Source organism: Eptesicus fuscus, chromosome 14 (genome assembly GCF_027574615.1).
Source record: "Eptesicus fuscus isolate TK198812 chromosome 14, DD_ASM_mEF_20220401, whole genome shotgun sequence".
Lineage (NCBI taxonomy): Eukaryota > Metazoa > Chordata > Mammalia > Chiroptera > Vespertilionidae > Eptesicus > Eptesicus fuscus.
This window is the reverse complement of record NC_072486.1, coordinates 50234650-50306738: the sequence shown is the minus strand read 5'-3', so window position 1 is coordinate 50306738 and position 72089 is coordinate 50234650. Positions and strand designations below refer to the sequence as shown.

Below are 72089 nucleotides of genomic sequence, written 5' to 3'. Positions count from 1 at the left end.
TTATTTTCTTTTATGGCACTGCATTTTTTGAGAGTTGCTATAAAGTGCTCTTCTATATCTGGATGGATGCACTAAATTAATGACATTTTAGGTCAGAGAAAAGCTCTGCTCACAGCATGCCCCAGCTCCTTTGCCTCCTTGGAAGACATTGTGGGCCAAGCCTAGGAGAGGGGGGAATGGTTAGATTTAGTGTGATGGTAAGGGGTAAGTGGCCAACATAGGAAATGAAAGAGGGAACCCAAAATCCGAAGGAGTAAATATGACCAATTATATGAAAAAATACTTAAAAAAATGGCTTGCAGAATGATGATGATGTCTGGATTGTAAGATGAGAATTGGCATCATTAAGACATACAAAAAGACTTGAAGAACAAGAAATGAAATATTTTAGTTTCTTTGTTAATATTATGGAGGCTACAGAGAATATTTTTCTCTCTTATGCTTTACCAGCATGTTAAAGGTACTTTCACTCACAGCTATAGGCATTCAAAATTTTGTTCATATTTTATGATTGCAAGAAAGACATCTTCAGGGGAAGTAGCTTTGTCTTCAATATAAATTTTAGAAAGCAGCATTAGCGGCATTAGAATTATACCCATCATAAAATTTCTCCAAAACAACAAAAAACACACTTACAAAAGAGGGCCAATTACAACTCTTTGTATAGTTACAACAAAGATAAATGTATTGTATATATAATTATATAATTTTCTCCAGGATTGTAAAAGTTTCACAAATGGAATCTCATTACTCTAGCTTTCAGATGTTGGGAATTAGAACAGTGATTAGGAAATTTCTGTCATTCAGAACAGAACAAAATGATCAAACTATGGTCTGTATGTGGGGATCAAGATATGAAAATTCACCTGGCTGGTGTGGCTCAGTGGTTGAGAGTTGTCACATGCAGCAGGAGATGACCAGTTCACTTCTAGGTCAGGGCACATACCCAGGTTTCCGGCTCTATCCCCAATAGGGGGTGTGTAGGAGGCAGCTCATGGATGATGTTTTTCTCTCATGAGTGTTTCTATCTCTCTCTCCTTCTCACTTCCTCTCTCTAAAATAAATAAAAACATATAATTTTAAAAAAGAAATGATATGATAATTCTATAGCCAACTCTGCTAGGATCAGAACTGGAAATACTAAAATTTATCAAGTTAAATTTTACCTTCCTTAAAAAACTGATAGCCTTTAAATGTTTGTTTAACCTTTATTTAGTTGAGTGCATAGACAAAGACATTTTTATTCAAAGTTTTATGCTTGTTCAAATAAGGAATTTATTACTATAAATTTTCTATACAGTTCTTTGAGAGTCATTTTAATTATGCATATTTTTGTACATAATTCACTTCATTTGTCCCAGTAAAACCACCCTACACTTAGCTTTCTTTTTTTTGTCAGAATATCAGCTGCCTGTGAGTGACAATTTCACTGGCTGGTGAGTCCTATAGTTCATACCTTCAAGTGTTACTCAATTTGCACTTTTTCAGTTGTGTAAGGTGTCGTATATGGAAAGCTTAGTTAACTAACATCCCATTTCCAATGTATTTCACTAATGTAGAATTTCCTACTGGGAAACTACCATTCACTTAATCCTTAATTTGATTATGCTCTTTCTGCTCTTGTTTTCCTTTTTCTATATTTATCCTATGAAATTAATTGTCCTTTGGGTAGACAGAAAGAATAATGGCATGAACCTGGCCATTTGTTTTAGAAGGATAGTCACTAACTGTGGATATCCCAGAAGAAAGCCATGGTCAGACCCCAAGAAGTAAACACCTGAGATATAATAGATAAACTTGAGTAGATAGCGAAATAGTTGGCTACATAACTATATCAAACCGTTGTTATTCCTAGAGGTCTGGAAGTTTCCAATTATATTGTGACAGATTGTCAGCATGCATAATTCTCAAGAAATAGTAGGCAGTCTTGCCTAGCCAGTTACTAAGGATGCTATATTTTCAAGGGAGACAAGACCTTGGCTTCTGAGACATTTCATCTTTAGCTTGGAAATAAAACAATCACAAAGTAGAAAACATGTAATAATGACATTGTCTCATTCAACATACATATTCTGAACCATCCCATTTCACTTGGAGACCACCATTCCCAATACTCAGGTAAGATTTGAACAGAGTCCGAGCCTATCAGAAAGCCTGAAGTGGTATAATTAGAAAAGGTTTAAGAAGCACCAGGGGTTGTCACCTGAATTTCACTGTGAGTGATGACAAGACACTAATGCAAGCAGTAAAGAAAAGACTGCCCCAGGGATCATAATTCAGCCGATTGAGAGTTTCAGCTATCTCCTTACTATTTTAAGTATTTAATGGCTACTAAACTTGAGTCACTAGTGGCTACTGTGAGCATTGAATGGCAGTTTAGCAAATGCCTCCCCAAACTCATATAGTGAGGAGGATTCAAAAAAGTGAGAAAAGCTAAGCTAAGGAAAGTTGTTTTAAGACTTTCTGACCAAAAAACCTATGATGGCACTTCAATGTATTATGGGTTGAGGGCATAGTTGGATGAGAACCAAGGAAAAGAAAATGTCCTAAAGACTTCTGGGATGATGAAGGCAATTATATTCCAAGGAAGGCAATTATATCCCAAGGATGGAAATATATATATATATATATATATATATATATATATATATATATGCCTTTTCTCTGTGTTTAAGGAGTATTCAGTCATTTATAGAATTAAAAGCTGCAGGCAGTTTTATGTTTTAACAGTTTATAGCCTATACTTTTTACAGCTTTCAAAACTTTTCCAAAAAAACCTTTAAAAAAAACTGTGAAGGTGCCAGGCAGCTGTTAAGCAATTGCAAACATTTTAGTGATCCCTAAACATACTTTACACGAGGAAAATGTTTTTTCCTTTAGGGGAAAAATTTCAATTAAAATCAATTTTATGTCTGCATTCTCCTTGGACTTATAATATTTTAGTTGTCTTCCCTCTTATTATAAAACCTGGATTTTTATCAGCTGAGAAAATCGGAGCATAGCAATATTTTATGCAATATTTGAATTGCTAATTAAGTGTGGGATTTATTTTAGAGTTGTGGTTTCTGAAACAGTGGAAATAGCAGCTGCCATGGTTTATGTTGTGCATTTGAGACTCCATACTCTTAGGCAAAATGTGTAGAGTATCAAATAGCCTATCTCTATTATGGGACACTTGAATTCATTTTACGGTTCTCTCTACCCTGAGAAAAATGGACTAATGTTTCATTCTGCTGTTATTAGCAAAACACTTCTCTCTCCCTCTCTTCCTCTCACAATTTTTCTTTCTCTCCCTTCCCTTATCATTCCCCCCATCCATCTAGCAGGGTGGGGAACCTTTTCTCTGCCAAGGGCCATTTGGATATTTATAACATAATGTCTTTAATATGATTCACTTAATATAAATTTATGTTGCTATGAAAAAGCTCCTTGATTTATTGAATTTCGAGTCTTGCCTGCAGTTGCCTTGGCAGGGCCAGACCAAATGATGGCCCTTGGGCTGGACGTTCCCACCCCTGATCTAGGGGATGATTTTGTGGAAAGAGCAGTTGTGTATTCCTAAGTATATTCTTCAACTTTATTTTTTTTTCTTTCTTTTTTTTTTTTAATGAATCTTTATTGTTCAGATTACAATTGTTTCTCCTTTTTCCCCACATATCTCCCCACCACCCAGTTCCCACCCCCCTTTGCCCCTACCTCCCCCCCGCTGTCCTTATCCATAGGTGTATGATTTTTGTCCAGTCTCTTCCCATACTCTCCACACAGACACCCCTTTCCCCCTGAGAATTATCAATCCACTCCCATTCTATGCCTTTGATTCTATTAAGTTCACCAGTTTATTCTGTTCATCAGATTTTTAATTCACTTGACTTTTAGATTCACTTGTTGATAGGTATGTATTTGTTGTTCATAATCTTTATCTTTCTTCTTCTTTTTCCTCTTTTTAAAGAATACCTTTCAGCATTTCATATAATACTGGTTTGGTGGTGATGAACTCCTTTAGCTTTTTCTTATCTGTGAAGCTCTTTATCTGCCCTTCAATTCTGAATGATAACTTTGCTGGGTAGAGTAGTCTTGGTTGTAGGTTCCTGCTATTCATCACTTTGAATATTTCTTGCCACTCCCGTCTGGCCTGCATGGTTTCTGTTGAGAAATTAGCTGATAATCGTATGGGAGCTCCCTTGTAGGTAACAAACTGTTTTTCTCTTGCTGCTTGTAAGATTCTCTCTTTGTCTTTTGCTCTTGGCATTTTAATTATGATGTGTCTTGGTGTGGTCCTCTTTGGATTCCTTTTGTTTGGGGTTCTGTGCGCTTCCTGGACTTGTAAGTCTATTTCTTTCATCAGGTGGGGGAAGTTTTCGTTCATTATTTCTTCAAATAGGTTTTCAGCATCTTGCTCTCTCTCTTCTTCTGGTACCCCCATAATTCTGATGTTGGTTCGCTTGAAGTTGTCCCAGAGGCTTCTTACACTATCTTCAACTTTCTGAATTCTCTTCTCTTCATACTTCTCTGGAGGAGTATCCTTGGCCTCTTTGTATTCCAAATCTTTGAGTTGATTCTTGCAATCCTCTAGTCTGCTTTTGGGTCTCTGTATAATATTTTTTATCTCAGTCAGTGTATGTTTAATTTCTAGTTGGTCCTTTTTCATATCCTCGAGGGTCTCATTGAATTTATCGGCCTTTTCCATGAAATTCTTGAAAAACCTTATAACTGTGGTTTTGAACTCTATGTCCAGTCGCTTGTTCTCCTCCATTTCTTTGGTTTGTGATCTGTTTCCTTGCCTTCTCATATTCTCTGCTTCCCTGAGTTGGTAGGGTAGCTTTGTGTACTAGATGTCCTATTGGTTCAACGGGTCAGCCTCCCAGTTACTTGAGATGGACACTCTTGGTGTACCCTTGTGTACTGTGTGTCCCAGCAGGAGCTACAGCAAGAACTAGTTTTCTCCTCCTTTGCTTGGGCGGTTTTGGAGCAGTCTGACTGGAGCTGCAGTTAATTTGGATGAGCTGCCACAGAACAGGCCATTTATATGCAAAAGCCGCTGTGTGGAGCCTGGGCGGGTTTGTAGAATGTGCGGGGCGGGGCCTCAGGGCTGGGCGGGGTCTCAGGGCGTCACTAGGCTGGGGCGTGGCCAACGGTGATGGCTGGTGTCAGTCGCTGTCTCTGCCTTTCCACGTTTCCAAGTCCCTGCGCCCTGCGCTCCAGCGCAGTAAACAATGATTGCTGGGTGCACCACTGCAAAAAAGTCACTTTCACTTTCCGACCCGATGGCCGAGAGTCCAGCCTCTCCCCGTAGGTGTCTGGGTCCCCCGAGTGTCCCCAGAAACTGGATTTCAGAGTGATAGGGAGCTTGTCTCCCTGCGGGTTGAAGAAAAACCGCGCGCCTAGTTGCCCGCTGCCAGCCCGATTCGCGTGCCTCCGTACCTCAGCTCCCCAGCGTTTGTGCTCCTTTCTTTTCCTAGTTGTAAATCTTCCACTCAGCCAGCTTTCCTGTGGTTGTGGGTGGTAGACGCTCTGTCCCTTAGTTGTACCCTCGAAATTGTTGTGTGAGGCAGCAGATTAGCTGCTTAACTATGCCGCCATCTTGGTCTATTCTTCAACTTTAATTCTATAGAAAATGACTGTAAAAAATTGAGAGCTGTTCTGTGGGGTAAGTATAAAACTGTTTGTAATAGTATCCACTTTTTAAAATGGTGACTGTTTTTCAGGAAGCAGATGAATAATCCTATGGCTTTCCTATAGTTACATAAAAACAGGCAATAAGTAGGAAAATAATGGAAATTGCAGATGACATTCATTTGATTTTATGTTAGCCACTATATGTTCACAGGAATTTCTTAAATGCCATGAGTCTCAGTTTTGCCTTATCTACAAAATAGGAATAATAATGATTACAATGCAGAGGATTTTTCTAAAGATTAAATGAGATATTAAACATGGAAATCACTTTTTAAAGCTCGATTGTGTTAAGTTACATATAAATTCCACCCGTTTTATGTTCACAACTCAGTGACTATACTTGTACAGAGTTGTACAAGCATCACCACAATTTTATTTATTTTAAGTTAAATGATGGTTATGGTTGTCAGTTCTACGATGGTTCTCTGGGATTCCTGGGCTTTGATTATTCAATCATTATGCTAATCTAGGTACAACCGAAAGGTTCCCAATCAGTTGACTTTAAGATATAGTCATGATCTGAGGAGGCTGGACCTAATCACACAAATCCTGGAAAAACAGAGGTTTCTCTGACTGGAGACTGAAGAAGTTAGAGAGATTCAGAGCATGTGAAAGATGTGAAAAGGAAGGTTTCTCCATTGTTGAAATGTACTGGGCTCTAAGAGCTGAGAGCAGTCCCGGCCAGCGGCCAGCAAGAAAAAAGGGGCTCAGTCCCTGCTATGAGGAGTTCACATACTTTAGAGGGAGAAATGTAGTGTATACGAGTGGAGAATTTGAATATGAAGTAGGGGAGGGAAGTTAGCCAATAAAGGGTGTTAAGTCAAGCCACCAGAAGAGGGCACTAGGAGCTCAACTCCTTAGGAACACTGTGTGAAGAGTGAAATCAAGCTTCAGGACTAGCCCAACAAGCAAAAGAGAAGGCTGAGGTGTTTGTAGTACATCTACTCCAGTGATCCATTTGTTGAGGGCTGCTTCCTGAAATAGCCTTTCCAGGGTTTTGAAAAAGTGTTATTCAGAGACATACAAATATATATATATTATTTATTTATTTTTATTTATTGACTTTGAGAGAGAGTGCAAGAGAGACATTGGTTTGTTGTTCCACTTATTTATGCATTCATTGGTTGATTCTTGTATGTGCCCTGACTGAGGACCAAACCCATAACCCTAGTGTATGGGGATGATGCTCTGACCAAATGAGCTACCTGGCCAGGGCCAAATATTGCCAGTAAGAAGTCATCAGGAGTACAGTGGGGGCTGAGGAGTGGTAGGTATTGACAATTTCTACTATAAAATTTTCATTTAATACTATATTATATAACTAAACCATGCACTAAGGCTGGGAGGAATTACTGTTTTCCTATCACTTATTACTCTTCCTTCTGGTGAGATTCACAGGTTGTGCCCCTGAATGTCCTGCTTGAATATTTTACTAAAAGGAAATACCAGATTACTTTCCTGAAGAATGTATTCTGTCATCTAAAGTACTTATATTTGCAACATTTACATTTCTTTCAGATTGTTCTTGCTTCATTTCTCTCAAAATTGTAGACTTTCTGGTTACTGATTAGATCTAGATTTCTTCTATCTGCTTGAACCTTTAACATTTCTAATACTAACCCATGGCTTGCTGTGCTCTTCTTTTTCCCTTCTTGCTCTCTCCCTGACCTCTGACTAGCCTTGAGTCAACTTCACTTCCCTCCCAGAGCATTAGAAGAAAGGGACGCAGGGATCTTCACAGTTGTCACTGCGGGTGCTGTGGTTGGAGGTATGGAGCAGAATCTGATCAATGGTTTCCTTCTACACATGTAACTGGTTTAGTCTCAGACATAAAAACAAATAATAGGTATTTTACTTACAGTCAAAATAACCGATTAAAAGAGCTATTCATTTGCATACATATGACAGATGACTATTTAAAATAAATAATAACAGATGACTCTATTGGAAATAAGCAGTATGTATCATAAACAAAATCCAAATTATGCAATATTCTAAAGATGAATAACCTGGTTGCTTAACAAACAGAGAAGGAGAGAGAGTTTGGAAGATGAAGCCCTAGTGATACTGAATTTTTGGACTGGAACCCGGATTCTTTGTCCGCCAGAATCAAAGAATGAATCCACGGACAGAAAGTGGTATAGAATAGGTGGAGATTTATTGAAGAACAAGTACAGACTCCCACATGGGGAGGGGAAAGAGTCCCACAGAACGGACTCTCAAGTAGGAAGGGGGAAAGGGTCCCACAGAACTGACTCCCATGGAGGGAGGGGGAAGAGTCCCACTGGGTTCCCTTTCCCTATGGCTTATATAGGCTGCAGATCCTGGTGCCTCCATATCCCCTCTGATTGGTCCCCTATTCCCTGGGCTCAAAGGTTGAACCTCACATGGGACATGTGAAATTCTCCCCCCTCCTTCCCTATTGTTTTTCTATTCCTCTGGGGTTTCTTCTTCTCCTTCTGGATGAAGGGCTTCCTTCTCTTTATTTTGTAAATGTAGACCTTTTGCTGTTCCCAGCTTCCTCATTCTATAGAAATGTACCTGTTGCAGTTTTCCAGCTCCCCCATTCTATGGAAATATACCTCCTGCTGCTCTGCAGCCCTGTGCTTCCTTCATGGTCCCCTTAATTTCCAAAATTTCTAATATTTCCTAAACCTGTCCTATTTTACCCCCAAAATTCCTGTTTCACTAGCATGAAGGTACATAGCATCTTTTGCAATAGTGAAAATAAGGAAAATTATAAATAATTTAAATTGATGTGTACATGGATAATTAAATTTTAGGCTCCTAACCAATGGAAAAATTTATAAAAATAATTAAACAAGGTTTACTCATTAAAAGATGGTTCAACCTCTGAAAACTGTTGGACTACAAAGAGCATGTTATGCAAGAAACCTTGGCAACCTCCTGCTCTTGGCTCTCCATCCTTCTCACTACATTCTTGCCATCACTTTTGGATTCTTGAACACACCATTTAGGGCCTGCCCTCAGTGTTGTATTTATGCCACCTCTCTCTACAAGACTTTACCTAATTATTCAAATGTCTCTCTCTCTGCTACTTTATTCAGACTTTGCTCCCCAGCCTAAGTATTTTAGCACTTCTCACTTCAACACTCTATTATTTTTATAAACAGCAATTATCACTTCCTGATAATTCTTCAACTAGAATGTAAAGTCCAAAAGAGTTACAAACTTTGTATCGATTTTCATTGTAAATTCAATTTTTAGATTATTGTTTGGCATATGGAAGGTGCTAAAAATATGGGTTTGTGAGTTAAGTGAATGAATACCTAAATTATTATACCATTTGTAAAGAAAAAAAAGATCATTTACACATAATTACACATGTACTAATAGCAGAATTGTGAATGAGACTGAAAATCAAATTCATCATGGCAGAGAATGAGACATGTCATAGGGAAGAGGTCACCTCCTAAATAATATTTTATTAATTTTAAAAATCTGAAGCAGGTTGACCAAATGTCAGGAGAGCTAGCATGGGATGGTGGGTACTCTGATGTTCATTTTGTTAGTCTGTATGTTTAGGGTGTTTAACATATTTCAATATGAAAGTGATTAAACAAATAAAGCAATTGAAAGGAATCAGAGATTGGATATAGTAAAGTGCTGATGTTGTTTTGTGTTTTTATTTTCCTTCTTCTTGCTTTAAATTAATCTTTTTACTGCCTTGGTAATGAAAGAGTACATTTAGCTTTATGTGAAAGTGGGTTATAATGAAGATATGAAAATAAAAAAAAGAGTGCAAAAGAAAATTAAACTGTTGACCTTAAAGTACCAGTAAAGCAAATTTCCTGGCAGTGGCATTTTCTTTTTTAAAGTGGAAGTTAATACTTACATGAAGAAGTAAAATGGAAGAGAAGTTTCATATCTTCTCCTCAAAATTGAAAGGGCTATTTTGAGATGATTAATTAAGTATGGAATATTGATAATGATATTAAATTTTAATCGAGACAGCAAGAAAATGGTACATTATGATTATATGGTTTTGCATTGCTCAAATTTCCTTTAGAAATATGTATGAAAATTGCTTTAGTAGTAGAACAGACAAATATTTCTCCTGATTAAACTTCTGTTTGCCTTTCTTTTTTAAAAAAAGTTTTTATTGATTTTTGAGAGAGACAGAAAGGGAGAGGGGAGAGAGTAACATGGATGTGACATGGAAACATGGATCGGCTGCATGCATGCCCCCGCCAAGGATGAGCCTGCAAACTGGACACACGTCCCAATTGTCAACACTTCGGTGCATGGGATGACACCCAACCAACTGAGCCACACTGGCCAGGGCCCCTTTCTCTGTTTTGAAGCAGTGCTAAAGGCTAATAAGAAGGTTTTTAAAAAAAGTGTAGACAATATCTCTTAGTAATGAGAAACTAAAGCAAAGCAAACATTCTCATATTTTGGAGGTACAATTGCAGCACTACATGAGTAAGGGAAAGAAGAAAAAACAAATATAGGTGCTCCTCAACTTAGGATGGGGTTACATCCCAATAAACCCATCATATATTGAATATATCTTAAGTTAAAAAAGCACTTAATACACTTAACATCCTGAACACATAGCTTAGCCTAGCCTACCTTAAACCTGCTCTGAACACTTACATTATCCTATAATTGGGTAGAAACGTCTAACACAATGCATACACTGTAGAGTATTGGCTGTTAACCCTGTGATCATGTGGCTGTTGCAGGGGAAGCTGCTGCTCCTTGCCAGTGCCCAGCATCAAGAGAAATAAAAAGTATCCATGTCACTAGCCTGGGGAAAGATCAAAATTCAAAATTTGAATTAGGGTTTCTACTGAATATAGATTGTTTTCACACCATCATACAGTCAAAAAATGGTAATTTGAGCCATCCTATGTTGGGTAGGACCAGATGAGTAGAGGTGACTTGGTGTGTTACTGAGACACACAACCTTACAAGAAACAGAGCTAACCGCTCAGTCATGCAGAATATTCCCAGAGAGGAGGAAAGAGTTTATGTCAGACACTTTCCACATTCTGATGTGCATTGGTCAAATCTTTCACAGCTGGTATTTACTGCTTGTACTCCTTGGTTTTGTTACCCACCCAGCTAGGCAGCTGCTGGGGAAGCTAGAGGGTCTGTAGGATCTCACCTGGATCCCGGTGATCCTGGTGGCCCTCCTGCAGCCTGTGTTATGTAGGGTCCCACCTGGATCCCGGTGATCCTGTGGCCCTGCTGCAGCCTGTGTTATGTAGGGTCCCACCTGGATCCCGGTGCTGCTGTGGCCCTGCTGCAGCCTGTGTTATGTAGGGTCCCACCTGGATCCCGGTGATCCTGTGGCCCTGCTGCAGCATGTGTTATGTAGGATCCCACCTGGATCCCGGTGATCCTGGTGGCCCTGCTGCAGCCTGTGTTATGTAGGGTCCCACCTGGATCCCGGTGCTGCTGTGGCCCTGCTGCAGCCTGTGTTATGTAGGGTCCCACCTGGATCCTGGTGATCCTGTGGCCCTGCTGCAGCATGTGTTATGTAGGATCCCACCTGGATCCCGGTGATCCTGTGGCCCTGCTGCAGCATGTGTTATGTAGGATCCCACCTGGATCCCGGTGATCCTGTGGCCCTGCTGCAGCCTGTGTTATGTAGGATCCCACCTGGATCCCGGTGATCCTGTGGCCCTGCAGCAGCCTGTGTTATGTAGGATCCCACCCAGACGCTGGTGGCCGTGCTGCGGCCTGTGAATGGAGTCCTGTGGAAGTGTGCTTTCCAGGACTTGCAAAGCTGAAACCCCTGGGCAAAAGATGATGCGGAGACAGGATATGCTGGGTAGTGTAGTCAGGGAAGCTTTTTGAGCAAGGGGGTCAGCCTGGGGGCAGGTAGACCAAGATAACCTAGCGGGGCACAAAAATTGTGTTAGAGTGTAGGAATTTAAGCAGATTATCAAGAAAAAAAAATGTTAATGGACAGAATTTACCTTAGCTTGAGATTGAATATGTGGTAATGCCCTGAATAAGCGAAAGGTTGTTTTGGATAAATTTAGTTATTGTAAAATGAGAAACAAAATGAGCAGTAATGTTAATGTTATGAAAGCCAGAAACCTTAAGCCAAACATTTTATTTCCTGAGGAGAATTCCTCAGTGAAGAAGATTTGGGTCAGGTGGGGGTTCCATGGAAGCCAGCCTAGCGTGTGACAGTCCATCTCTGCTGGGTTCCTGGAGGGCTGTTTGGAAGAGTCATGAGAAAAACACTTCGTTTCTGTGATGCGAGGTTAGGAAGGTTTTTTCTGAGTGAATGAATTATCTTCACAGAATGAATCTAGAAATGCTTGTGTGAGCAAGCCCGAGGCCCCTTGAGTTCTTCTGGCTCCACTTCCTGGGCTTCTTGCGTGAGCATCCAGGGCCCCCGTAAAGAGACCTCACGAAAACCAAATGAGCCAAAGGCTTAGCATGGGTGCTGGCGCCGTGTTTTTGGCAGTCTGCCTGAGAACATCTATTTTGGGTAATTTGTTCTCCAAAGACTCAACGGTAATATTCTTTAATAGGGTTAGAATCACATAATTCAGAAATAATTAGAAGAGTACACAGAATATAAACCTTGAAGGCAGAGTGGCTGAGTGCAAAGGCTTCGGAGCCCTAGCACCTCCTTCTCGTGTGTCTGTACAAATTTCCTTCTCTGTTAACTGTTGGGAGGGAACAGTATCTTTAACTCATAGGTTTATTGTGGAAAAGAAAAAATAATTTACATAGAGTGGCATATATAAGTACTTGATACGAGCTGATTCTACATATTATGCAGTTCTTGCCACAAACTCTTGGTGCCTTGGATTAACCTTTTACATCACTTTACTTTGTGCAGAAATATAGAATGACAAGGCAGGGAGGGACTTGAGGGTAAATTGGTTCAGCTGTTATTTTTACTTAAAAATTTCCTGTTTTCTGTGTTACAACATTTTTGGTGATTGGTCAACTAGTCTCTTAATACTTCTCATACTTGGCAATGAACTCACTACTTTGTATGGCTGCTTGTTTCACTACTGGGCAGACGTCCTTCTTCTCCTAAGTGAAAGGTCAGACAGAGGCCGAAAACCAGGACTACAGGCTTTATTGGAGGAGAAGGAACTGCCCGCTGTCTCACAAGGGGAGAACAGCAACATGTTCAGAGGTGAACATGCCTTTTGAGGGGAGGAATGGGAAGGAATGGGGGCTTAGTGTACTCGGCACGTGCTGATTGGTGGCTTAATGTATGGTCCATATAAGATACATAGTTGTTGTGTGTTTTTTTCTTAATATATTTTATTGATTTTTTACAGAGAGGAAGGAAGAGGGATAGAGAGTGAGAAACATCGATGAGAGAGAAACATCTATCAGCTGCCTCCTGCACGCCCCCTACTGGGGATGTGCCCGCAACCAAGGTACATGCCCTTGACCAATATCGAGCCTGGGACCCTTCAGTCCGCAGGCTGACGCTCTATCCACTGAGCCAAAAAAAAAAAAAAAATACATAGTTAGTCACTCAGGTACTTAGGGACAAGGGCTTAGGGTATTTGGCAGGTGCTGATTGGTGGTTCAATGTATAATCCATATAAGGTGCCTGGTTAGGTACTCAGTTATGTCCAGGCCACATGTGCAGGTTACATCATACTCTGCCCACCAGTTGGGGGAAGGGAGGATCTATCACTAAGTAGAATTAATGTTGCATTCCCAATGTGAAATATGTTGTAATTTCCTTTGAATAGCAGTTAACACATTATATTTAGCCTGATTTGTTCATGACCACTTCCTACTGCCAAATGAAAAAGAAAATTTTCTTGATGTTGATAACAAAGGAAAAGGACAAAAGTAGTAATAATTTGCCCTAATTGGTTTGGCTCAGTAGATAGAGTGTCGGCCTGCAGACTGAAGGGTCCCAGGTTCGATTCTGGTCAAGGGCATGTACCTTGGTTGCGGGCACATCCCCAGTGGGGGGTGTGCAAGAGGCAGCTGATCGATGTTTCTCTCTCATCGATGTTTCTAACTCTCTGTCCCTCTCCTTTCCTCTCTGTAAAAAATCAATAAAATATATTATTTTAAAAATAGTAGTAATAATTTATATTTTAGTTTCTTATAAAACTTTTAATGCCTAGAATTTAGAAAAGGGCTCTACAATTACATTGTGCATTCTAATTTTCAAAACTCCTACAAAATTTGGAAAATTGTTTTCAGATCATTACCAACACCACACTACCACCACCAACACCACCAAAAATAATAATTAAACCTGCCATACTGAACCATAGCCCCAAAAGCAAACTTTTTATGGGCGTGGACTATGAAAAGTCCATTAATATATTGCCTTGATTTTTCCCATCCAATATCTACAATAGGAAGATGAAATGAATATCACCATCTCCCAGGTGTCACATAGAATTAGGTAAAATAACTTGAATGAATGCCTGTCTTCACTAGCATATTTTTCAGCTGGCATTACCTATTCTCTATGGAAATGGGTGATATATGTTTCTGCTAATAGAGGGAAAGCAATGACAGCCCACTGTACTGAAGGTTATGTTATTAATGATTGCTATGAAGGTTGGAGAGAAAGGCAAGGGAAACTTGTACATATAAATACAATACATGTACTGCCCTTTCAGTCATCAGCAGGTAAAAAATTCTCTATCCAGAGGCCTGAAACATGTTATTGATTTTGATAGGAATTAAAATGTAGCAGTAGCATGACTTCAGCAAATATTTAAACTTTTTTGTGTCTCCCAGTCTTTCATCTAATTAAATATCTTGAGAAATATAGCACTCACAGAGAAAAAGGAAACATGCTGAACACTGAAAGCAACTATTAAATCTTTCTGAGTGTTTAGATGAATACAAAGAGAAATGCTAATGAATACTAATTTTTGGATTGGGTATCATTGATAATAAACAGACCTGCCTATTCACAAACAACAGCTTCTAGCTCCATACTTAAAACCATGTGCATTTTATTTATTACAGTTTGATAAATAATGTAGATGTGGAGGGGAGGGGTGAATATTGTATCCATAATTATTTTTCTTTCACATGAAGAATTATTTTTAAAGGATTAATAAATGTTGTTGAATGGAGTTCCTAAGGCATGAGTTGGGAAAACCTGATGGATAAATGATAACTTTGCTCTCTTCCCAACATCTCCCTTCACTAGTCCTGTGAAAACTATGTGGTCACTCAACTCTGAGCCACTATATTCCCTTTGGTGAAATAGAGATTATAGTCTACTAGAGGCCCAGTGAATGAAATTTGTGCACTGGGGGGGGGGAGAGGGGTGTTCCTCAACCCAGCCCGCACCCTCTCACAATCTGGGACTACTGGCTCCCAACCATTCACCTGCCTGCCTGCCTGATTGCCCCTAACCGCTTCTGCCTGCCAGCCTGATAACCCCCTAACCATTCCCCTGACAGCCTGATCGATACCTAACTACTCCCCTGCCAGCCCAATGGCCCTCAACTGCCTTCCCCTGCAGGCATGGTCACCCCTAACTGCCCTCCCCTACTGCCCTGGTTGCCCCTAACTGCCCTCTTCTGCAGGCATGGTCACCCCTAACTGCCCTCCCCTTCCAGCCTGGTCGCCCCTAACTGCCCTCCATTGCTGGCCTGGTCACCCCTAACTGTCCTCTCCTGCAGGCCTGGTCGTCCCCAACTGCCCCCTGCTGGTCCAGTCACCCCTAACTGCCCTCCCTGCTGGCCTGATCACCCACAACTGCTGTCCGCTGCCGCCACCTTGTGACCACATGGGGGCAGCTATCTTGTGCGAGGGCATGATGGTCAATTTGCATATTACGTCTTTATTATGTTGGATGCCCTGCTTACGTTACTGAGCTTTTGAGATCAGATGACTTTATACATGTTAAAGTGCTTTGGTGTTGATAATAAACCTCAAGAATATGAAGAATTACTTTTCTATTAAATGGAACTTGTTTAATTGAATGTTTAATTTGAAGGAGCTAGACTTTGGAATTTTATCCCTGAAATAATTATTAAATGTTAAATATTTTTAAAAGAGATTTTTCCCCTCTAGGTTAATGTTATATTGCTATAACTAGACAAAGATTATACTTATAAATATTTAAATGTCCATTTAGGAATATGAAAATATAGCATATCTACAGTTTTGGGATTGACCCTTTTGTAATATCCAGTAACTTTTTTTTACCAACCACACTTTCTACATTGCATCTTAAAACAATTTATTTGAATATTTCATTCATTTAAAATTACTATAAAGTCTATAAAAACTACTTATTATATTACAAATTATTCAAGGCAAACATGACTTCCTTAATTTTCATATCAATCAAGATCCAGTCTGGCTTCCCCCAGGCTACCTGCAGGCACCCGGGATCCGGGCTGGCTTCCCCCGGGCCACCCACAGGCACCCAGGACCCAGCTGGCTTCTCTGGCTCTGGCTTCATCAGGAAGGACGTCTAGAATGATGTCCAGAAGAAGTCCGGTCTAATTAGCATATTACCCTTTTATTATTATAGATTTCGAACAAGAAAATGTATAGTATGTACTATGAACACTTACGTAAGATTTATATGGAGAAAAATTAATTTACACTTTAAAAAAGATCATGGTATTGTATGTATTACTTGATTTTACCAGATGACATGCATTAAATAATCACAAAAATTTTTGAAATATAAAGTACAATAGTTATGTTTTTAAAAAGGACTCAGAATACATAAACCTGATTCAACAATGCCAAAGCATGAGGACAATTTTCTGTATAAATATATAATTAATACATTCTAGGAGTATCTTTATAGACAGTAAACTCAGACAAAACAGTTCTGACTAAAGAATTATAAAAAATAAAAAAGGATAAATATGAAATGATAATGCAAAACCCAGTCTTCTTCTGAGAATTTTTAAAAGAAGGAAGTTCAGAATGAAATACAGATGTAGTAATTATAACCAAATATCTGAAGAATGTGATAAATAAAATAAATGATGTCCCTCATTTCTCTCATGATCTACCTCCATTCCCCAGCCATATCCTATCTAATAAAGACAGAATATGCAAATTGACCATCACTTCACAACAAAGATGGTGGCGCCCACAACCAATAAGGAGGGAATATGCAAATTGTCGTGAAAAAGATGGTGTCAGCTGGGCCAGAACGCTTGCGTCATCGCCATGGCAATGACACAGGCATTCCACCCTGCCCTGGTCACTCCAGGCCTCTGGGCAGCACGGGAAGGCAGAAGGCTGCTCTGGGCCAGAGTGAAGGCGGAAGGCGGCGGCCAGAGCAAAGGCCCAGGTCCCAGATGCCGGCAGCCAGGGGAAGGAAGGCCTATTCTTGCACGAATCTTCATGCATCAGGCCTCTAGTATCTATAGTATATAAAAAGCCAGTGACCAGACCACCAAAACAACCAAAACAACCAGTTGCTATAACGCCCAGTGCAGCCAGCCAACCTGCCTGATCAGGGGGTGGGGCCAGCCAGCCAACCTCCTGTGGCCCCTCCCCATGGCCGGCCCCACCCCTGATGGGCCCCCACCACCCTGATTGGCCCACAGCCCCTCCCCATGTCGGCCCTGACCCTGATCGCCCCCCACCCCAATAGGGGTTGGGCTGGTCGGCCAACTGCCTGCAACCCCTCCCCCCACCTGGCCCCACCCCAGATTGGCCCCTACCTCGATCAGGGGCCTGGCCAGCTAGCCAACTGCCTGTGGCCCCTCCCCCCAGCTGGCCCCACCCCCAATAGGCCCCCATCACCCCTATGGGACCACAGCCCCTCCCCTAGCCAGCTTCACCCCCAATCAGCCCCCCCACTCCAATCAAGGACAGGGCCGGCCAGCCAACCATCCTTGGCCCCTTCCCAGACTGCTGGTTCCCCATTGGTCCCCCCACCCCATTTTGGGGCAGGCCCAGCTGGCCCACCACCCACAGCCCCTCCTCATGGCCAGCCTCACCCCCAATCAGCCCCCACCACTCTGATCAACCTGTGGCCCCTACCCCCAACCAGCTCTGCTCCCGATTGGCCTCCCTTACACCAATCGGGGGTGGGGCTGGCCGGCCAACCTCCCCCAGCCCCTCCCCTGGCCACTGACCCCTGATTGGCCCGACCCACCCCATTTTGGGGTGGGGCTGGCTGGCCCACCACCCACAGCCTCTCTTCATGGCTGGCCCCACCCCCAATCATCCCCCACAGCACTGATCAACCTGTGGCCCCTCCCCCAAGCCAGCTCCACTCTGATCAACCTCCCCCAGCACCTCCCCTGGCCACTGACCCCTGATAGGCCCCCCCCACTCCATTTGGGAGTGGGGCCAGCTGACCCACCGCCCATAGCCCCTCCCCACGGCCAACACTGCCCCCAATCAGCCCCCCAACCCCAATTGGGGGCAGGGCCCACCAGCCAATTGCCCGCAGCCCTTCCCCCTAGCTGGCCCAGCCCTGATTGGGCCCCAATCCGGGTGGGCCAGCCAGCCAACCTCCCACCATCTCCTCTTCCCGACAGGCCCAGCCCTGACCTGCCCCGATTGTGGCCGGGCTGCTGGACCCCACCTGTGCATGAATTTGTGCATTGGTCCTCTAGTTTCTATATATTAAACATGGGCATGACTTTAGTTTATAAAAAGGCAAAAACAAGACTAAAAAAGGTAACAAGATTTTAAAAAAAGGACTAACTAGAAAGTTACCAGAGTAGTTTGGTTGGAAGCTAAATAGGCTTTTTTTCTGTAATATTGTTTACATTGAATACTTTTCAGCCTTTCTGAGGCCAGGAATAGACGTTATCATCAAATGTGATCAACAGTTTTTTATATAAAAACATTTTATATGTGTGTTATGTGGATAATGCTGTCTTGTCAGCATCAAATTTGTTCATATTTTTAATTTGGGGAAGATTTTGGTTGTTAACCTTGAGAGACTATCAATATAACTACTAGTATCTATGCATATATATATATATATAGCTAGCAAATACATTTATGCATTGCTTAAGAGCAGGGGTAGGTCCTGAGAAATGTGTTGTTTGGCGATTTTGTCATTGTGTGAACATCATAGAGTAAACTTACACAAAATAGATGGAAAAGCCTATGACACACCTAGGTTATTAGGTATAGATGATGGCTTCTAGGCTACAAGCCTGTAGAGTATGTTACTGCACAAAATAACATGAGTTTAAATCAAGTACAAGAGAAATAATGTAACCAAGAGACCAGGTAACTACGAGATGTAAGAGGCTGCTGCCCCAGTTACTGTTTTACAGCAAACTTTTTTATTATATAAACTTGAGGCCCAGTGCATGAAAATTCATGCACTGGAGCGGGGGTCCCTCAGTCAGGCCTGCCCTCTCTCACAGTCTGGGAGACCTCAGGGGAGGGAGGTGACCCGGTGATCAGGGGAAGACGACGCCCCCATCACACCTCTACTGCTGCCACTGCCAGCAGCACAAGCCTTGGCCAGCCCTGGTTACCTGAGCCTCAGGCGGCCCTGGGCAGCTGGGCAGCCTCCAACCGAGGCTTGCCTATGCCTCAGACCGGCCCTGGGCGGCTGGGCAGACAACAGCCAAGGCTTGCCTGTGCCTCGGGCTGGCTCTGGGCGGCTGGGGGACTGAGGGAACTGGGCGCCACCATCTTGTGGCTGAGGGTGCCGCCATCTTTGGGGGCATGGTAGTCAATTAGCATAGTCCCTCCTTATTGGCTGTGGGTGCCACCATCTTTGTGATGGCATGAGGATCAATTAGCATATTCCCTCTTTATTAGATAGGATAAAAATAGTACACTCTAAATGATAAAAGCATAGTATAGTAAATATATAAATCACTAATATAGTTGTTTATTTTCTTTTTTTTAAATGGAGTATTATGAACTGTAAGTAATTTTATGTGTTGTCCTTTTATAGGACTGGCAGAACAATAGTTTTGTTTATACCAGCGCCACCACAAACATATGAATAAGGCATTGTGCTTTGGTGTTATGGCAATTATGGCATCACTGACTGATAAGAATTTTTCACCTCCATTATCATCTTAAGGGACCATTGCATATGTGGTCTACTGTTGGCCAAAATGTTATTATGTGACACATGACTTTACAGCACAGTTATGAATTTCTTATTTTTGAAACTTTTTTAGGTAAGTTGTTCAAAGTTTTCTGATATCATCCAACTGAAGGTAAACATTTTTACATCATTTCCATAAATTTTTCCTTTATGGAAACTTTCTGAATAGATCATACCCACTTATGGCCCATAAAAAAAAAAAAAAAGAAAAGAAGAAAAAAGACAACCTATTTGTTGAGTGTTTCTGAAGTCTACAAGACCTACAGGAAACTTGCTAAGTTAATATTCAAAGCTTTTTAAAGAGCTGTAGTCATGCAAAGACAGCTTCCCAAAGTATCCTGCAGCCTGAAGCCATGCTAAAGGACTCCTGTTAGTGGTCTAGCATCTGAAATGGAAATCAGGAAGAGAGGTTGGTTTAAGCTGGATGGTCAACTGGAATGGCAGAGGAGAGCAGAACCTCTGGGGGAAGAGCAAGATAGAGAACAGAAGAGACAGAGCAAAGGTCAAGGTCCAGGTAAATGAAAAGAGAGTTTGCTGTGTAATATTCTTACTCTATTTGGTTTACAAAGTGCTCATCTTTGCTGTGTTCAGTACAAGAACTATGGCAAACATAGTTCTTGAATTTAGGCTACAGAATTTAGCAATCTGCTCCTTTGCTGCACTGATTTCATGCTTTATCTCCTAAATTTTACCTGGCCAGTGGAGTGAAACTCGTTTTTGTTGTTATTGTTTCTTCACATAGTTTATTAAAACTATGTGTTATACATAATTGGTTAATGTTATATTCTTAAATCTTAATTTTTCCCTGATTTAGAAATTTAGGTTATTTTTGTTTGCTCCTGAGACCCCTGCTTCATCTTGCTCTTCTTCTTTTGTTAATAGAGAGTGAAAGAAATGTGCAATTTGAGATCCATATACTACCTTCTCTGATCCCAGCTATTCTGCCCTGGGTAGGTTCAGATTTACAGAATTGACCCTACTACTTTAGGCTTGGTAGTTTGTAATAAAATTAGCCCGGTAATTTACCCCAGCATATGTGGTATAACCTGATGGTAAAGAGCTCAATTTTTTAACTTAGCTAGATGTTCATAATTAGATAGGAATGTGTGTGTGTGTGTGTGTGTGTGTGTGTGTGTGTGTGTGTGTGTGTATTAGAGGCCTGATGCATGAAGATTCGTGCAAGAATAAGCCTTCCTTCCCCTGGCTGCCGGCACTGGTTTCCCTCTGGCACCCAGGACCTGGGCCTTCACTCTGGCCACCGCCTCCCGCCTTCGCCCTGGAGCCGGACACCACCTCCCATCGTTGTTCCAGGCTGGACACCGCCATCTTTGTCACATTAATTTGCATATTCCCTCCTTATTGGCTGTGGGCATTGCCATCTTTGTCACGAAGTGATGATCAATTTGCATGATACTCTTTTACTAGACCGGATATATATAGTTTGTTTTTTTAATATATTTTTGTTGATTTCAGAGAGGAAGGGTGAGGGAGAGAGATAGAAACATCAATGATGAGAGAGACTTGTTGATTGGCTGCCTCCTGCACACTCCACACTGGGGATAGAGCCTGAAACCCGGGAATGTGCACTAGATTATAGATTTCTTGAAAGCAGAAACCATTTCCTCTTTCTTGAATACCACCAAAACAACACTTTTTATTTTTGTTAAATAAATTATCATTACTTGTGATTCCAACTTAATCATGTTTGAATTTAAACTTTAATTATTCATGATATGGTTTTTTAATTAAAAAATCCTTAAAATTTTTGTGCATTGAGTGAGGACTTCAATTATCTGTTTCTGCTAAATGTTATATGTAACATGGAAATGATTTAAATACTGAATATTGGTAATGTTGCTGGTGTATTGTGATATAACTTTCAGCAGTTCTGAAGGAGTTCAGAACATTTAGGAGTGTGATTTGTGAGTGACTGTCTCTATTGTATTCCACACTTGCTTTCAAATATATCAAATTGGGGGTTGCATTTTGAACTTTCTCTGATCATTGCCTACTTATCTCAGGCCTAGTGAGTGAGTACCATGCTGGCTACTGCAGCAATGACTCTTTCTTTTCCTTCTTCTAAAATATTGATGATCACGAAACATACTGCTGTGTTTAGCTTCCAACACTATCACTGTCTCCCTCCAGCTGAAGCTCAGCAGGCTGAAGGGCTTACATGGGAAGGAATGTGTCAAAGTTTAGGTCTCTAAGAAATAGTATTATACCACCAAATTGTTAATATCTTTTTGGAAAATTCCCCCAGAGAAATGTCCTAGGTAACTATTTTCCTGTGGGAAAAATGTGGATTTGCCATCATATAAGAAAGCTTTGTTCCAACAAATCAGAAATGATTTAAATGTGAACAAGAAGAGTTTAAGCTGAAGCTGGTAACTGTATTCAAATGCTGTTAAATTTTAGAAGGGAAAGAAGAACTTAAAGCAAACATTAACCAATCTAGCGTAGCATAGCTGCCAATGCTGAAATGCTGCTTGGTCAGGGTCAGGATCAAGCTAGCAGTGATAGATGGAATAGTATATGAAGTTGAGAACATATTGGAAAAAGTGCCTAAAGAAGACAAACTCAGTTTAATCAACTGTTATACACTCCACTTCGAGCTATATTCTTGGACCTTTAATGGATATTTTTGGAGTGAATATAAAAAGTGCACTTCTAAGTTGCTTAGCACCTCAAAGAATTTACTATTTATTCATGTTTACTTGGAAAATGAGTCTATGCGTATGAAGACAGAACATCCACTTATAAAGTGCAATGTTATAAAAACCATAGAACCTTTTTTATATTGTTTAAACCTTATAAAATACTGAATGGACACACACACACTTTATTTTTTGTGTTCCTATTGTCAAATCTGCTTTGTATAACACGACTATAGTTAAGATGAGTGTTCAAAATAGCTAGCCTCTTAATTTTTTATACCGTTCTGTTTGAAAATTATCTCTGATTCATATGTTTACTTGTATGCTGTGAAACTTGAAAAACAATTTAAAACAAATAAAATGTCTTTCCAGGAGCTTTTCTTTACTTTGAAGTAGCTATGTAAGCCTTTTTGACAAGTTCCATTACGAGGAAGAATTTATCAGTTAGGAAATGACTCCAGTAGACAATGTAGAGGCCACCAAAGAACATGACGTAGTTTGGAGTGCTGAATTTTATGAGCAAGGTGCCTAAGTGCCATTATAGAGGCTAATTCTGCACTGTAGATGTCATAAAAATATATTGCCATTAATATCCTAAAGTGAATTCTACCAGAAGACCTTGGGAAGGTGTGTGGGAGCAAGAAACAGGAAAAAAACTGCATCAGTTACCTTGGATTAACATTCTCTGGAGAGAGCAGAGGCTTGCTTCCTCTGGCCACTTTTAACAGTACTTTGGGGGAAAAAACAACCCCCAAATGTAAAGAGATGTTTACTAATATCAATCTTATAGGTCAATTAAATTATCAATTCCTAATGTTGAGGTAAATACTTTATTTTTTTAATTAATACTTTCTTTTTAAAGCAGATATTTCTCACTTTCAGTGAATGCAGAGATTCCTTTTATCATATCTCTAATAAATGGGCAGTTAGCTGCTCTTTTTCCCATGCAAGGTACTCAGAGGACAGTGGTAAAGACACACTTAGCCTGGCTGGTGTGGCTCTGGTTGAGTGTCGACCTATGAACATCGACTAGGAGGAGGTCATGATTCAATTTCCAGTCAGGGCACATGCCTGGCTTGATCCCCAGTGTGGGGCATACTGGAGGCAGCCAATCAATGATTCTCTCTCATAATTGATGTTTCTTTCTCTCCCTCCCTCTCCCTTCCTCTCTGAAATCAATAAGAATATAATTTAAAAAAAAACACTTAATTTTGAGAGAGTCATTCTGGCTCTGTTGCTTAAACCTTTCTGAATGCCTCCATTCTTATCAGCAAATATTCTTTAAAATTTTATAGAGTAGTGAGGATTTAAGAAATCCTATATATAAAGGGACTATAAGTTAGCAATAAACATATTTTAAATGCCAATTTAATTACTTTTGTTTTTAAAAAGCTCATTGAACGACTACATTTCTATAAATTCCAATCATTTGTTCAAGTCCTGTTGTACCTCTAAGAATGATTCTACTCCATTTACTTCATGTTATCTTTTAAATATTGAAAGGTGGTCATCAAACCGTGTTTTATTGTTTCTAGACTAAATGAGTAAACACGCTCCCCCCCCAAAAAAAAAAGAACACCCCTGTTTTTCAAGCACTCCTCAAGATACAGTATTCAGACCCTCCTCCAGATGCATTTAGAATTTTCAGAACCCCTTTAAATAGTGAAATTCCCACCGTCACTGAGAATGAAGAAAGAGTGGAAGAATTATTTTGACACAGAGCGCTCTGGAAGTCTCTCTTTGGGAGAGAGCAAATCTCGTGGAATGTGATTGAGGAAAGATTGAGTGTGGAAAGTATCCTTGAGGGAGTGCTGAAAAGTTATTTGAGAACTAGATTGAAAACAGGTCTCAAAAAACCATGCTAACTGATGTAAATAGCCTTACATTTATTTTAATGAAAGGGGAGAAATATTGATTTCTTTAAAGGAGGAAGTGATATATCTGAATCTGTGTGTTTTTCTTTGTTTGTTTATTTTTGCAAAGGTCTCTCTGACAGGATAGATTGGAGGTATAGGCTGTGGGGCATAGTGACAAAGAGCCCAAAAGATTCTGCAATAGCCTGGTTAAGACAGTTGGGGTCTGAACAAGAGCAATGACAGTGAACATGGAGGAGGCCAATTCAAGAGAATTCTGAGAGGGACAAGAGAAGCAGGGTGAGTTGGCAATTTTATCATTTGAGCAGGCAAATGAATGGAGTCGGACCTGACTTGGCACTCTGGGGAGGAGTGGTTTGGATAAGCCACAGGGTGTAATAACTCCACTGAGGGAGGTTGTGTTTGAAGTTCCTACAGAACACCTTATCAGGGAAGTCTTTATTAGATGCTGTGCTGAAAATAGTAAAACAATATGTCTCTTTAATTTTCACTAATTCATTTAGAAGTGTTTAAATTTCAGCTTTCATTTCTCTTGAGGAACAAATACCTTCTAATGTTTATAATATATTCTGGAGTTCAGAAAAGATCTCAGAGGAGTAGAATATTTATGGAGCAAGAGGGAGTCTCCAAGGGTCTGCTTCCTGTGGTAATCTCTCCTAGCAGCATTTCATTCTTTCAGAAACAGAAAAAATAAATATGGCAGAAGAGTTAAAGCATTTTCAAACACCATGTCGTTAATTATCTCTACACGACTGAATCAATAATATCATTTGCTGTGTCTTTGTGATCAAAATGAATTATCAACATTTGCACAATAATTTTCAAAGCGCATTGGCGTATATATTCCATATATAATCCTTGCAAAGTCTTTTGAACAAGCCAAGACAAAGCCTGAAAATTGCACTGCTTGTTAAAGAAAAGTCAAACGTGGATGCAAAAAAAGGTTAGATACCTTTCTCAGAGTTAGGTATGTTTTCCAGGTTACTGAAAAATATACATCATTGTTAGCAAAACTTGAACTTGAGCCTGAATCTCCAAATTAAATCTAGTGAAGGATCTTCTTAAATCCTTATGAAAAGCAATTCTTAGTAGGTGCATAGAACTCGGCAAGGCAATGCATAAAATTCTGCCACAAGGATCTGCAAGATTCTTCTGTTACCGTGATCACAGCAGATAACAATGTGAGGAGTGAGAAGATTACTGCAAAGTCTAACAGTAGAAAGCAAAGTTCTAATGGAAACAACCACAGGATGAAAAAACATTGCAATGGCATTGGTGAGACTTACCACTTTCTGGTAATTGTTACACTAGTATGATGAGGGTTCCAAGGAGTCATAAAAGGCAAAAAATAGAAGTAGGCTTTAGCAAAAAAAATTGATAATGTGGATTTTAACATTAAGAGGTTGGATGTGCATTTGTCTTAAATGTAAAATGTAAGGACAGACTGCCCAGGAATATGGATAGTGATATTTTAATTGTATGTAGTTAGAATTGACAACTGGTGAGCCATTTACAATGCAGACATAATGATAACACATTCATGATCAAGGTCCTAGTCTATAAAAGAAAAACAGAAAATAAAAATAAGGCATTTTGGATTTAAAAAAAAAAGGACAAATAGATCAATGGAACAAAATCGAGAGCCCAGAAATAAATAGGCCCATATAAACATAGTCAACTGATCTTTGACAAAAAAGCAAAGGTAATGTAATAGAGAAAATACAGTTTGCTTTCTTCTTGTTGTTTTTTAACAAATCGTCCTGGAAAAACTAGACCTCCACAAGCAAAAAACAAACAAAAAATTTAATCTAGACATAGACTTCACAGCTTTGCAAAACTAATTCAAATTGGACCACAGATCTAAATATAAAACACAAAACTGTAAAACTCCTAGAAGCTAGCACATGAAAACAACCTAGATGACCTTGGGTATGGTGATGATTTTTTTAGGTAAGACACCAAAGGCATAATTCATGCCTAGGTGATGGTTTATGTCTCATCTCACTTGAGGATCAGTGACTTGAAAACTAGCTGGCCCCCTGTCCCTTAATTCCTTTACTAGGTAAGCCACTCCAAACCTTGACAAAACTGGAGGCATTAGACAGCAGGGCAAACCTAACCCCACTCCAAGTCTAAGAATAATGTCATCACTAACCCAGTGGGGTAGTGGCTCAAAATTAGGTTGAAGTAATGGAATATAGACGTAAATTTTCTTCACACCTAAGTCTGTTAACTGAGAGGCACATCTGCTATATTTCCAATTGGCTTATGACCTAGAGAAATTTAGAGAGATTATTTTTGGATAATATATTTTTAAACATTGTTAACTGTAAAAAAAACCATGGAGAAACTTAATAAAAAATTAACTCAAAGTTGGGCAGATGTTATCAGTGATTATATTTATAGAACTGAGGTGCTAAAAGCTTGTGCAGGGTAAGTCCAAGGGCACAGCAACTATATTTTAAAAATTACCATGGACATTAACGCATTGATGCCACATAATAATAGAGAGAATTCTGAAGATTTGGTTATCTCAAATGCACAGAAGCGGATATAACTACTGGACTTTCTCCATGTTTACCCTCTGTAATATATACTATAAATTTCTGACACTATCAGAAGTATATTCCATTACAGATTGGTAAAGTTGAGCATCTGAATATCAGTCAAAAAATGTCAGTTGAATGAAAATGAGAAGAGAAAGCATCTCTGCTAACTTCAAATGAGGGGTAGGGGTAATTAGTCAACAAAGAAAATAAAATTAGAGAAATGAATGGATTCTGTACAAATATTTTAAATATTATCTTTCTCTCAACATGTCTCTTACACTTTTAATAACATATTGATGTTGAGATACCCAGGCATTCTTCTTTTTAAAAATAACACTTTTATTCTTTGTTTATTTTCCCACTTAAAAGTAACATTTCAGATGCCTTTCCATTTGGATGACTATTTAAAAGGCAATGGCATAAGAAGAGATGCAAGTAATAGAATGACTTTCACTCCAATAAGATGTGCACCTATTACTAGGTCATTATCGAACATTAGTTATCTCTACTGTGAATAAGAAAAAAATCCAGCTTCATTCAGATCCCCTAGGGAAAAATGTCAGACAAAAATATTAAATTCTGTATTTTTTTTTTATTAAAGAGGCAGTAAAGAAGAGGAGTAGGGTAAAAGTCAGAAGCTGATTTGTTAAACCTCTGAAAATCAAAGTTCTGAGCAAAGGTGTGACTTTTCTCTTGAATGTTCTCAGTTTCTAAATCAAAAGATCATTTTTAGCTGCCAGTGTTGTAAATTGCACCTGCAAACTATTAATCAAGCTATGTTCCTTTTCTCTGACATCATCGGCAGTAATAAAGATTCTGCAAAGGGAACTTAGATGACAGTGTTGGAGTTGATGAATGAGACAAAAAGAACCCAGCCTGCTCCTGCATAACGACATGAGCTTAGCAGGAGGTAATAGTGTTAAAAACTTCCTTTCTGTTTCTGAGGTAAGTAGAACCTGGGCCAAGCCACCTAGGGAGAAAATTAGTGTTGAGTGAAGGTCTGCAAAATTCATTGCCTGGCATCAGCCATCTTCACTGTTTGCTTCAGTTCCTGTGGTTCCCTATTCATTCAATTGTTTTTTGTTTTATTGCAATGTAAGTACAGATGGGAATGCTGATAGGCAAAACAAAATCACCGTATTTTCTTCCAAGGTATAGATTCATATTTCTTCATAATGGTTTGTCTCTTCTCTGTTGTAATGGAATAATCAACCAGCACAAAATCATTATATGGCTCAAGAGAACAGTCCAACCCAAACACCAATGAAATGTCTACCCTTTCAAAGGCAATAATGTATTCTAAATGAAAGACACGTATCCAGTGCCAAAATAGAATCACAGAATATTTTTAGAGAACATCCAATTCAAGCTCTTCTTTATATATATGAAGACTGTTACATGCCTCAAGTTTAAAAGCTAGTGTAGAAGTATATGAATCTGAATTTTCTGACTTTTCTCACAGTGTTTATTTTGTCATATTTCATAGTCAACTAAACCTGAGTTTCAATCCTGACTGTACCATTACTTTATGATATTTGGCTTTTTTCCCCCAGAGAATCAATTTCCTCATGCCTCAAGTGAAAGTAACCACAGGTAATTTGTAAGATAGTGTTGAGGATTACAGCTGACTTCTTATTCAAAGCACCAAGAATAATCCTGATTCATTGTAGGTGCTAAATAATCTCTCTCTCTCTCTCTCTCTCTCTCTCTCTCTCTCTCTCTCTCTCTCTCTCTCTCCGAGCCCTTGCCTGACCCCTCCCACCTCTATTTGCATATTAGGGTTTTATATATATATATATATATATAAAACCCTAATATGCAAATAGACCAAATGACAGAACAACTGAACAACCAGTCACTATTATGTGCGCTGACCACCAGGGGGCGTGCACAGAACATGGCGGGTGTTGGCAACAGGCAGCAGAGCACGGAACATGGCAGGCGTTGGCTGCAGCGGGATTGTGGAGCAGGTGAGTGGGGGTGCCAGATCAAGGTGGTGTGCCAGTCGCTGTCATTGGGGCGAGCCTCAGGTGGTTACTGAAAATTCTTTGCTCCCATGTGCCATGGTCCCACCCGGTGCTTGCACCTGCTGCCAGTGCTGGCCCCACTTGCACCCACTGCCGGCTCCTGGAGCTGGCCCTGATCGCCTCTCAGGGCTTCTCCACCTCCCCCTGCTCCTGAGGGGTGATCAGGGCAGCAGCTGCCACTCGAATCTGCTGCTGGCACTGGCCCCAATCACTCAGCTGGTGCGAGTGGGGCCAGTGCCATCAGCATGTGGGAGCAACGGCAGTGGGAGGGGTGCTGCTGGCAGACAGGGGACCAGGGCCATGGTGGGAGGGGTCAGGCAAGGGCGTGGATGATGGGCCAAGATCCGCCCCTGTGCCCACCGCAGTCTTGTGGCCCACAGTTCCTTACAAGGTGCATGAATTCATGCACTGGGCCCCTAGTAGGTATATATTTACTACACACCATCTCTGGTTAATTCTGTGTGTCAACGTGGCTAGGCTATGGTGCCCACTTCTTTGGTCAGATACTGTTCTAATTTTGCTGTGAAGACATTTTGTACATATGATTTAACACTTACAATCAATTGACTTTAAATAAAGAAGTTTACCCTTGATAATGTAGGTGAGCCTCATCCAGTCAGCTGAAGGCTCTAAGAGATTTCCAGAAAAAGCAGTTCTGCCTCAAGACTGTAACATAGAAACCCTGTCTGAGTTTCTGGTCTACCAGCCACCTGCCTGCCTTCTGGATTTTGTCTTGCCAGTCCCCACAATCATGTGAGCCAGTTCTATTTATAATCTATCTACCTACCTATCTATCTATTTATCTATCTACCTACCTATCTACCTATCTATCTATCATCTTCCTATCTATTTATCTGTCACTTATTGTTCGTTTCTCTAGAGAAACCTGATACAATCACGAAAGGAACTGATAAAAGAATGAAGCAAATGGCCCTCACCACTACAGTACAAAACATTATATTAGTCTGAAAACAAGGTCTAACTCTGCATTCCACAGGGACGTAGTTGGAGGTAAGCTTCACTGACATATTTAAATATAATCATTTTATCCTTTCTTTGAAGTATAAAATATTAGAGTTGTATAAGCATTGGCTCCCTTAATCTAAGCTCTTCATTTATGGATCAAGAAACAGGTTTAACAATGTCATCACACTGCTTAGAGGAAGACGGAGACCATGGAGACTAGGATTCAGGTATGCTAACTGATTATTTAGTCTGCTCATGCTTCTCAAGCACATGTTTTGATACTGGATTATTTTCTCATTGCCCTGATGTGGCAATTTGAGTGTGTCCTATGTGGAATGTATTCTCTTTATATTTTAACAAATAAGATAAAATATTTTCATACCTTTTAAATATTGGCATTGTTTTCATCTCAATTGATAAACAAGGATAATGTTATATAAGAATATATAATTTAATGAAGAAGAGGTAAGTACATTACATGCTACTGTCATAATTGTGTCTCTCTCATGCCCCATTATTGTCTTTTCTGAGAAAAATTGCTGAGTCAGTAATGTTATTTCTGGATACTGACACTTACAACAGTAAAGAGTCATCCTCATGCCATATTCATCTTTTAAAACCTGTGGTCATTTCTTTTACCTATCTTCATGGACTTACTGAAAAAGCAAAAGCAAACAAACACATAACATATTTAGAAGCTGGGAATATTAAAAAATTAGCTAGGGTGCACACATTTGTATAAGTTAAACTTCAGAAAGAAATGGGGCTACCTTAGATTTATAAATGTTTCAAAACCTGTGTTCCACTAGTAGGAGGCAGAGAATTCCCTCATTCATGAAGGGTCTGCTCACCCTTAAGCATCAGAATGAGTCACCCCTTCTCTTGCCCATTGGGTTAGTGTCAGAAGAGGCCAAGTCCAGAGTCAGGACTTTCATTTTCACCCCAGTCTGATGATAAGGGCAGCCCCTCCCCCTTCACGCCCCTGTGGTGTCATCAGAGGCCAGGGGGGAACCTAGACTTCTACCTCCATCTGGCAGTAAGTAGATGGCATGACCCTTCTTCCAACCAGAGCAGTGTCAAAAGAAGCCAGATAAGAATAGATACTTTAAATAAGCTCCAGTCTCATAACATAATTCCCAAAATGTCCTGTTTAAAATCACTCATCATACCAAGAACCAGGAACAGCTCAGCTTGAATGGAAAAAGACAGTCAATAGATGTCAACATTGAGATGACATAGATATTAAACTTATCTGCCAAAAAATTTAAAGCAGCTAGTAAAAGATTTATCAGCGAGATATTAACAAGCATGTTCTAACCAAATGAAGAAACATAAAATCTTGACAAATAAATAGAAAATCACTGCAAAGAAAGCAGAAGATATAAAAACAACTAAATGAAAATTTTGTAAATAAAATATGCAATAACTGAAATAAAAAATTCAATGGATCAGAAGCAGAATAGAAGTCAAAAGAAAAAAAAATCAGTACAAAAGAAACTATCCAATCTTTTTTTTTTTTTTTCAATTCCAGTTTACTTTCAATATTACTATGTATTAGTTTCAGGTGTATATCATAGTGGTTAGACAACCATATACTTTACTAAGTGTTCCCTCAATATTTCCAGTACCCACCTGGAACCATACATAGTTATTGCAATGTTATTAATTATATTTCCTGTGCTTTAATTTATATCCCCTTGACTATTCTGTAACTACTAATTTGTACTTCTTAATCCCTTCACCTCTTCTACCCAGTCCCCCAAATCTCCTCCTCTCTGGCAACCCCCAGTCTGCTTTCTGTGTCTATGAGTCTGTTTTTGCTTTGTTTGCTTATTTTGTTTTTTAGATTCCATATATAAGTAAAATCATGATAAACTGCCCAAACTTAATAGCAGAGAAGATAGATTTTTTTAAGGACCCAAACAGATCCTAAGGGACCTAAGGAAATATACAAAAATTTCTTACATTCATGTCATTAGAGTCTGGAAGGAAAGTTGAAAAGGGGACTGAAAAATACTGAAAGAAATAATGGCTATAAATATCCCCTAATAATCAAGAGACATAAACTTAAATATTCAAGAAGCTTAGTAAATTCCCAATAGGATCAATCAAAGAAATTCATAAAAAGATACCGTATAGTCAAACTTCCATAAACTAAAAATAAAAAAACACACAATATAGAATATATAAAATATTCTCAAAACTCACCAATAAAACAAAATATCCAATTAGAAAATGGACACTTCACCAAACTCTCAAAAGCAATGAGAGAAATAATAGCTTACCTATAAAAAGAAAACAATTAGAATTGCTGGTGATTTTTCATCATAAACCAGAGGAACCAGAAAGTGGTAGAACACCATCTTCTTCACCTGCTGCCTGGGCACTCCCAAGTTCCCAGGGAATATCAGGAAAGAAAGGAGTCCCAACTTGGCAGTGTTACTGATCCTGATTATCAGGAGGTGATTGGGCTATTGTTATATAGTGGGGGTAGAAAAGGTTATGTTTGATGCCCAAGCAGTGCTCTTGAGTGCATCTTGATTTTCTGGTGCTCAGTTTCATGGTAAATGCACAGATCAGCATCCTCAGCCTGGAAAGGGGTCGGTGATTGGGAACTCAGTTACCCTCAGGATCCTGTCTAGGTCACAGCCCCAGGTAAGACACCAAGGCTAATAAAGGTGAAGCTGAGATTAAGAGGCATTGGTCAACATTGATGTAGGTTAGGAAAGATGTGGATATGCTTGTTTTTAGGATGTAAAAGGAATCATAAAATTAGAATGAAGAAGGGATTGGAAGAGCGGGATTATAGATCTCCATGGATTGAAATTATGCTAGATTTTTTTGGTAATGATGGTTGCTCATTGTTTTTGTTTGTTTGTTTGTTTGTTTTGTTTGTTTTGTTTGTTTGTTTTTCTGTGCTATGTTATGACAGTATGGGGTTGACAGGACAGGTCCTCCACCGAATAATGGGCAACAACAGTAGAGCAGGGTGATCAGCAAAGATCACAGCAAAGAGAGCAGGGAGTAGAAATAGAGAGAAGGACATGTTGGTGGGAGGACAGAGGTACATTTTAAAGAAGTCTTTCTCCTGACAGGTGACTCTAAATTCTGCCAAGCTCCCCAAAATTGCTGTTGCTGGTTGGGTTTGTTGCTGAATTGAGGGTGGCGTCTTGGTAAAAAAAAAACACACACATTCATATTTTATTATCCAGAGCTTTTCCATTCAGTCTTAAGAAATGGGAGAGAGTGCTTTGGTGTTAAGATCTGACTACATTATGGTAAAATTACCTGACAAATTCTAATTACTGGAATGAATAAATGAGTGTGAAAATAGAGGAAGGGAAAAGAAAGGAGGAGAGAGAAAGTGAAAAATAGAGAAGAGGAAAAGAGAGACTTTAAAATGGAAAACCAAGAGCTGGTGAAGAGAAAGACAAATAAACAGGAAAAAAAATAAAAAATAAAAGTCTTTTCCACATAGAAACACTGAGATGATGAGTATTTTTTTTAACGTCATTAGACATTTATTTTTATGAACTTTTAACACATGATTTGAATAATCAGAGAAAAGTACAATCCTATTACAGATCACTTCATAAAGGTCTGAAAGCTCTGTTAAAATAAAATGCAAAGGGAGACCAGCCTTGAAAACCTCCTGGGCAGACGAAACTGGCTAAATCATACAAGCAAAGCTTAACTTAGTTTATTTTACAAATGACCTGGGTCATTTCTTGCTTATGCCTCTGGAAAGTATAAGCAAAACTCACTGTTTCCCAAGGTTGATATGAGGAAACCATTGACCGATTCTCTATCATTTAAGAAGATCCTGATGATATAACCAATCACTATAAAGAATATACAGTTACTGCTTTATACGCTTCTTTATAACAATTACCCCGGAGCCTCATTCCATGTTTTGGTTTGAGTGCTCCCAGTTTGCACACTGTCTTTCTGGTGTGTGCACAATGTACTTTTCCTAATTGCTACTTCAGTGACTTCAGCTGTTCCTGAACTTTGACAGGTCCCAGAAGTGAATACGGAAGCTAAGTTCTTATAGAGAAAAGAAATCTTGACATTGGCTTTCATCTGACCTACCATCCGGCTACCAGAGAGACAGAAACGAGGCATCTTTATACAGATGTTGACGTTTACAGAGGTTAAGAAAGTTGGCTTGACTTAACTCCTACCCCCATCAGACTGTCAGGGCTAAGAGCATAGATGATACCTTGATGATGATTTTAAGGCTGCTCCAGAAAGAAAGTGAAGTTAATACAAAATAAACCTGCAAAAGTACTTCTGCAGAATTTTCTATAAAGTTAATGGGCATGTCATATTTTCTAATAATGGAATTCTAGCAAGAACTTTTCAGAGCTATGTAGAGTGGTTGAGGGAGGAGTTTATTGTGGGTAAAATCAATGCTCAATTTGAATCTGCAGGCAAACTGAGCCCAAAATAATATGACATGAAGATGAGGGTCAGGATTCGAACTTCTATGCCAAACATAACTTCACTAACAAAGGGTCATCCCATGGGAGTGAGTAGAAACTGTAGAGTATGTTCATGTGAGAAGTGGGTGAAGCAAGGCCAGAAATGGTGGATAATCTATGGCACTGTCCTCAGAAACCAGGGTGCCCCCACCAGCTGGCATCTCCTCCTGGCTTTCACAAGGAGGCAAGAGGAGGCTGGAGCATTTGCAGGCACAGAGCAGGGGCAAATGCAAATGGGAATTCTTTTTTAAAACATTGATTTAGAGACAGAGAGAGGAAGGGAGATTTGTTGTTACACTTATTTATGCATTCCTGGGTTTCTTGTTGTATGTAACCTGACTAGAGATTGAACCCAAAACCTTGGTATATAGGTATGACATTCTAACCAACTGAGCTACCCGGCCAGGGTGCAAGAGGCAATCCTTAAAGGCGAAAACAGTTACTGTCTGGGAGTAAAGAAAAGGCTGACAACTTCCTTTGGGAGAAGTAAGAGAAAACAGCTAACTAGTCAAGAAAGTGTTAAAGCTGTGCTAAGGATAAGGACTTTAGACCAGATCTACTAAGTACTCAGAGATTGTTGTTGGGAGGAAATGAGATGATACATGTGAGAGCACTCGGTAAATGGAAAGACTCTCTGCTAATGTGAGCCATTAATACTATTATTCTCATCCATTACAAGTTCCTGAGCAGGGGAGTGACTTCAAAAGATTATTGTGGGAGTGATGTGCACAATGGCGTATAAAGGCAGGAAGAGTCCAGGTGAGGAGAGCTGTAGGATTCTGCTGACTCAGCTTAAGTGAGAGTTGGAAATATTCCTTAAAATGTACAAGTCCTGCTTTCTCCCTTTTCTCTCCCCACCAGACCCTGAGGAAAGCCTTCTTTTGGCCTGAAGAGCCAGCTGACAATCAAATCCTGCTTCAGCCTCATGTAAACCAAGAAAAATTGTAACAGATGCTTAATCTTTAAAAATACCAGTGATCGCCCTAACCGGTTTGGCTCAGTGGATAGAGCGTCGGCCTGCGGACTCAAGGGTCCCAGGTTCGATTCCGGTCAAGGGCATCTACCTTGGTTGCGGGCACATCCCCAGTAGGGGGTGTGCAAGAGGCAGCTGATCGATGTTTCTCTCTCATCGATGTTTCTAACTCTCTATCCCTCTCCCTTCCTCTCTGTAAAAAATCAATAAAATATATTAAAAAAAAATACCAGTGATCTATCTATGTTTCTGACCCTGCTTCGTCTGTGTTTGGTTCAAAATATTTATCACTTCTTCCTTTCCTTCTCATTTAAGAGAAGCAGATGTCACAGTGCTAATACAAATCCATATGTGATCTAGGAAGAGGAACACCCATGAAAATGGAGTGTGGGCCTCTGATTTTGGCTCCTTCATAGAATACACACCTATAGGGAAGCATGGGACTTGGTTGGAAAGTCTCTAAGGAGGACTCTCTGGAAGGTCGGAGGCCTCTAGGGGATTCTTGCCAAAGGAGGCAGATCCTGTGTTGACTTTTCCAAACAAGTCTGAGTCCCTGGGTATTTTACTGGAATCTTTATGTTTAGACTTCAAAACGTCCTTGTTTAAAGGAGACTGCATATGCATGTGTCTTCTCAAGGATGCTTACCCTGCTGATCATGTCTAGAGGTTAATTTTAGTTCAAGCTGTTGCTACAATAAGAGCCTAAGGAGGCAGGTGAACGGGGCTGTTTGGTTCATTCAGCCAGGCAGTCCCTTAGCCCTCTCTTTCACAGAAACTTGTGTCAGAGTAATCATTCATCTGTCACTCAAGGTCTGCTGGTCAGCCCCAGCACACACCTTACATCATTAGTGCAGTACTAAGGTTAGGTGAGTAACTTGTTCCCACTTCCTCAAAAATTAAGTTCGTAAATCATGTGCCTTGTATGTGCCTTCTATGTGCCTTGTAATAAAGTTTAATACCTCATTAACAACAACAACAACAACAAAAACATGAAGAAATATGCATTTTTAAAGAAGATAAATCCTTAGGGAGGGAAGTTGGCTTGCCATAGGAAGAAGGGAGGTAACATTGCTTAGAAGAAAGGCTCAAGATGGATAATGTGGAACTGCAATTCACAGAAAGAATGATGTGTCTTGAAAATTGAATGATGAACTGCCAGGAACAAAATTAGAAATCAATATGCTATATAAAAATTAGTCAGTGTAAGACCAATAGCAAAATACGGTAATTATTTTTAGAGATGGGATTGAAAATCAAAGCAGAAGTACTTGGATCAAATTGAAGGCTGCCACACATTTGTCCAGGCCACAACACCAAAGACTGTCAAAGTAGCATAGCCTTTCTTCTTCTTCCTTTTTTTTGGCTTAAAATAAATAAAATACCTCAAACAGGCAACCTTTATAAGTGAGCCAGGAGAAAGCCACACTCAGACGAGCACCGGTTCTTAAACATTTTTTCACACATTGTTTATTATTGACATCATTGAAATAAGCATCTATTTGCAGCATCTAAGAAGCATTTAAACATTTATCTTAGAATGCTAGAATCTGGTTATTGTGGCGTACTCACCACGCTTAACTGGGGAGCATGGAAGAGTGGCTGAGGAGATCTGAGCCTTCAAAGCAGAGGCTCTGACCTCCAGCAAAGTATGTGTAGGTGTGTACACACACACACACACACACACACACACACACACACACACAGATACACAGTCTGTCCTCACTCAGGACAAGTATGAAAAAGGCATTTATTTATAGGCTTCCTTCATAATGTTCCATAGAAAAGTGCTTGCAACTTACTAATATTATATTTATGTAAGAGTTAGCTAATATAAGAAGTTCTAAGTTTCTCTAACCTATAAGAAGTTCAACATAAGAAGTAAGAAGTTCTAAGATTCTCTACTTTAACCATGGGGATGTTATAGGACTGGGGAGTTGTATATCTCTGTTACAGGAAGCAAGAAAATGTGCATAAGTTCAAAGGGAAGAGAGAGATAAAGAAAAAGAATCACTTAAAAGAGAAGTATGTATGTGAGAGTATAAAACATGAATGTGCTTAAGAATACAGGTCTTGTAATTTATAGATCTAAAGAGTGAACGGTTGTTTTGTTGTGATAGTGTTCTTGCTATTTCTTCACTGGATTCACTTGGAATCAGGATTTGGGTAGAATAAGTGATGAGACCAGATCATAAGAATAAAGCCTCCTTACACATGGAGCCGGATCTGTCTCAGCCTGGGGGAACGAATCCTCTAAGAGGAAATGAGTATCTCCAGTGTGAGGTGGCAATTCCTGTTCCTAATTGAATATGTATGCTGTGGCAGTAATTTGAATGTTAAGCTAGGGTTTAATACTAGTGCGATAACTGGTTAGGGATGAAGAAGAGGGATTAATAAATCCACACATAATAGTTGTGGCAGAAACATTGCAGTGAGAAGTTGGCCACCTGCCACCAGGAAGAGGGACTTCACCAGAATGTGATCATGCTGGCACCTTGATCTTGGACTTCCCAGCCTCCAGAACTGTGAGAAATAAATTGTGATGGTTAATCAGCTACCCAATCTACGCTATTTTGTTATAGTAGCCTGAACAACCTGAGACAGATCCTAATACATAGTTTGAGCAATGTGCATGTTTGTTGACTTTTTCTTAGGGTTTATTTTAAGTCCCCCAAATGATTATGCTTTATAATAGTCTTTTTTTCTTCCAACAGAGTCATTAACAATATGGATAAATAAAGTTCACACTGTGGCACAGAAATCAATTGTAACTTAGTATCAGACAGCTGTTTTAGAACTAGGGAGGAATCAGAAAGAGGGGAGCTATCTCTGTATGCCAGCCCTCAAATGCTATAAAGGCAGCTCAAAGTACAGGCCTTTGTGTATTTGTGTGAATCCATAATATCACTTATAATTATTAAAAATAAAATTGAATTTTAAGAATAATGAAAATTAATAGTGGAATGAAAACCTTGCATCCTTAGTTTGTAGTAATACCTCACTTTTTAAGTAACACTTAATTTCAAACTCAAATATTTAGAATAGAGCCAGTAAAACCTTCATGAGTATGAAAAAGCATTATAAGAGATAGATTAAGTAATTAAAATAATTAAAGTATTTAATTTTGGTGTGACTATAAATTTATGTAATGGTTGATAAAAGAATTTGGCTATATATATCTAGTGCCTAATTTTTGAGAAAGTTAGACCTTGAAATCACAACTAGAAATCAAAGTTTCAGTTTTGATTGGACAAAAATGATTTTCATAGAATTATAGCCAAAAAAGAAAGTAATAGAAACATTATGTGGAACAGAGGAAAATAGCTTAATAAACTATGGCATATTTCTACCATAAAGTTTATATGAAAATTAAAATTCTTGTGTTTGAAAATTATTTATTGACATGAGAAAATATTTCAATTTAAATGCTAAGTAAAAAAAAGCAGGATACAAGCTGTTTCATTTTAAAAAATAACACTAAAGATAATCACACTAATAGTAATAATATTAGACACATACAGTAGAAAATACACTAAAATATTGAGCTGTTGTCTGGCTGCTGAGATGAAAGATGGTGTATTTGCTCTTCACATTTAAACCTTCTACATTTTGTTATTGTTTAAATAATGAGCATGAGTTGATTTTCAGTCAGAAAAAATTATAAAGAGCAACCAAATATCTATAAAATGCAAGCTCATATGCATTACTTTTAAATGACCTCTCACAACCAGCAGAGTCTTATTTTAAACGTTTAACGATTGGATTTCAAACCCACAGCAAATTGGTAGCAGGAATTTAAAAGGAGGGATGATAGGATCTGCTATATAAAGACAGAGTGGCAAAATATAAAATAATTGACACCTTACTCCCTAAGGAAGGAACAGCAATATTATGGAAAAACGTGCAAGTCCTCTAAAATCACAGCTTACTGAGACCCTTTAGAGCAGGGACTGATGAGCTACCAGTCTCAACAGCCTTTCAGGGAATCGATAATATGTGGAAGAAAGACTTCTGCAACAAAAATTAAAATTATTTGATTTAAGTCCCTGATCATGAAACGTCCTAGCTTGTAATTTTTAAAAAAAATTATGTAGTTCTTTTTTTTTTTTTTTTTTGCCTCTTTGCTTCTTGCCACTTTGCTGACCACATGCCTGGTAGCCATGCCTCGCAAAATTGAGGAAATCAAGGACTTCCAGTTCACAGTCAGGAGAAATGATGCCAAATCTGTCAAGATCAAGAAAAATGAGGATAATGTGAAGTTCAAAGTCCGGTGCAGCAGATACCTTTATACCTCGGTCATCACAGACAAAGAGAAGGCTGAGAAGCTGAAGCAGTCCCTGCCCCCAGGTTTGGCGGTGAAGGAGCGGAAATGAACCTGACAGACTGATCTGTATTAAAATGTTAAAAATCAAAAACAATTTTTAAAAAATTATGTAATATCTTTAAGACTCAGAATTGTTCACTTCTAAATGGGAATAATCAGACAATAAGGTGGCAAAGGCCTGGAGCAGGGAGTGGGGGCAGGCTAGAAAGGGCCAAGTGGGGGGGAAAGGGGATATATGTAATACTTACAACAATACAGATTATTAAAAAATAATAAAATAAATAAAAAGAGAGGATTTAGGATTAGACAATTCTATATTTAAATCTCTGCTTCAGGACTTTGAGAAACTGTATGCCTCAGTTTTCTCAGCAGCAAATGGGATAATTACTTTAACCTCTTAATACTATTTTGAGAATTAAATGGGATAATATAAACTGCTTAATATGACACCAGAGATATTTAAGTGCTAAATAAATGGAAGTCGTTTTTATTATAATAGTAAATGTGGTAGGCCTCAATCCAAGTCATTTTCTCCAGAGTCCCCCAGGTTATAGAAAGGAGTGAGCAAAGTTGAAAAGTTTGGACTTAATACAGTGAAATGAGTATTCATGCAAATAGTTTACATAATTAGCATGATGATTTTATAGTTCAGGATGATTTGTTTGATAACTACAGCATTATCAACCCATATTTCTAGTCTTGCAACAACCTCCTTCCTTCACAGTGAGTATGTTGGAGGACGGGGAGTGAGGCAGGCTTCTCTAGAGAGTGTCATAGTGATACACCTGACCCTGGGTCTCTGCTCACTGAAACCCAGCAATCCTATTTAAAGATGTTTTCAAACAATTAAAGTTACAACAATCTAACTGCCAGAATTGGACTCTAGGCATCATATCTTTGTTAAGCTTTGTATAATCAGTCTGTTCTTTCCTAATTCAAGGTGAGTCGAGTGGTTGTTTCCTGAGCAGGATGCAAGGGTGATTTCTTTCCTGGGTTCTTGTCCAGTTTGATTTGAAGAATGAAGCCACAGACAAGGTAGTATATGAAAAGGTGGAAATTTATTGGAAACAAGTACAGACTCCCCCGTAGGGAGGGGGTCCCAAAGGGGGTAACCCACTAAGCTCCTTTTTCCTCGGGTTTATAAAGGCTGCAGTTCTTTGTTTCTTTTCTTTTTTTTTAATATATTTTATTGATTTTTTACAGAGAGGAAGGGAGAGGGATAGAGAGTTAGAAACATCGATGAGAGAGAAACATCGATCAGCTGCCTCCTGCACACTCCCTACTGGGGATGTGCCAGCAACCAAGGTACATGCCCTTGACCGGAATCGAACCTGGGACCCTTGAGTCCGCAGGCCCAGGCTCTATCCACTGAGCCAAACCAGTTAGGGCAGTTCTTTGTTTCTTGATGCTGCCTTTCAATTGGTAGAATATCAACTTCAAAGCTTAAAACCCACGTGGTGACCCCTGTTTCTCTCCCCCTTCAGTGGTAAAATTCTCTATCTCCTGTGAAAACCTGTTTTCCTCTTTCTCCCATTTGTCTGCATTTCTCTATCCCCTGTGAAAGTTTGTTTCCTCTTTCTCCCCGTACCCTGTGGCTTTTCCCTATCTTCTGTGAACGGATGTCTTCCTCTCCCCTTATCCTGGCACCTCTTTTTTCCCTCTGTGAATGTATGCCTTTTGGCAGCTCCAAGCCCCCACCTTTGCAGTTCTCCCCCATGGACCCTCTCTTTTCCTAAAATGCCCTAACCTGCCTATTTACCCCTAAAACTCATTTCAAAGGGAACCATAACCTATAGGCAAAGTGTCAAAGTGAAGAGTTTATAGTCTTGTCCTTTTGCTCACTACTTTCTGCTTCCATGGATTTCCAGCCATGGCATAGATACATTTTTCCAAATGAAGCCTACTCTCAGCTTCCACAGTGTTTTATTGCCCAACTACCCTACAGAGGTAATAAAATCCAGAGAAGCCTGTCTGTCTACCCCAGAAGTAGAGTCACCTGCACAATGAGCGGAGAATTGGGCTCAATTGTGGGCTCAGTGAACTCACTTACCTTATTAGTGGCCAGAAACTGGCACAGTTGAAACAAAAATAGATCCGGAGAAAGTTGGATTTTTGTGAGCATTCGATGCTCTCCTTTAGGTCTTAAGAAAAAGTTTTCTAGGAATTTTGTGACCACAAAATTTGGAAATTGATTCTATTTTGTGTCACTGGGTAACTGCTCCAAACATTCAGCTGATATACTGGTTCTGTCCAATTATTTAGAGAGCAAATCTCTTTGGAAAATAGTCTGGTTTTAGATGACATTCAGTCTGGCCCACAGGTAAAAATTGAATTGGTGAAACTAATTTTACAGTTTTCCTGCTGATGATTTTCTAAAATGATCTCTGCATTGGAAATACATCTTTTGAGTGCTCCAGTGTAACCAATGATGAGCTAAGGCATAATAAAATGATGTTTTTGTTAACTGTATGATACCCACTACTTCATACTTTATTTGTTTTGAGCTGTAGGTTGGAATAATAGGTTTTTCTTAAATTGTTTTTCTTGATTTGGTAAGAAAATGTATGGAGAATAGAATGAGTATTTTAAGAATTGTATGAGAAAATAATAAAATCGCATAGATAATGACAGTGGAAGAAAAATTATGTGTTTTTGAGGCAGAGTAGTGTTTCATAATTTTTGTGTGTGATTTTAAAAATCAATGTAGAAAATAATGGAGAGATAAATAGAATAAAAATGTATTTGTGGTAGATTTATGAGTATTTACATTCCTCTCATCCTAAAAGTTATCTTCAGTCAAAAGAACTTTGACCATTTCTCCTGTAGTCAAATAAATTGAAATTCCTGAAAAAAAGATGATCCAACAAAGAAGAGCCAGATGGTTAGCGGAATGAAGTCACTGCTTGATGTACGATGTCACAGAGCAGATGACTGGATAGTTCTCAGGTTTATTCAGATTCATGCTATGTTTAGAATAGACCTGAGTTTTCAGAGAATGTCTCCCCTATATTAACAATTTTCATTTATTTCAACTGTTCTTGTGGGCCATACTAACCAGTAAGTAGAGAATTAAAGTTAAGTCATTACACAGGGAGATCAGTTATAAAGATCTGAAGATAGATGGGAAAATAGCTCTTTATTTAATAACACTATTCAGGCCTTTGCTTTGAGGTAGGTCAACAAACCATTCTTTATTCCACGAGTTTATTAGAAAATGTAATTTAAAAATAACCCTGCCATGGGCTTGCCAAAAGGTAATGGTGGAGGTTGGAAAACAAATCCAATGTTAGAACTGGAGAGTAAATTATCTGAGCATTGTCTCAGGATATTATGGACGAAGTGTAAAGGGACACAGACACACACACACACACACACACACACACACACACACACACACACACACACAAACTATAGCCTACATCTATAAAATTTAGAGGAATTTTCTTGCTTAGCCTATATTAAATATATCACAATTTTAGGTTTCTAATTTGGCAAGTGCCTTGCAGCAGAGAAAGTAATAAAACTAACTTTAACAATATAATTATAAAAATACCAATTTTCAAATATAGTATTTATCACTTGCATAATATGTTATGTGTAAGACTAGGTTTGGCCATGGTGGTTTAAGATGATAATGTTTTCATATTTGAACAAATTATAAAGTTGTCTTTCAGTAAGAAGGCTATTATTAAGGTTAGGAGAGCCCATGAGAAACTGAATGCAGAGGAAAATACTAAATCTCTCTAAAATTCATGCACCCAACACCATAAATTAGAATCTCACCTTGATACCTTCTGTAATATGTTACAACTTTAATTCTTTTTAGTTTCTCTGAAGCAATATTACAAAGGGCTGTCTCATCATAGTATCTATTACTTCATCCTAGAATACAGGTACAAAAAAAAAAAAAGAATTATAACTCCTTGACTGGTTGCTGACTTGATAATAAAATGAATGCATGAAAAGCAGCCCAAGGAAGAATATTTTATTAGATCAATTAATATTGTAGAGGAGTTTTGTTCCTGGGTTAATCATTAGTATGAACTCTTAGCTGGTAGTTAAGGTTTGGGGCTAGTCATAAAAGTAACTTGGAAAGGACACCTCTGTCTTTATTCTCTATCAAGGACTCTCACTCAGATTTATTCAATGTGGTATCTGCAGATTTTTCAAATAACTCATTTTCCAAAGGAATTTGAAGAAGAGTGTTGAGTTACTTTTCAAGGGTGTTTCTCTCATTTTCATTAGAACTTTTTTCCAGATGAAGAAAACATGAGAACAGCTAGGTACTCTAACTTATTGGTCATATTTTTAAAAAATAAAATATAATGTAGATTTAACTTAATGTAAATGCAACTCGATAATTATTACCCCATATGACCCTTCACTTTTTAAAAAAGTGTTAACTTTGCTAAACCGTGGGATTGGTGTTATTATGTAGTTTGTACTGACTCTGCCATGTCAAATCCTGTCTACAGGATGGTGGAACTTGATTGATGACAATAGGACTGGTAGGTCTGTGTTCCAGGCCACCCAATGAACCATGCCCCTTCCCTTTTGGATGCCTACAAAAAATATGCGATATCTGGAAGACAAGATATCCATTCCCTCTTCTCCTAGCCTGGCCAACCTTTCAGGGAGAGGGTCCTTGCAATGTCACAAATGACTTAAAATATTAAAGTGACAAATATTATTGGTCTTACTAAGTATTCCAGACTGTGATGTCACATGTTAATGGTACTTGGATTCAATGTTGTGTATTGTGACAAATTTTTTAAAAATTAAAGAGAATAGAAAATATTAGAATTCATTGTATAAGTTTTTTGTTTGTTTGTTTGTTTGTTTGCATTTGTATAATATACTAGAGGCCTGGTACATGAATCCGTGCACTGGTGGGGTCCAGTCGGCCCTCTCCAATGGGGGCCGATCGGGGGCAGGGCCAGCCAGGATGAGGGGCCATGGTCATTCTGGTAATTCTGCCATTCAGTCGTGGGCTTTTATTATATAGGATTAGTCAACTCAGGAAGCCATAACAAAATATAAATTGGTGTGGCTTAAACAACAGAAATATATTTTTCTCAGTTCTGGAGGCTGGAATTTGGGGTCAGGGTGCCAGCATAGCATTGTCTCATACACCAGGAAGTGGTAGATTGATTGCCAGTCAGGGCACATGCCCAGTTTGCAGATTCAATACCCAGTGCAGTGAGTGCAGGAAACAACGGAACAATGTTTCTCTCTCTTTCTCCCTTCTTCTCTCCGAGATCAATTAAAATGAATGATAAACAAATAATGTTCTATAAGTATGGTTTTAACATGAAAGACATTAGTGATCTATGAAGTGAAAAACTCATTATAACACATATATACAGCATGACCCCATTTTTTAAAAAAATATTGATTTCAGAGGAAGGGAGAGGGAGAAATAGATGGAAATATCAATGATGAGAATCATTGATCAGCTGCCTCCTGAGGATCAAGCCCATAACCTGACCGGGAATCATATCATGACCTCCTGGTTCATAGATCGATGCTCAACCACTGAGCCCCACCATCCGGGCCCCATTTTTATAATCAGGCACATGAGGTACATTGGCAAGATCTCACTCCTAGACAAAAATTGCCCAAACTCCTTTGCAGCTAGGTTTATGGATATGAATTAGTTTCTGTCAATTGGATATGCTTGCACAATATTTTGAAGGCAGAAGTGGGGCATATTCCCGTAGTTTGGGCTGTTTGCTGCTGGTGATCATGTTTGCAGAGATGTGGAGGTTTTCTGCAGCGGAATCCAGGCTGTGCACAGGCAGTTGTGGCAGAGGCAGTGCCCAGTGACCTGTTTTGTGGGAGCTGGAGAGCACTTGCAGGGGCAGCAGTTTCCCAATCCACACACAGCTATGCCAGAGTGTCCTAGAATTCACTTGTGACTGAGGGGGCAGCTCCTCCCGCTAGCCAGGGAGTCTTTCCTGGGGGGCCAGTCTAATACCCACTCCTCCAGCTTTCCGATGATTTCCCAAGCACCAATTCCCTGTGCTAAATTCTTTCCTGTCTAAAACAGCAAAGATCTAAAAACATTTTGGATCCTCTACTTTCAACGAAAACAATGCTGCTTGGGGTCAGGTATGAGAAGTGGGTGAGGTGTTGCGGAAGGCTCCCTTCTTTGAGTCTCAGCTTCCTCTTCTGTAGAATGAAGACCAAAGATTAGTTGTTCATAGCTACTGAAGACCATGGCAGCTGTATTTCCCAAAGATGGCCACAATGTTTTCTATCCCTCATGTGGCCTTGCCACTTTCTGCCATGTCCTCTCTCTTGAAGTGGGGCTGACCTCCGACGCGCTGGTAGCCAGTACACTGCTTGCCTTCAGAATTCCAAGGCCAAGACCAAAAAGGTGTGGGGGCTGCAGCCTGGCCCACTCCTCCAAGGTTCCCAGCTCTACCCCGCCTATGCTGCTCAGGGCTCTGGCTGGTGCGGGGCCTTGCCCTCCTGGCTTGCTTCCCCTCCAGTTGGTAGCCTAGTGCCTCGCTGCACACCATGGCCCACCTGCTGGTGCTGCTGGGCCCAGCGGGCGGGTGGGGTAAGAGCCCAGGTCTAGCCTTGCGCCTCCTGGCTCCTGTGTGTCGCTGTCCCCTGCAGCCCCCAGCCCCTATTCCTGCCACTGTTCCCACTGGGGCCAGATGCCCAAGTGCTGTGCACAGCCCACAGGGACTGCTGTGGCCACCAGGAAAGCCTCCCCAGCCCATCCCCGATTCCAGCGCCCTGATCCCGGATCCACTTCTGCCAAAGGAGAGCTTTGCCCACACAGCTGCTGGAGACTGAGCACCTCTAAGGTCCCCAGACCAAATTTCTGCCAGCCAAGGTGGTTGGCTGGCTGGCCCCACCCTGATGGGGGTGTTGGCGGGCGATCTGGCCTGGATAAGGCTGGTTGGCTGCTGCAGTGTGTGTCATAGCCACCGGTCGTTCTGGTCATCCTGGTCGTTCTGCTGTAATGGTCACTGGGTTTTTATATATAGAGATGTTTCTTACTATGGGTTTGTACTGGATTGAATAGTGTTCCCTCAAAATTCATGTCCACTCACAACCTGTAAATGTGACCTTATTTGAAAATAAAACATTTGCAGAATGTAATGAAGGAAAGGCGATGTTGCATTGGGTTAGGGCGAGTCCTAAATCCAATACATCTGGTGTCCTTATAGGAAGAGGGGAGTTTGGACACAGACACACAAGAAAGAAGGACATGAGGCAGAGATCAGAATGGCATAGTCATACGCAAAAGAACACCAAGGATTGCCAACAATCCTGGCAATAATTCTGGCACCTTGATTTTGGACTTTTAGTAAGAGAATAAATTTCTGTTGTTTGAAGCCACCCACTTTGTAATACTTTGTTATGGCAACCATGGAAAACTAATACTGGCTTTTAAAAAACATTTAAAGTCTCTGGAATTGGTAAATAGGGACTTTTCTTATAGTGCAAAAGAAGTCCCCTGATGTCTTTAAGAAAAGAGGGAGGCTCCTTTTTATCTTTCCCTGTCTCCCCTGACTTTAGTTACACCGCTGTGCATCAGATAAATTCCTTCTCAAATCTTTCCTTTCTACCACCTCATGCCATCCCAAGGTAGAGGAATCAGTCTTCAATTAAAGTCTAAGATGTAATTCTCTCAGGACGTAAGATTATCTTTCTTCTATAGTAGGAGAATTTGTTGGTGCTCAAGAAACAGTTATGAAGAGAACAGATGAGGTTTCTGATCTCTTGGGGTATTGGGGATAAATAAATCTTTTTCATGCTTTAACATTGTAACTTCTGGATTTTAGAATATATGTAAAGAGCCTTGATGCCAAGAGATGTTCATATTTTATTCAGAGATAATCATATTTCAATAGTGGCCCAATTTGAAATTGAGTGGACCTCAGCCTCCTCATTGATGGTAGACACAAAATCAATATGCTTGTATAACCTGGGTCACAATTAGGACTTATAAACCATTCTGATTGGCTATGCTCTTTTAATTGATTGAAACATTATGAAAGAAATATTTAAGTTCTTGGTGATTATAAAAATTGTTAAATATGTAAAGTTCATTTCTTTCACAGGTGAATTTCTATCTTTATAAATTACACTTTCCTCCCCAATGATCTTTCATGAAATCATTAATAGTTCTAGCTTGATCTTTTGTAACTGTTGCTTACTATTCCAAAATAGAGATGTAGCTTGATATATTTAAACAATGATTTAGGCTGTTTAAAATTCTATAATATTATAAATGATTCTGCAATAATATAAACTATACTACAATCAACATCCTTGTGTGCACATCTTTATACACAAATGTTCAGAATATTAGTGTGCTGCAGTAGGATTATTGAGCAAAAGTCAGTTGATTTGAAATTTTGATGGATGGTGATAAAACGCTCTCCAACTTACAGACTGACCAACAATATGTGAGAATGCTTATTTTCTCACAACCCCAAACTGGATATCATTAAATGCTTTTAATTTTTGCCATTCTAATGAGTGATAAATAATTTATCATTATTGCTTAAACTGTTTCTCTGATTATCAATAAAGTTTAATTTCATTTTATGTATTAATTAATATTCTGATATTAAATGGCCATTGTATTTTCATTAAATATTTACTTTCTACTCTTAGTTGAAAAAAATCATTATATACTGTTTATGGGTATTAAATTTTGCTATGAGTACTGCATATGTTTTCTTTTAGTCAATTGTGTCTTTTAACTTCTATCCCAGTCATAAACTGTTGTTGTCAACATTTATTCACACTTTACTTTTTGGCATTAGGATTTCCTGCCTTTGTTTGCTCTTTAGTATGGGGGAGTACCGATATTCTTGTCTGTGGTTATTGAGTAGTTCAGCTATTCTACCTATTCATAATGCCTTGCAGATCATCTATAAATTTCTATGTGTGCATAGGTTTCTTTGTGTGCTCACAATTATATTCTTCTAATCTATTTGTCTAACTCTGGATCAGTGATATGCTGTCTTAATTATAGCCTATTGCCAGTATTTTTCTTATTTGGTAGGTAAAAAATTTTGTCTTTGTTATTCATAATTTTCTTAGTTAGCTTTTCATATTTATTTTTCTGTAAAAATCTTAGAATCAGCTTGTTTGGTTTCAAAAATGTCATTGATGATAAATTCAAGGGCTATATTAATTTGGGAAAATGAATATCTAGGTCTTTCCACTTATTAAAAATTTCCTTTATAATACATTTTTATTTTTCTCACATGAAACTTTGAAAATCTTGGACTTACTTGATTTATTTGTGGAATTTTACAATTCTACTATGAAATATATTTTTTCTTTTGTTATTGTTTTTGATAGGTATGTTGGGTGCTGAAATATTCATTTTTCTATGTATAGCATGCCATCCTATTGAATACATTACAATAATAGTCCTGTTCTACATAGATGTTAGAGTCTTTGGTGTGAGACTGTCTTATCATTTTCTTTTACTAGCTTCTTAATACTGGTGATTGTGGAGAGAAGGAGATTTAATTTTTTTAAAAAGTTATCTTTATTAATGAGTTTAAATTGTAAAATGTAGCTTGAATCATGAGGCCAAAATGAACTCTCCAATTTCTCTTTCTGAATGAGAACAGCTTTAAAGCTATAGGCCTCTCCTTAAAAAAAATGGTATTGGGAGAATACCTTAGTGGGCAAAGGACAGCCGTAGGAAGAAGAAGAAACACACTGGGCCTGACAGGTGGCACAAAGGACTGGGCTGGTGTCAGGAAGTGCAGCACAGATCTGAATATCCTGTTTTTCCTAAGTTTGGGGAGAGATAGAATGGGAAGAATTCCATATGGGGTAGGTGTGGAGACTTTGGGGCCTTTGTGTGACAATGTGGCCCTGTTTTGGAATAACCATCTAAGCCTCCCATGGCCAACATCACGCCTCCTCTCTCTTGTTTGATAAGGCTTTTTCTCCCTGGTTTGTAAAAAGACCCTGTTAGTGCCTTGTCAGAGGAGTTTCCATTTCAAGAGGAAGTTAATTTTCCTCGGGGGTCCCTTTCCCATCATTGCTCATTATCTCCAGGCCTGCACTGAGAATCCAATTCTAGTCTGTGTTGGAGACCAATTATGAAGTCTAACATGGAGAGGAAGGTCCTCACACAGAGGCTTCAAGATTTCCCTCATTTCCCTTGTCTTTCTTCTCCCCACCCTCCATTATTTATGTGTTTGTTTGTGGAGGTTAATTATAAATTTGGGTCTAAGGATAGCTGATTATTGAAACAATTGCAAAAGAAACAGGAGGAAAAGACATCGTTCAGGGATTCTTAGCTTGGAGCTGAATCTGCTAAAAGATAATAATTTGAGTTGTCTTTTGTGTGGGATGTGTAGAAGGAGTGTGTTTGGGACTCTGTACCACAAGGTTACACTAAGTTAATTAGGAGCTTTTAAATTTTTTATTACCAAAAGAATTTATGTGGATGTTGGAACAGTATCTAGAATATAGTGGGTAGTCAAAAAATTCTTGTTAAAGGAATAAAACATTCTGGGGAGGTAGTAAGAGAGATTGCAAGATAATTGAATTTTAAAAGTGTTTGGCTGATTAACACCCAAATCTCCCTTCTTTGGGGGTAATTACCCATATTATGTGAGTCTTGTTGAGAGGTTGTACATGCCTCTAATTTTTTTCCATTTTGGTCTTAGAAATTCAGTTTTTCATCAATAAAATTTACTCATTTGAAATGATTTCCTGTTTTCAGAAAATTGTTTTAATTTCTGCTCTAATTCTTATTTCTTTTCTTTTGGTTACTTTGGGTTTAATTTGTTCTTCTTATTCTAGATTCCTTAGGTGGAAGATTAGATTGTTCAATTTAAATATGTATTTTGTAAATGTATGTATTCAATGCTATAAATTACCCCATAAGTACTGCTTTCACTGCATCTTACATTTTTTAAAAATCAGGTGTAGATTAGGGTCATATTGTCAAAGACTTTGTACATCAAGTCAAGAAGGTTACATTTTAGGCCATGGGCATTTGAGACCTAACAGAGGTTTGATACAGTTAGCTTTACTTTTCCAGATCATTCTGCCTGCAATGTGGGGTCTGGTCTAGAGGGTGGTATTAAGGTCCACTTCAGAAGTGGAGACAAAGCATCACATAAAGGGCCTGCTTTTTTTGTTTTAGTTATTTATTTAATCACAAATAAAACTGTCTGTGGTCAAAGATGACAAAGTCAACATTGCTATTTTGGGTTGCTTACCAAGGAAACTTGCAGGTCACACCCAAAGCACAGCTATTCTCACATCCCTACACTGTTGTCTAAGTTTCAGAGGTATCTAACTGTGCCTTCCCCTCAACCCTCACAAAATGTTGGACCTGGATTTCAAAACTCGTTGTTGGAAGTACATTTGTAACTGGCCAATTTTATTAGTTTTAATGGTATTTACAAATCACAGAGTGTTATAAGTAGAAGATAATTTATAGAAAGTGCTAACCTGGGGGTCTTTGGAATCCTAGGCAGTGTGTTGCCAGAAATCAGTTCTAGTTTCAGCATTTCCAAAGCTTAACATATACTTAAATTTTTAGTCATTCACAGTCTCAATCCCACAAATTTTGATAAGTTGTGTCCTCACTTAGTATATTTTGAAATTTCTTGTGAGATTTATTTTTTACCTGTGTATTATTATTTTTCTGAATTTTTCATCATCATTATTTTTAGATATATTTTTATTGATTTCAGAGAGGAAGAAGGAGAGAGGGAGAGATGGAAACATAAATGATGAGAGAGAATCATTGATTGGCTGCCTCCTGCATGTCCCCCACTGGGGATTGAGCCTGCAACCTGAGCATGTGCCCTTGACTAGAATCAAACCTGGGACCCCTCAGCCGCAGGCCGATGCTCTATCTACTGAGCCAAACCAGTTAGGGCATCATCATTGTTATTTTTTATTGAATTTATTGGGGGTGACATTGGTTCACAAAACCACACAGGTTTCAAGTGTACAACTCAATCACATGTCATCTGCACACTGCATTGTGCACCCATCACCCCAAGCAGAGTCTCTTTTCAAACGTAGGCCCATGTATTATTATTGTTTAATCTCTGTGTATGTTGGAATGGTCCAGTTATATTTCTGTTATAAATCTGTAGTTTGATCTCATTGTAGTCTGAGAACAGACATTTGATGATTTCTTTTTTATTTTTAAATTTGCTACTGCTTGTTATATGGCTCAGAAGGTGGTCTATCTCTGTGAATGTTCCATGTGAGCCTAAGAAGAATGTGTATTCTGCCTTTGTTGGATGAAGTAGTTTATAGATGTCAATTATACCCAGTTGATTGATGGTGCTGTTGAATTGCACTATGTCCTTACTGATTTTCTGCCTGCTGGGTCTGTCCCATTATAAGAGAGGAGTGTTGAAGTATCCAACTATGATAGTGGATTCATCTATTTGTCTTTGCAGTTCTGTTAGTTTTTGCCTCACATAGTATGATGTTCTGTTGTTAGGCACATACACTTTAAGGATTGTTATGTCTTCTTGGAGAATTGACCACTTTATCATTATGTAATGGCTTTCTTTATCTTTGATAATTTTTCTTCGAAATCTGCTCTGTCTGAAATTAATATAGTGACTCCTGCTTTCTTTTGATTAGGGCTAATATGGTATATTTTTCTCCATTCCTTTACTTCGAATCTACATGTGCCTTTATATTTAAAGTGACAACATATAGGTTGTGTTTTTTAATCTACTCTGCATTAAGACCATTGATGTTCAAATTGATTATCAATATAGTTGGATTAATATCCTCCACATTACTGTTTTCTATTTGTTGTTCTGTTTCTATTTTTGTCTTCTACTCTTTTTCTGCCTTTGTGGTTTTAATTGAGCATTTCACATTATTCCATTTTCTCTTCTTTCTTATCAGTTGTACTTTTTTTTTTCCTTTTTGTGTGTGGTTGTCATAGAGCTTGCAGTATAATTTACAACTAATCCAAGACCACGTTGAAATAACTCTTTCCCCCTTCACAGGTTGTGTGAATTCTTTATAAAAACAAAAGATTCTTCCTTCCTTCTGTTTCTTCCTGGACCAATATTTTTGTGTCTGATATTAATTTGGGTAAATTCCTAGTCATTATTTTTTCAAATATTTCTTCTGTTCCTTTATCTCTTCTGTCACACTCTAGTATTTCCATTTTGTGTGTGTTATGCTTCTGTGATTGTCCCTCAGTTCTTAGATATTCTGTTCCTATTTTTTAGTCTTTGCTCTTTTGCTTTTCAGTTTTTGAGGATTCTATTGGTATGTCTAGCTCGAAGATTCTTTCCTCAGCCATGTCCAGTATACTAATAAGCCCATCAAAGACAGCCTTACAATATTTTTTTTATTTCTAGCATTTTATTTCTAGCATTTGGATCTTTCTTAGACTTTCCATCTCTCTGCTTACATTGCCCATATATTCTGGTGTGCTGTCAAGTTTACCTATTAGAGTCCTTAACATATTAATCATAGATGTTTTAAATTCCTGGCCTCATAATTCCTGCATTCCTGCTATGTCTCATTCTGATTCTTGCTCTGGCTCTTCAAACTGTGGGTTTTTTGTGTGTTTTTTTTCCAGATGGTATACCTCATCATTTTTTCTTGATAGTCAGACACAATGTCTGACCAGGTGAAAGGAACTGCTGTAAATAGGTCTTTACTAACTTGGTGGTAAAGTGTAGGGCACGGTAAGCATTCTAAGTTCTATTATTAGGTCTCAATCTTTTGGCAAGCCGCTGGGCTGTGCATTTCACATGTTTCTCATTTTCTTCCTTTCCCTTTGGTGGGCCAGGGTGATTAGCATGGGATTTTACTTTTCTCACGTGGAAGCCTAGAGCCAGCTGGAGATGGTTAGGAATTAGGCTCTAGTTAAATAGTTTCGCCTGAGTGCTGGCCTTGTTGAGATCAGGACCCGAAGGAGTATTTAAAAATGGCTCCATTTCCCCTCTCCCTGATGGAAGCCCACCAGAATTTTTCTCTGATATTTACTGTAGGAATATGGATGAGTCCTGGGTGTTAATTTCTCAATATCATGAGTGTCCCCTATGACAAGGACCCCTAGGAGTTCTAACTCGCTGAGTTGTCTGTCTGCAGGAGCCCCCAGCTCCAGCTGACATTTTCTCGCCTGGCCTTGGCTGCTGCAGGTCGACTGTTTAGTCGTGAAGTCTCTGCTTTGGTGAGTCTGGTTTCCTTTTTTTTATATATTTTCTGTATCCAGCATTGGGGGCAGCAGTTTGCCATGTCCTCCCTTCTCTTTTGAATCCAGGAAGAGTTGTTGAATTTTCAATCTGCTCAACTTTTTACTTGTTAGGACAGAGTAGTGACTTTCAGGCTCATTACCTGTGGAACCCATACCAGGATGTCTTCCTTCCCTTTTGTTCTTTTCCTGTGCAGTTATCTTAAGCTGGTCCAGTCTGCAAGGATTTCTACCTGTATTTTATAGGCCTTTTAGTTTCACATGCTGCTTGAACATTTCTCACAGTATTATATTGAATGGTCATTTCTCCTAGCTAGGAGCGTTTTTAGAATGTTTGACTGCTTAAATATTTTTAAGGTCTCTCAAAAACAGAGTGTCTATTATTTAGAGTCTATTGCTTAGAATCCTCTGTCCCCAGAAACTATAATTGAGCCTTCAATAAAGTGTAGAAGGCTAATTCAGAAACCTCTCTACCTATTTCCTAGAACAGCTGACGCAATGCATTTTTCAATAAATTGAACACCTATTGTTTTTGTTTCAAAAACAAACAAATGTGGAGATGTACATAGAGCACAAAACCTACAATTATATTGAGAACACTAAACTTTTCTGTGATAGCTCTATGCAGCACAGGGTGCATAAACCAAGGCGAAGGGCCATACAAGGTGGGATTCTAATAGAGACATCCCTCATCAGAACTGGGAACTCACGGGGTTGAAGTAGAAGTAATCGGCATTATGAGGCTTTGCAGCTGTAGGCCGTATTGTCTGGGTTCAGGACAAGACCTTATTTTTCAAAAAGGTGTTGGAGTTTTAGTTCCAGACCTTGAGACCCTTCTGTTGAGCCAGTTTAACTGAGTTTATCTCTTTACTGGGTGACCTAATAAGGAATGAGATTCCCAAGGCCATCAAATGGACAAAGATTTGTTGCTCTCCTTAATAGAGTTACACAAAACAAGTTTGTAATTTATAGGGAATATATATCAAAATCCAATAATGCTTTTAAATTTTTCACAATATTCAGTTGGTAAATAAAGGTTCATTTTCATCTTAATTAGTGATATCAGTACAAAACATTTTTGAGTCCTTTTGAAATAGTACTCTAATTTGGCTTGTTTAGTTGGAAAATCACCAGCTTACATTTAAAAAGCAGGAAGGTCTATATATACATAGACCTCGTATGTATATATGCATAAGCTATGGACAAGGACAATTAGCTGGTGAAAGCCTGGGGCAGGGGGTGGGAGTGGGCTGGAGGAGGTTAATGGGGGAAAGAGGGAGACAGATATAATACTTTCAACAATAAATATTTTAAAAAAGGATTAGTTGTAATATTTCAAGGACTGGAATTAGAAATCTTTAGATACTAACCAGTTTCCCCATTTATTTGCCTAAGCCTGCTTTCTCTACTGACTAACTTCTTACACCTGATTTCTCCTTATAAATTCAGCTTCCACATGATTTGGGCTTTCTGTGACTTTTTATTTTATTTCACTTCTTATTAAGGAAATTTTCAGACTCACATAAAGAGAATTGTATGACAAACTCCCATTTATAATTGCCTTGGTTCAACAATTGTCAACTTTGCCATGACTTTTTTACATTCCCTATCCTCTTTTAATGTATTTGTGCATATTCATTTATTTATTTTCTGCATTATTTTTTAAAAAGCTATTATTCCCAGTTATCATGTAGGAATCAAACTTTTTCTTAAGATAATTACCATGTAATTAAGAACTCTGGAAAATGAATAGTAGTTCCTTAATATCATCTCATACCCAGCTCATATTTAAATCACCCAGATTATATCAGAGATTATTCTGAATGTGCTAATATTGCCTCATGGAGTAACTTGCTTCCCTCTTTTCAATATTTCTGCAAATTGATAGTTAGATATAGATTCATATTGAAGCAAGAACTTTTTATGGATGACTGTGTAATCTTTTAGTATTTCATCATTAAGGTAATAATGCAAGGTTCTGCATCCACTTATTTCTTATTTGCAAATGGAAATCTTCTAATAATATCTTCCCTCTTTGTATTTCCTGGAGTTCCATGAAAATGAAATTTACCCTGTCAACATTTGGGTACTTTGCATCTAAACATAAGGAAAAGGTAGAATAAATAATTCACAACTATGAGTTGGTGTCCTAGCAACTTCAGTGGTATCCAAAGATATTTATATTTTTAGTATAATTATCTTATGAATTTTTGTATATTTAATTTACTTTAATTCAGCATATCAATAGTATTTCTTTATGCTGTTTAAATTGTCTACTGGGAATTCTGTCAAATTATCTTTGTCCTTTTGACATTAACTCATTGGACTCTTCTTGCTTTGTAGCACACATAGCCAAGACTCACTTGTTTGCTTCTAGTCTTTTCAATTGTGAGATCAGCTATTAATATCTTAAAGAGAAATGGCATGATGTATTTATTCTGATACCTTACATTTAATAATTTCACATTTTACACATACATTTTATTTCTCTTGTGATAAAAATCTAGGTTCGTTACTTAAATTAATTTAAATACTTATTTTCTATCTGATTTGCAGACATTGTTATAATGTAAGCTATATTTGTTTAGCCTCCTTACCCTCCCGCCCCACTGTCTAGAGATTGTTGTATGGTTTGATTTTTAACATAGGTAAAATATTCACCTGGTTTCAAAGTAAAAACTAATAAGGTATGTTTTAAAAAAAACTTGCTTTTCTCCTTGTTTCTTGACCTATCTTCCCCAGTTAGCTGTAGGTAATAATTTTAATTGTATTTTTGTTATCCTTTCATACTCACAGGCAAAAAATAATTCTGGAAAATTAGCAATTTAGAAATAACGTTTTTACATCATGTTACACACCTAAATAAATGCCATAATTAGTGAATTGCTACATGTAAAACTTAAATTAATTTTCATAAAATGGCATTTGATGTTCAGTTCCAAACTCTGAAAGGAGGAAACATGTCTAACCAGAGAATCTCTAAAATAAAGCACACAATAAAAAAAAAGCTTATTTCAAAGTAAATCACCAAGTTGATTTATCATAAAAAATGTTTGCAATAAATCTAAATTATAAAAAATAATAAGTACTGTTATTGTGTATGCTCTTCATTTTATTTGATGCTCAGTACTTTTGTGGTGTTTGTTTTAGCATACCACTTTATAAGTGAAGAGCTGTTATGGACTGTTTGTGTCCCTGATAAATTCATATGTTGAAGCCCCAGCTCCCAGTGTGACTGTATTTAACCATAAGGACTTTGGAGAGATAATTAAGATTCAATTGGGTCATAAATGTGGGGTTGGCCTGTCTTCTGGTTCCACATGGTGGCCAGGCATTTCATGGTGGTCAAACTCTACATGCAGATCTGGTCTGGATTCCTCAGGAGGCCTAAGCCCCTTCAGGCACCTCTTTCTGTCCAAGGGTTTCTTCACCAGGGGGCTTCCTTCTGAAGGAAGAGCTGGTTCTGTGAGAGCTGCTGGTGTCTCTCATTCTCGTGGGTTTGGAGGAATATCTTTGCTGCCAAAAAGATATGGTGTCTTACATTCCACACTCCCAAGGATGCCCATCTGAGGCTGGATTTGTTGCCATTGAGAAAATACACTTTGGAGGCCTTTGTTTCCCCTTGAGGAATCTGATCTTCCTGCTGTTGAGTTCTTAGCAGTTGGCTTTGAAAGTCTGAAAATTAGGAACCGCTTCTTAGGATACCTTTTAAGATGAAAGGCCTGAGGGATTGAGAATCTGAGGGTGTCCTCAGGGGTAGGGCTGTGGCTCTGATGTCAGCCCTCAGGTGCCTCCCACCAGCCAGATATATCTCATTCTACACGTGTGTGTATGTGTGTGTGTATGTGTCTTAAACATACATACACTTGCCTATACTCATTCACTTGCTTAGGGTTACACAGCCAAAAAGTAAAATGGAAGAGAAGTCAACTCTGACTCATCTGTCTCAAAACTTCTTTGTCCTTTCCTGTTGTGCTTTCAAGAAAACATTTATTAAATATATAAAATGCTATAGGTAATAAAAACAGCTAAAGAATATTTCATGAATAATTAATTACATAGGAATAAATATAATCAGGGAAATAAGGTATTTGAGTGGGTATGTATGTTACTTCATTAGTAACAAAAAAAGAATTAAGCCAGATATTTTTTCTAATACAGTTAAGTGGTAGCATATGTTTCTCAAAATTCTGTCAATTATTTGTTGAAATCTGAATTACTTTTTAAAATTGGAACTATCTTTTAAATATATTTCTACCAATTGGTAAATTGTTTCTGGGAATCAACCATAAAGAAAAAATAATATCATATTTCCCCCTCAAAGTGGTTAATTACTGGTTACTTATAAAACATTCCTTCCCAGACTTGATGATTATTTTCCTGAAGCTAAAATTATTTATAATTCAGCAACTTGAAATCATGTGTAAAATAGTTAGAATGAGGAACCCATGATAAGCATATAAACAATAAAAGCACTTTATTTCTAATACTACAGCAAACAAGTATAACAAATGCAAAATTAATGACATACATCATAATTTAGGGATTAAATCAGGTATTTTCCACCTGCTGTCCCTTGCTACCTATAGTTGTTTTTACTTAATTAAGGTAATTGACATATGAAGAGGTACCTTTATTCCAGGTCCTTCCAATTGAATTAGGAAATAGAGCCTTGTGGGATGGGTTTGTTTTTTTGTTTTTTTTGTTTTGTTTTGTTTTACCTACACATCTCCTTTTCATGGACATTTTACTCAGGTAGCATGATCTAATAGTTTGATATGATATGTACATTTGAAATACTTTCCAGGAATCCAGGTTTAAAATGTTACTTTGCCTGACGTACAATTTCTTCTAGAATATCTAAATCTTTTCTTGGCTCACAAACACCTTTGCATATTTGAGCATCTCTTAGTCTTCTGTTCACCAAACTATTGTCTTCCCATATATAATGAATGGCCCTTGCACAAACTCACACACTGGGGAATGTATATGAGGACAAAATGTGTACTAGCTGCACATGGTGTCAAAATAACCATCATTTTATTTAGTGACTAGAGGCCCAGTGCACGAATTTGTGCATCAGTGGGGTCTGGCCAGCCCACCCCGATCAGGGCCTATCAGGCCAGGTTGACCAGGGGGAAGGGATGCGGAAGGTTGGCAGGCTGACCCCACCCCCTGGTTGAACTCCTGGTCAAACTTCCAGTCAAGGGAAAAATTTGCATATTAGCCTTTTATTATATAGCATGGTCTGAATTTGCTGATGCATATCTGGATCATCCCAAATATGGAATTCTTGTACTAGTTCTGATTTATTTTATCATAGCCAGGATAAGTTACACAGCAGGAAATGATAGCAAATTTTTCTTCCCTTTAAAACTCTGCAGGGCATGTACCCTACATGTGTGCACTCTTCATTCAAAGCTATCTTGAACTTATTGCAATACTATAAGAACATGTGGTAATATTATAGCTAGGGAGTAGGGGTGGGGAAAGGGTTGCTTCCTAGCTTCCTTAAATGTTTCTGTACAGAAATATAAAATGCCATTTCTCATATTTTACTGGCCAGATCAAGACACTTGGCCATGACCAAATTTTAAAAGCTCAATGCTCATACTTAGTTTTAATAACACAACTGCTTAAGTATAGGTAACATAAAATCTAACCAACTTAACAGTGGATTATGGGAGAGAAAAACAAATAATAAAGACAAAAATGTAGTGGTTTGCTTAAACATAACTTCAATATAGATCAACAATGCCCATTTAAAACGACTAATATCTTGGGGTAATTAACTGCTACACAACTAAAAGTGAATTATGAACATTAGCATAATGTTTTAAATATAAGTAACTGTGAAGGCTGAGAAATATAAAACAGATCTAGAGATTAATAATAGGGTTAAAAAAAACACACCAAGTCAGAAGACACAAAAATATTTGACCTAGTGGTAATCAAACTTGAGGAAGCATTTCTTAACACAAATATGGAATAAAAATTTAATTTAATCTTGAGTAGCACAGCCTAGTTAAATTGGGACAGATTAAGGAAATCTACATTAGTCCAAAATAAGGAAGAGGCATCAACATCAGGAAGGGACATTTTGACAAAGACGTTCTCTGTTCAGTGTATTGAAGAAGGGGCTTAGTGATTGTGCGTCAAGGAGACCAGATAAAGAATCCTTACCAGTTGACTTGGTGAACCTTGAAAGTTTCCTTTAGCTCTAAATTATGTGGTATGATTCTATGTCATCATTTTATTTTCAGGGCCATATTATTTTCTACCATATATTCTTGAATGGATTGTTTCATTTCAACTTAAAACATGTCATCCAGACAATGTCTTTCAGAATGCAATCTTTTCCCTTAGCTCAGTTTATGGTTGTTAGTATTTATTCAGCCTAAATCCTCTGTTCCCTCCCTTTCATTTCCTCTCAGTCCTCTGCCTCCCCGGACCATCTGTCATTTCCATTTTCCAAAGGAAAACACATTTTCATTTTATAGATATGCCGACTTGGGGTATAACTGGACTATTGAAAGTGAAAGAGACAGATATTGTTTAATAGCAGTTTCTGTACTAGAGAAAGGGCTTGGCTCCTCTCCTTCTCCCTATAGATGTTTCTTTCACTTAACTGACTTGATATTGTATATATATTTCATCTGAGGCGAAATTAGAAAGACCAGGAGACAGAGCTGAAATGATACTGCTGCCAATTCATCTTCACTTGCACTTTTTTTCATTGAGCGTGTCAGATGCTACAGGGAAAAGAGACGAAGCTCCGGTGTGACAAATAGGCCCCATGATTATTTTTAACAAGTCACAAAAAAGTAGGACAAAATATCTTAATGTTTTCCTCTTTCCCTTCATCCTTCATTCAACAGAAATTTGCTGTCATTTGTAAAGGTCATTGGGCCTGTGAGGAGTCAGGCAGAGAAAAAGTTTAGTTCATTCCTCAAGTCGACTTTTAAACAGCGATTCTATTGAAATACCGTGAAATAAGAGCTTGGAACTAGAATGAGTCCAAGTCTTTTAGCAGAATAGATTTTATTAGGCCACCCACAGTCTTCTGTCTACTTGGGGTTATTGTGAGCTTCAGATAATATTGCATTTTCATGTGGAAATGAGGGGAATGTTAAAAGCACAATTTTTCCCTTGTTTCTCTCTAGAAACAGATTGGTTTTAGACATGAAATCCTAAAGAATAAAAGAAGCTCGCATGGGATACTACTTGGCACTTTATATATATACTGATTTATTTAGTAACTTTCTCTCCTCTTGGGAGGTGTTGTGAAGTAATAGACTCCTCTAACTGTAAATGTGACTATAGCTAGCATGAATAAAAGATGGAACAGAAATGAATATCAATGGTCACTTACCCATAGTCACTTTGGTTTTGGAAGTGGACATCAAACCTGAAGGATTGATACTAATTGAAGAACTTTTAGAGCAAATAGTGGATGTAGTGCCTCCAATTAACTCTTGACAAAAGCCAGGACTGCACTTTTACTAGGAAACTTGTCACTATAAATTTATGCTACAATATAATGTGGCAGTGACAAAGGAAACAGCTAATGACTTGCTTGAATGCCTTCTCTGTGAAAGGCACTATAGGGCGGGGGCATTGTAGATTAGAGGGACTTCTAGCCATCAATATTATATTAGTCATCATCTTAAATGCTACATCTTGATGTAGCAGCATTTGAAACAATTCTATGCTTCTCTTTCTTGGAAAGCTTCCAGTTGGCTTCCAATACAATGTTCTTTATACTCATACTAGAGGCCCGAAGCATGAAATTTATGCAAGAGTAGGCCTTCCTTCCCCAGGCTGCTGGCACCGGCTTCCATCTGGCACCTGGGACCCGGGCTTCCCTTGCAGCCCAGCTTCATCTGGAAGGTCATCCGGAAGGATGTCTGAAAGGACATCTAGTCTAACTAGCATATTACACTTTTATTATTATAGAAACTTCCTAGCTTCTCTTTCTGGTTCTTCCACTGAACCTTGGAGTGTGGGGAGGATCTCATCAACATGCTGACTCCCAAATTGTTATGTCCAACCAAGATCTCTGCTTTTATCTCACTCATACAACAATCCAGTTTAGATGTATAATAGGAATATTTAAGTAGGTATTTTCCAAACAGAATTTGTGATTCCTTCCCCAACCCAACACAATTGCCCTTCTTTCAGTCTTTTCCACCTCTTTCAATTGGGTTTTTATTCTACTAACTCCTCAAATAAAACCAAAACAAACAAACAAAACAACCCACAAAAAATTACAAAATCTTCTTTGTAACTTCCCTTTCTTTACCTCTGACACTAGCCTAATCCATCTGAAAAAACCATCAACTCTGTCTTCAAATTACAATGAAAGTCCTAGCACTGATCTCCCCCATCCAGCACTGCCACTAATCTAGGTCTTGTCTGTTTCACCTCATCATGTACACAGTCTGATTCTTCCTATTTTTCAGGTTTAAGCTAAAATGTCTCTCATTCCCTAATTACCTCTTTGTTGTTGTTATACATGGAGCTTAGTTAATACAATTTGAAATAATATTATTTTATTCTTTATTGTTAATATAAGCTCCATGAAGATAGAACATTATCTCTTCCATTCACTATTTTCAGCACATAAAGTAGGCTTTAAAAATATCTATTGAAGGAGTAAGTGGGTGACGAAATGATTGAGTTATAACTATCAATCACTTGCTGCAATACACTGATCACTGGATACTGGTGCCAAAGAAGACAGGGCTTTTGATGGTGTGTTCTCTTGATGTGGGTCTGCCTCCTAAATGTACATGTGTAGAGTAGGAAGTAGGCATGCTCAGGGTGGATGTTAAGAAAGCATGAGCTGAGTCATTGGGGAGGAGAGGGATAGTGGATGAACAAACAATTATAATGTATTAAGGAGAGGAAATTAATGTCAGAAATATAGGCAGGTCAGGGCAAAATCATGGATAACCTTAAAACTCAAGGAGGTATGGCCAGTGTGGCTCAATGGTTGAAAATTGACCTATGAACCATGGTTCAATTCCCAGTCAGGGCACATGTCCAGGTTGCAGGCTTGATACCCACTAGGGGGAATGCAGGAGAGCAGCCAGTCAATGATCCTCATCATTGATGTTTTTATCTCTCCTTCCCTCTCCCTTTCTCTCTGAAATCAATAAAAAATATATATATAAAAGAAAAAAACAAACAAACAAACAAAAACCTCAAGGAGTGTGTGTGTGTGTGTGTGTGTGTGTGTATGTATATATATATATATATATATATATATATATATATATATATATATATTTTATCATCTTATCAGTAAGGAGCCTAAGAAAACTATAAACAGAAGGCAGTGTAGAAGTCACATTTTACACTGTTTAATCTGGCTAGATCAGAGATAATGAGTCTGCCTTCAACTAAACAAGCCAACAATCTGGGTCATAGTTGGGTGGGAAGTAGAAAGAGATTAACCTGTCTATTGGTAGAGGGAATAAAAATGATGTAAGAGACATTACAAACAGTATTTATCTACTAGGTTTTATCTAACAACTGGATGTAGGAAATAAAGGAATAGAAAGAGGTAAATAAATTTTTAAACTCCTGTAGTTGGGAGAATGGCAGTAAAATTAAACACAAAACAGGAAAAGTGTGGGTAGTGGGATTCTAATGTGAATTCTAGCTTTAAATATTTTGAGCTATAAGGAATTGTAGCCATTAAGAATATCCAGTTGTCAGTTACTAGTATTAATTAATAGGCCTTATTTTTAATACAAATGTACTTATTGAGAATACATATATAATTTTAAATTTAATTTTATTTAATAAAAATTGCTAATAAGTGCTTATATAGAGAACAAAGATGTTAATATTGAGGTCCAAGTTTTGGAATGCTAAATTTATGGGGGTAGCTGAATACAACAAAAGGAATGAGGAAAACATAGTGTTAGCAGAGAATCACAAAAGGAAAAAGGATGGTTTGTGCAATGCTGCAAAAAAGGTAAAAGAAGGGATTTCAGAAAGGAAATAGGGAACACTATCAAATGGTTGAACATTTAAAAAGAATAAAGACTTTTGGAAAAGTTTTATATTTGGTGCCTATGGGATCATTGCTAAAATTTTATTTTTTCTATTTTTAGTGTTAGAGGAGGTTGGTTTAAGATGAATGAATCATGACAAACAAATGTGATTGGTGTGATTTAGTTAGTTAATAAGGACAGAAGTAGTTTGAGTTAAAGATATTTATCCCAAATTTGGAAGTTGAAAAGATATGGATGACTTCTTAATTTAACCCGTTGTACACCATAAGCATCTGTAGACACAAGTGGCAGACCTTCCCCACATGCCACACACTTCTATAAAAAAATGTTTTCCCTAAGTGGCAACCCTGACCAAATTTAAAATCATTTTTTGTGAGAATTTTCAGCTGAAAATATTCAAGAACACCCAAATTGTGAGTAAATGTATTTATTCTTATAATATTGATTGCAAGTTGATTTTTTAAATTAAATTTAAAATATTGTGGCGTGTGGTGATGGTTTCCATTTTGGATGAATGGCAGTTAACTGGTTAATCATGAATGATGCCTACCCCACCTATAGGTCATCTGACCCTAGGGAAATTAACTTGCTATTTACTATTGATTATGCATATTTTCTTTGACTAAATACACATTACTGACATTCTGTAAAATTAGAGGTAAATTTATAAATAACATAAAGTACATTTATTTTCTTTACTATTCTGGAGAAAATAATTTCTCAAATTAAGCTTTTTTGTGTGTTTTTGGTTTTTGGCCCTGTAGGACATTTATGTGTTTTGTGTCTATCTTGTATTTTAATATCCCCCACCCCCCAATATAAATTTCATCTTTCCAACTTTTTGAACTGAATTAGTTTTTTTGTTGCATCTCACTGAGTTACATAAAAGTTTGCTTTAACCTCACTATCCATTTTTATGAGAATTCTTTTTTTAAATATATTTTTTTAATTGATTTCAGAGAGGAATGGAGAGGGTGAGACAGGAGAATTCTGTTTTAAACATTTGAAAACTAGAGGCCTGGTGCATGAAATTCGTGCACTGCGGGGGGTGGGGAACGTCCTTCAGCCTACTCTGCCCCCTCTCACAGCCCGGGAGCCCTCAGAGGATGTCCTACTGATGGCTAAGGCCCATTCCCATGCAGTCTGGCCTCCCTCTGTGAGCTTATCAGGGGAAGGCACCACCCCCATCACCCTGCTGCTGCTGCCACTGCCAGCTGCCAAGATGTTTTCATCAACATGGACTCCAGTCCCTTCACCATGAAAAAAATGACAGCTTTCTTTAGGCATTTTCAAGATGTCTCTTTCATAGGATATGACATGTCTTTCTTTTTTTATTAATCCTCACCTGAGGATATTTTCCCATTGATCTTTAGAGAGCATGGAAGAGAGAGGGAAAGAGAGGGAAACATCAATTTGAGAGGGACACTTCGGTTGGTTCCCTCCTGCCTGAGCCCTGACCTGGGCCCTGGCCAGGGAGGAGCCTGCAACCTAGGTACATTCCCTTGATCAGAATTGAATCCAGACCCTGTGGTCTGCAGGCTGAAGCTCTATCCACTGAGCCAAACTGGCTAGGGCAGGATATGACATTTCTTAGCCCCTCCAGCAGCAGACCTTCATTTTTTCCTCCAGGAGTGAGGTGGAAAAACCCTAGATCACCTTCTTGGATTCTCATTACCCAAGTTATCAAGAACACCGCAAGTACATATGGCGAGCTTAGCCAATGAGTGGTCAGAAAAGGTGTTTCCTCTGCAACTCATGCACAGAGGCAGGCCATCTGGGGCCAGGCGGAGGCAGTGGCTTGGGCACAACCCCTGCCTCTGCTCTGGGGCTGCTGGGGTCAGGTGGCGGCAGCAGCAGCTTGGGTACGCCCCCCCTGCCTTGGCCCAGGGCCTGCTGAGGCCAGGTGGCGGGAGTGGCTTGGGCACGCCCCCCTGCCTCCACTCCGGGACTGCACCATCCATGGCTAGCCTCACAGCCCAAGCAGTCCCCTCCTGCCCATCTGTGCCCACAACCTTCTCCTGAGCCAGTCGTGACTGTTACGGCATCCTGGCTAATTTGCATATTACCTCTTCATATATATATAGATTATAGTTTGACAGTGGTAGGGTTTTGATTTTTATTTCATTCCTTTTTCATAAATGGGGAAGACCTTTGAAATATAAGATTAAAAAACACACAACAAAAACAAGATAGCTCTAGCCAGTTTGGCCTAGCTCCATGGTCGGCAAACTGCGGCTCACGAGCCACATGCGGCTCTTTGGCCCCTTGAGTGTGGCTCTTCCACAAAATACCACGGCCTGGGCAAGTCTATTTTGAAGAAGTGGTGTTAGAAGAAGTTTAAGTTTAAAAAATTTGGCTCTCAAAAGAAATTTCAATCGTTGTACTGTTGATATTTGGCTCTGTTGACTAATGAGTTTGCCGACCACTGGCCTAGCTGACTGAAGGGTTACCAGTTAGATTCCAGCCAAGGACACATCCTTAGGTTACAGGCTCAATCCCTGCCTTGGTGGTTAGTGTGGAAGGCCACCAATTGATGTGTCTCACATTGATCTCTCTCTCTCTCTCCTCCCTCCTTCCTTTCCACTCTCTAAAAATCAATGGATAAAATATCCTCAGGTAAGGATTAACAAAAAACAAACAGAACAAAACAAAACAAAACAAATTTAATAAAAACCACAAGAGATAGCAGGAGCTTCTGTCTGGAAGTGATAATGCCCTGCCTTCTTGTTGTTGGCAAAAACCTATATTAAGGGAATAAGTAAGTCACATCCTGGGCTTTAGCTTATTCATCTATCAAATAAAAGTAGTCGGTATTGTTACAATACCTTTTCCACTGTAAATTCATTCAATTTATTATTCTAACGTGTATAGGAACATGTATACTTATTTTTTTCATTCAACACAGGTATGTGCCATATCTATTATTTTGTGCACTTTAAGAAATAAAACATAAAAGATAGTCCTCAGAATCTCAGAAATCTATATTTATAGATTAGAGAGTTTGTGTATGAATTGCCTTATCAGTAAAGTAATAGGTCCCGATTCTCTCTAGTCAGGGAAAAATTGGAGGCTGGAACTCTATGGCTAACATTTGACAGTGTTTCTATGTTCAAAGTGCTTTTCTGTTACCTAGATTCATACTAAACAGTGCAGCACAGGGTAGTCACTTAATCCATACCAGTTGAGTAAATCATTGCCTAAATGAACAAACAGATTAATGAGGTTAGGAGTAAATATTTATTGTGTGCCCTATATTCTTAGTTAAGGAAGCAAAATAGTAAAGCAATAGTTAACTAAAAATAGTTAAAAAATAATTACAGATTATAAGTGCTATGAAGAAAATAAATAAGTTGATGAATACACAAACTAACGGTAACATGCATATTACACACTATCTGAAACCTTAGAAGATGGGCTTTCTTCACTCCTAGTTCAGTCTATAACTGGCTTAGGGTCTCCCAGGTGGGTGCAACAGATATAAACTCCCAGGCATCCATAGGTCTCTTAGCCTGAAGACAGAGCAGCTCCTGTAGCCCAAGGGAATTCTTCAGAACAGAGTTTTGGAGGCTGAAGCCAGGGAGAGATATACAGATGTGCTAGGATCCAAGGGAATCTGGCTGAGGGTGTCCTTCAAAATGGGCAAACTGCCTACAAGCATCCCTTATTGTCAGTTACTGCTAAGAGAATCCTAATTCCTTTGTGAGATATTTCTGAAACATTTTGACTGCCAAAGCTGTCCTTGGAATTTAATCATCAATGTGAGATTTCAAAAATTGATCCCAATATTTAATCTGATCACAAAATGAAAATAACTTTTCCTCTACTGATTGAAGTTGTACTTCATTATTACTATTCTGCACTGCAAAGCAAAATTGACCAAAGGCCAGCAGTGGCGTTTTCTAAGATGTTTTATGTACCAGTTGTAAATATTTTGTGGGATTTTTTAGACCTTTGGGTTATTTATAGTCAGTGTTTTTGCTTTACTAGCTTATTTTTTGTTTTTCATTATAAAATACTAGAGGCCCGGTGCACAAATTTGTGCACGAGTGGGGTCCCTCTGAGTGGCCTGCAGGTAACAGGCCAAAAACAGCAGTCCAACACTGCCTGCAGCTCCTACCTGCTGCTCCCACTCATCCTGGCCCCACTGTGCCTGCTTCTGGCTTGTGCCCAATCAGTCCTGATCGGGAGAGGCTCACGCTGCCACAGCAGCACTTGCCAGCTATGAGCCTTGCGTCTGGTGCCCTCCCAAGGGGAGTGGCCTGCAGGATCGAGCTGAAATTGGCTCTCTGACATCCCCCGAGGGGTTCCAGATTGTGAGAAGGTGCAGGCCAGACTGAGGGACCCCACTGGTGCACGAACAGGGCTGGGGAGGGACGCAGGAGGTTGGCCAGCTGGGGAGGGACCATGGGAGGGCTCCAGGGTGTTTCTGGCCTGTCTCACTCAGTCCCGATAAGCTGGACCCCAGCAGCAAGCTAACCTACATGTTGGAGCATCTGCCCCCTGGTGGGCAGTGCACGTCATAGCGACCGGTCAACTGTCTGCCCCCTGGTGATCAGTGCACATAATGGCGAGCAGTTGAGCAACCTTAGCATAACATTAGCATATTATGCTTTGATTGGTTGTTCAGTTCTGCGTTTGGTCTATTTGCATATTACCCTTTTATTATGTAGGATATAAGCCTAAAAACTTAGTAACGCATTGTATTTGGTATTATTTAAAATTCACTTTAGTCTTATGACATTAATTAGCATTTGGGTATATTTACCTTTCTAATGGTATGGGTGTCTTAACTTAAGTCAGTGTAAATATATTTAAAGAAATATAAATCTGTTAGTCAATGCTTCTTTAAGCAAATGCGTTCTAAAGAAGTTTCTTAAGTTTAATTTAATGAAATTTTTAAAGTCATAAGATTGCTTTGATTGTAATCTTCATCAATATGGCATTGTGAAAGATAAGAGAGTATTTGGGTAAGTTGCTAAAAATCTCAGTCATAGTTTTCACATCTTTAAAATGGATATAATAGTCACAACTTCATGAGATTATTGTATTAAATATGTAAAGCATGTATTCCAGTGCTTGAGAACATATGTATTACTTCATAAGTTGTATTTATATCATTAGGAACAGTGTCAGCAGCAGCAGGACCTGTAGTAATAATAATGTAGTAGTAATACTGGCAATAATAACTAATAATATAAGAATTTAAAGTCTTTCTTTACCTTACCTGTATGTCTTTGAATGTTCAAACAGTTGTGATTTCTTGCTATTTACATTGCAATTTACCCACCACGTGTCTTCTGATACATCCCCTCCTTCAAATTAGGCTTTCTTGCTTTCATAACACCCATCACTCTTTTTGTTGTTGTTGTTGTTGTTAATCCACATCCGAGGATATTTAGAACCACTTTTAGAGGGAGTGGAAAGGAGGGGGTTGAGAGAGAGAGAGAGAGAGAGAGAGAGAGAGAGAGAGAGACATCGATGTGAGAGATGCACATTGGTTGCTTCTCGCACAGGGATTGAACCTGCAAAGGAGGTAGGGCCAATGTTCTATCCACTGAGCCAAATAGGCTAGGACAGTGGTGGCAAACCACGGCTCGCGAGCCACATGCGGCTCTTTGGCCCCTTGAGTGTGGCTCTTCCACAAAATACCACGTGCGGGCACGCACGTACAGTGCGATTGAAACTTCGTGGCCCATGCGCAAAAGTCGGTTTTAGGCCTGGGCGAGTCTATTTTGAAGAAGTGGCGTTAGAACACTCAAGGGGCCAAAGAGCCGCATGTGGCTCGCGAGCCACGGTTTGCAGACCACTGGGCTAGGACAATCACTCTCTAACATATCATATAATTTCCTTATTTTTAAAAATCAGATTACTTTTTGTGTCTTCCCTAACTACATCCCATCTGAGAATGAAAGATGGATCTTTATTTTGCCAGCCAATGCATGCAGAGTGAAGACAATGAAAAGCTGCATTTAACTGAGGCTATCAGTGAATGAATGAGAATTGTTTGACAGCTTCCAGTTCAATTCAGGGTGTATTTTTCATGATTCTATAGGAGATGAAATAAGTATCTTTCTTAATTTTTAATTATGACTTTTCTAATTTTGGTATATATTTCAGATGTATTATGGACATGTCTTCAAAAACTTTTTCTCTAAGAGGGAATGGAAGACCTACTAATATTTTGGGGTCTTCTAGATACAATGCTTTTGTTGCTTTCCTATGATTACTAATGGACAAAAAACATGGTCTAAAATTATAGAGTTATCAAATTTTTCTTAAAAATCTATAAATATTTGCTATATTGTCATCTGAAATTTAGTTTTTCTCTTCCTTTTATGTGATGTATGTTTAATAGTACCATATTCAATGAATTTCAATAAGCACTTTCTGTCTCTCTGAATCTTCTCATCTCTGTCTCAATTTTAAAGTCATGTTGACCTCACAATTTGCTCTCTTGTTTCATAAAGGTTCTGTATTTTCTTCTCTTAAATACATTGAAAATGTCCAATGAGTTTCTAAAGTATTAATCTGGACTTTATAATAAATGTTATATACATATAAATTATAGGTGACATATATTACATATAAAATATATAAATATGTAAATATAACAGACATATAAACCTATAAATATAACACATTATTTTTAGATTTAAGGTAATTAGATTTAAGATATAAGATGTTCTTTTCCTTTTGTTTTGAAATTTTAATAAGCCACTTATGTAGTTTATTTATGTTGACCTATCTATTAATGAGGATACATCTGTCTAGAAAAGTGTTGCCAATAAGCCAACGATATACATTCCCTTTATTTCACTGCAAAGAAAATAGCAAAGAAAATGTGCATAGCTGTTACTCCCATTCCAGAAAATGGCAGTATGTAGTTGACTTTGCTCTAGCGAACGGAAAAGCAATATTTTCTTACCATCACTTCCCCAAACATGGGCGACCTTACAGCTGCTCTCCAGCATGCATTGTCCCTGGGGATATGTTCTGTCTCTGACACTTACTGTGCTTTATACATATGGGGATGAAACTATAAGTTTGCAACAACCTGCAAGCATGCAACAACATATAGGTACCTGTTTACCTGGAAACAAATTGTCTCTGTGTGTGTGGTCCTAGTCTCTTTCTGGGTGTTAATACATAAAATCATTATCATAGACGGATGTATGGAAATAGTATTTAGGCTGCATCAGACAGCCTGGAAATAACATGTAAACAATAGGACCTACACAGTAGAAGAGGATTACTCTGTTTTCTGATTGGAAGAAAAACCTCAAGTTTGTAAAGCAGGATGAGTATTAGGCAGGAGTGATGAAGTATGTGCTTTACTATTACATGAGTATAGCATATGTTCATCAGTACTGATGTTTCTCAATTCTGTGACGAGTCCATATTTCAGAGAAAACCTTACATATTTAAAACACAGTGACTACATTTTTAGTGGTGTTATAGGTTTTCATCTTTTCTTTGCCTTTATGTTTATTTTAGTAGAAAGCTGTAAAAAATACATCAAGCCAATATTGCCAAATCAATTTTAAATCAGAGGCTACATTTGTTTTCATCTTACAACGTGGCTCAAAAGGTTCATGGAAAACTAGCAAACTGTTTGAAGATTGGAAACTGGTTAAAAAACAGATAAGAAAAATATCAGATAAATATTTTAATCCTTTTTTTCTGTAGAAAGTCCTTTATCTTTTTAAAAATTGTAAATATAAGATATGCTTATTGTAAAAATGTAAAACATAAAGGCATAGAGATGATAAAACATTATAGGCTTCTCACACACCTTTGCAAAATGTTCTGCTCAAATAACTGTATGTATGCTTTTAAATTTTCTGACAAAGGAACAAATTCCAAGTATATAAAATTATGCCTTAATAGCTGCTGAATAAAACAAAACAAAACAAAACAAAAACACAAAAACAAAACTATTGCCAAAAAATATTAATAAAATAAATAAAAGCTATCAAGTGCCTGTTTAAAGAATTAGAACTAAGTTGATCTGAGGAAGATATCTAGAAGAATCAATGGATAAACTAACATTTATATATGGAATGGAGGGGAGCAAACAGGTAACTTCCAATTCCACACTCATTTCATTTCAGAACCTCCTGCTGGATCAGCTGAGGCTTCTGAGACTGTATTGAAGTTCTTTTTCTCCATCAGCTTCTTTTTCTTCCCTCACAGGAGTATTGATTGCAAGAACACTACCCAATAAAGTTTCTGTAGATTAATCTCCTTCTCAGGATCCAATACTGGGAGCTGAACCTGCGGCACCATCCTCCCCCACCCAAATCTGGTTACTGAGAATCCACACATA

General features: G+C 38.6%; 1 protein-coding gene and 1 long non-coding RNA gene across 3 annotated transcripts; both read left to right on the top strand.

The window, feature by feature from the left end:
• Nucleotides 1–29487: 29487 nt before the first annotated feature.
• Nucleotides 29488–34979, top strand: LOC129151374 (uncharacterized). 2 transcript variants are annotated; one of them, XR_008558062.1, is made up of 4 exons: nucleotides 29488–29550; nucleotides 29678–29808; nucleotides 29925–29990; nucleotides 34927–34979. It is a non-coding gene; the product is annotated as an uncharacterized LOC129151374 (long non-coding RNA). The 2 variants fall into 2 exon arrangements; XR_008558063.1 differs by lacking the exon at nucleotides 34927–34979 and adding an exon at nucleotides 33782–33824.
• Nucleotides 34980–39377: 4398 nt separating this feature from the next.
• On the top strand, nucleotides 39378–39590 carry LOC103297294 (60S ribosomal protein L38-like). Its single transcript, XM_054726515.1, has one exon. It carries the CDS (start codon nucleotides 39378–39380, stop codon nucleotides 39588–39590), a length of 213 nt encoding a protein of 70 aa, XP_054582490.1.
• Nucleotides 39591–72089: the final 32499 nt, after the last annotated feature.

Coding starts and splice junctions, on each gene's coding strand:
- LOC103297294 (XM_054726515.1), top strand. CDS start 39,378: ATGCCTCGCAAAATTGAGGAAATCAAGGACTTCCAGTTCACAGTCAGG.